Raw genomic sequence first — 72,089 nt, forward strand, 5'->3', positions numbered from 1 at the left:
GGTATTTGATGAAAATTTCATGTTGAAGAGTACTCAGGGTAAAGAGAAGTAGGTGTCAAAAAGCAGTAGCAGTGATAAGTAGGTGGTGTAGGTGGAGTTAGAGACTCTTGTGCAGGAGAAAACTTCTTAGGGTGTAGAGACCTCTACTTCAAGAGTTAAGGAGCATCACACAATAGCCACAGACAGGCCTAAACGCACTATCAGGCCACCAACCAGGTATGGTTTTAAAGACATGGTTTCTTATACTCTTGTCATCAGCAGCGGAGAGCCTACTACTTTTCAAGAGACTGTCAATAGCTAAGAAAAGAGCAGATAGGTGGGGCTATAGCGGAAGAGATGGAGTCTCTGCATAAAAACCAGACGTGGGATTTGGTGAAGCTTCCAGAGAGGAAGAGGGCGATAGGGTGGAAATAGGAGTTCAAGAAAAAGGAAGCAATATTACAAAAAGGGGGAGAAAAGTTCAAGGCTTGCCTAGTAGCAAAGGGTTATTCACAGCAAAAAAAGGTTGATTATGAGGAAATATTTTTCCCAGTGGTTAGACATACTTCCATTAGAGTGGTATTGGCGTTGGTAGCTCATTATGACATGGCATTGGAGCAAATGGATGTGAAGACAGCTTTTCTTCATGGTGATTTGGAGAAGTAGATTTACATGGAGTAACCAGAAGAGTTCAGTCAACCTGGACATGAGCACTTGGTCTATAAATTGAAGAAGTCACTTTATGGGCTGAAACAGTCTCCAAGGTAGTGGTATAAGCGGTTTGACTCCTATATGATCAAAATTGGCTACATGAGATATAAGTTTGATTGTTGTGTGTATGTGAGGAGTCTTGATGATAACTCATTTATTTTTCTGTTACTGTACGTGGATGATATGCTTATTGCAACTAAGAGTATAGTGGAGGTTAACAAACCGAAAGTTTTGTTGAGTAGAGAATTTGACATGAAAGATTTGGGCGCAGCCAAGAAGATTCTTGGATTAGCAGAGACAGGGATGCCAAGAGATTGTGGCTATCTCAAGCCGGCTGTGTGAAGAAGGTGATGGAGAGGTTTAGCATGGAGAATGCGAAACCGGTAAGCACAGCTTTGGCGAATCATTTCCGTTTGTCTACCTCACAGTGTCCAAAGACAGTTGAAGAAACTGAAGACATGTCTAAGGTCCCATATGCCAGTGCAGTGGGGTGTCTAATGTATGCTATGGTATGTACCAAGCCAGATTTGGCTCATGCAGTCAGTATGGTGAGCAAGTACATGGCGAATCCAGGGAGACAGCACTAGGATGCAATCAAATGAATTTTCAGATACTTGAAAGGTACGACAGAGTATGGCATCACTTTTGTCAGATGGAAAAGTGATTTGTGAGTTGTCGAATATGTGGATGCAAATTATGCAAGGGATTTAGATGACAGGAGGTCGACCACGGGTTATATGTTCACTCTTGCAGGAGGACCCATATGTTGGAGGTCTATGATCCAATCTACAGTTGCGATGTCCACGACTAAGGCGGAATACATGGCGGTGGCTGAGGCTGCAAAGGAAGCTTTGTGGCTTACAGGGTTAGTCAGGGAGCTGGGTATTCAGCAAGGCGGAGTTCTGTTGTATTGTGACAGTCAGAGTGCCATTTACTTGGTAAAGAACCAGGTGTATCATGCGAGAACCAAACACATTGATGTGAGGTTTCACAAGATCAGGGAATTGGTTGCTACAGGTGAATTGTTACTTGAGAAGATTTACACTTATAAGAATGCAGCGGATATGTTGACGAAGCATGTTACCGCAGACAAGTTCAAGCATTGCTCAGACTTGACAAATGTCTTCAGGTGCTAGAAAGGAGATGAAAGAAGGCGGCATCCCCAAACCTATTAGTTCCAGGTGTAGGCCCAATACTTGATTATCTTCAAAGAGGTGAATACTCGCCAAGGTGGAGATTGTTGGAACAAGTGGCTCATATTCTACTACTGGCTCATTGGGTGTAATTAGTTTATGTGGACATGGGGACAAATAAGTTGTGGGGGGGTATTTTAGGGTATTCCAAAGTACTTATAATTAGGGTTTTCTTATAAATATGTTATGTTGTAACCCTAAATTATTGAATATAAAAATATAACTGTACTCTCTCTTATGGACGTAGGCACATTGCCGAACCACGTAAATATGTGTCTTAACTCTCTATTGATCTATCTTTTTTCGATTCTATATTATTCATCATTGTTGTGCACGATAACAACACTTACAAATTAAATTGCCGAAGATCGATGTTCTAAAAAAGTGACGTGGTAATAACATATCATTCTCACATATTTTTTTAATAGTACTAATAAAATAAAATAAAAGTGATTCTCATGAACATAAATCAGTTTGTATAAGTGAAATGTATCATTTGCATGTAAGATGTACTTTTCACATATTTTTTAATAGCTTAAAAAAAATATAACATATCTTGTTTAGAAATTGGTTTATATGAATTTCTCACAAATTAATTTGTAAGAAATTTGTGGAATTGTAGGAACTCCGACAAGAGAAGAAGACGTATGTTGATGATGATAATGGTAATATTAGTAGCATAGAGTTATCTTTTTCATTACTGGTTGTTAGAATTTAATGTTAATGTATCTATAACGGCATAAATAATTTTATTTTATCAAAAATATTTAAATAGTGTGTCAACATATTTATAAGGGAAAAATATAAAAAAGCCCCCCAAACTACCAGCCGTTTTCGATTTAGCCTCTGATGTTCCGAAAGTCATAAAGTAGCCCCCCAAACTACCAAGCTGTCCCATTTTGGCCATTCCGTTAGGCAAAACCGTCAGTCTGGACGAAAACTACAAAACGACGTCGTTTGGTTACGGGTAAGTTACTATAATACCCTTGTATGATTTTTTTTTTTTTTTTTTTTTTAAACAAGAAGGAAAACAGCGCCGTTTTGCTTCTTGTTTAAAAAAACAAAAAAAAAAAAGAGATAATGAGAGTTTTCCCGAACAACACAGCTCTGCTCTCTCTCCCTCACCCCCACGCATTTGGCTTCCGGCGAGGCCCATGCCCACGCCGACCCACTGCACCATGTCGGAGCCGACGTCCACCATCCGGTGCTTCTCTCCCCACGCTCCTGTCTCTCTCGACGACACCTGCTAAACGACACGGTTCGCATTTCCCCTCTCTTCCGATCTTTGATTTTTTTTTTCCCATGGCTTGCTCAAATTTCTTAGATGATGGGTTCTATTTAATCTGTGTATTTTTAAGATATAGTGGTGGCTGTTATGTTTGATTTCGAAAATGGGTCAAATTTTAGGGCTTTGAAGTTATGAGTTTGAAACGAAATTTGGTCTTGTTTTGTTTGTTGACAAGAGTTTTTTTTTTTTTTTTTTCATCTGGTATTTCTCACAGATCTGCAGTATTCTTTATTTCCTGTGGAGCCAATGAATTCCTTTTAGAGATTATTGTGCACCAACAAGTTTCTTGTCTCTGTTATGAGCAGCGTGTATTGTTATGAGCTTTATGTTGCCAGATCTGTTTCATTTGCTGGTGTTTAAGGAAGATGTAGGTTGGATTTGGATGGTTTTGGATGTCACTATTGTGGGTTTGGGGATGGTGATTGTGTATAAACATTCATCGAAATTGTTTTGTTTTTTCGTGTCTACTTAATCTGACTCTAGCTTATTGTATCCGTCATGCATAATGTAATTTCAATAATTTGGTCAAATTGGCTATCCACTTTGGTCTTATGTAATTTCATAATGTATCCGTCATGACCTGTACTGTGAATCTATGTTTCAAGCGGTACACTTTTTTTTAGTAACATCTCCACCTTTCCCAATTGTGTTCTTATTGAATAAATGGTTTGTGCAGACATACTATGAAATGGAGCATGCCCAAAGACCTTGATGCAGCTGCATGGAGAGATCATATATGTGGATGAAGTCATGATAAAGATAAAAGGCAATTTTGGGTTGTGTAGAAGATGTTATTTAATGACTTTTGTTGGTGTTCTTCAAAAGTATAGTTTTAGATTGGAGTACTTGTGATCCAGTTTTTACTGGAGTATTTATTGTAATTGTTTTGTTTGGTTATAAAAGATAGAATTGACAAAATAGATTGCACATTCTCCTTAATAATAATGCCATCCTTTTAAGAGGACGAGAAAAAGCTCAATCCTTATGTCTGTCAAGTTGTAATGAAGTAAAAGATTGGTTTGTCAAGCTCACTAAATCATTGGACTTAATGCCTCAGGCGTTCATGCAAGCCATCAAAAATCCCATCACATAAAAGCAATATGCAACAAATCGATTAGAAGTGAGGAAAGGTTCAAATGTATACACTACACAAATTTATGAAATGGTTCAATTCCTAAATTGTTTGCTCCGAAGGCTACATGAAAAGGCTCAATTCTTAACATCATTTTATTAACACTAGTATTGTTGTACCCAGCTTCACCCCATACTTCATACTAAAGAAGTGGTAATTCCATGGATAAGGGTAGTTCCATGGATCATTATCCGGAATCTACAAAGGAAAACCCATTCTACAAATATCTTCGATTCCTAAAACTGCATTGGCATTTACTTGAGCACCCTTTATAGCATCCAACATCTTCTCTTCTTTATTCTCCATGCTCTTTTTGTGCTTTCCCCATAGCATTGAGTAAAGCCCCCACAACAATCAACACATAAGCACATGCTGCACATCAACCTGAATAGGACAAGAAAAAAAAAAACATCAGACTCAGCAGCAGTACTCAATCTGAATCCAATCACGCATACCCAATATCAAATAGCACAAAAACTAACATACAGTTCCTCATTTTAGCTCACACCCATTTGGAAAACTCACAAGAAACCACGATTCCTTGCATGCTTGACTTTCACAAATAAAAATTTCACATAACCCTCATTCATAATTCCTCACTCTAGCTCATACCCAGAAACAAGCTCTCACTTTAGACCTCAATTTCAAAGAAGCATGGAAAAAACTCAGGGACATAAAAAGAGTGGGCAACCAACCTTGGTCCCAAGCTCAGAATTAAAGTCGTACTTCTCAAGAGCAGTATGGAAGGTCTCGAGAGTGAAGGTGACACCATCTGTAGGGCCAGAAAATAAATAAATAATGCAGATCTGTGAGAAATACCATATGAAAAAAAAAAAAAAAAAAAAAAAAAACCTCTTTTCTTGGATGGTGGGTCATCGGTGAGGGTGGTGCTTGGTGGTGGCATTGGATGCTGCTGGGCGTTCGTCGGGTTTGGGCCCATCTTAAAAATACACAGATTAATTAGATCCCATCATCAAAGAAATTTGAGCAAGGAACGGGAAAAAAAAAATCAAAGAGGAGCAGCACAGTCAACTTGGACAAGCAAGCAAAGCTTTGCCACAGCCCCAACCCTCAACATCTCCTGAAGCACCGAATATGTCCCTGCAGAGAACTTACAAATCATTGAAAGGATTAGAACCGCCCAATCGTCGGCCGCCGTTGAAACCGTCAAGATCCTCTTCACACCACTGCAATGCTTCCACTGTGGCTCAAAAACTAAGGTCTCCCATCGACGCAACAACATAGATGAAATAGTATTCCTAAAATGAGCTCGATGGTTTTCCTCTCCGGCAACCCCATTCAAGCTCAATGAGCTCATAGCAAAACGATGCTGTTTTGCTTCTTGTTTGAAAACCAAAAAAAAAAATCATACAAGGGCATTGTAGTAACTTACTCGTAATAAAACGACGTCGTTTTACAGTTTCCATCCAAACTAACGGTTTTGACTAACGAAGTGGCCAAAATGCAAAAGTTTGGTAGTTTGGGGGGCTACTTTATGACTTTTGGAACATCAGGGGGCTAAATCGAAAACGGCTGGTAGTTTGGGGAGCTTTTTTATATTTTTTCCTATTTATAATGTAGCATTATTTATACCATTAAATTGTAACCATGAATTGAAATGATTGCTCTCCAATCCACTTAATAGGGAGAATGCTATTCCCATTTGAGTGAGAGGAAATTTATCCTACTGATTTTCACCAGAACATATATGAAAAATTATATGATTGGTTGATAATGAATGTGAGAACATTTTCTAATGTTAAATGTTAGTTTCCTAGATTGAATTGATTTTTTTAAAAAAAAAAAAAAAAAAATCTCCATTTTAATATATTATAGACATATTGGAAGAATTTAATGTCCTACATGACATGGCACATATGAGTATTTATTAGACTCCTTAAGTTATGAGATTATTTAATTCTAATCCTTAATAAACTGTTGGTTAATTAATTAAGAGAAGTGGTTTCCTATTAAATTAACTCTTACTTTGATGGGAAGTTGAGTTATAAAGGAATAAAGGAAACCAGTCCTCTCTCTACCCTATAAATGTACGCAATTTTAATCATCTTCGTGTAACTTAAGTATGTCAAATGAGAGAAACCAATTTCTGGTGTTTATGCTTTCAAAAGAAGAATTAAAGAAGTAATGGATTCTGGTATGTTTTCTTTTTATCAATTTATTGTGAAATTGATAATAGTTAAGATCTTGAAAGTTATAGTATGTTATGTCAATTTCATGTTTTACATGTGGTATCAGAGCTTGAGTTGTAACTTTCATGATTTCCATTAAGAAATATGTTAAATATATACAGTTAACCTCTTAATTAAATCCGTATCTATCGTAATTTATTTTTGCCTATGCCAATGTAATGTTTTTGTATTTGTCACTTGTGTATGCAAAACTAAAACGACTAGATGCTAAATTGAGGTTTCTATAATTATAGTACATTGAATTTGAAATCTGTCTTTATTTATGCATGTCATGTACACCCGTTTCGTAATTATGATTTATGATATGTGACTGATTAATGATATTGTTCTTGTGAAGTCCCAACATAGAGGTATATTGGTGATCTCTTTTAGGTTATAATTTCTTAAGAGTTATTGTATGGACAATACAGAATGGGAACCTTACTACACGAATCGCACTTGCTATTAATTGTTTGCTATCATTATGGTATAAAATAAATATTTTGCTGTTACGGTTTTTGCCAGTTTGCTAATATATTCATAAGCCATTTTGGTACATGTTTGGTATATAAGATTCTGAATTCTTGTATGAATATTTAATATATGACAATGGCTTGCATAAAGTGCATAATTACAGAACATATGCATCATTAAAAGCATGAACTCGTGGTTGTTATGTGCAATAAAGGTTGGTTCAGTATTTATTGTGTATGTATGAACGATAAACCTTATCAATGTTTATTGTGTATACATGTATGTCTTTATTTTTATATGATTAATCAAGTTCTTTCTTTATTGTGCAAAACTCTTAGTGCACAGTTTAGAAATATCATTTAGTGCAAATTATAAATATTGACAGATGTAAAAGTTTTATGTAAATATATTTGCTATTCGCAAAATTCACTGCTCCAAATTTATTGCTACTTTAAAGAATTGAATTAATGTTATGGCAGTAATGTTGTCTTTAAGACATTGATTATTATTTTATTTCACATATTACTTTTGTTATCTATAAACATGAATATTTATGTCAATCAATGTTAAGAAAGCATATTATGACTATTCGGTTTGCATTGTCATTATTTCGAATTGAGATCTATACTATGAAATAGTTTGATGATTGTAACGACCTAGATTTTAAAACTCTTATTTAAATAATATTAAATAGATTAAAAATATAATCGATAAATTAGAACAATGATATGTGGATTAATGATATTAAATAACTATTTAGTGTTAAAGGTATATTACATTGATTTTTGACCTCTTATGTATATTACTTCAATTCTAAGAATTTAGCTTCACTAATATGTTTATGGGCATAATCAAACCCAATCTAGTGAATAAATTATTTATATTGGTGTTTAGCGAAGTCATAAATTAATTTGAAGCTTTTCAGTTTTTTAGCCTAAAAAGCAGTGTCTTAATTTTCATACTGTCTAAATGAGATTAAAACTGCTAAAGAAAGATACCAAGGCTAGCCACCTTTGTTGAAAGCTTAAAGTCTTCTAGTAATGATGATTATAGTAAATATCATGATTATAATGATTTAATAAGGCAAGTGGGCAAGTGGGAATGCAAATAGTTAAAGCCTAAGTTGAATTGGAAGCTTTGTATAGGCCAAAAATAGACTCAAACGGACTCAGATGAAGTCGAACCAAAAATATAAAATGTTTGTCTCGGAGTCCTCTATCTACTCTCAAAATTTCATGTCAATCGGAGTACGTTTGGACATTGAAAAATGGATCGGAATACACTGCCCTCATTTTGGACGAAAATACTATTTGGTATAGAGTATGAAATATGGACTAGGTTCATTCTTTTGGTTAAATACATCTCAACCCTTAGATCAAATGTGTAAAAATAAATCCTAACCATTCATTCTCTTATAAATAGAGCCTTAGCTAAATTCACTTTCACTTAAGTTTTTACAATCTTAGAACAAGTAAAATTGTTTGCTCCTCCTTTCATTTTTACTTCTAGTCAAAATACCATATAGCCTAAGATCTTTCTTGTAGTGTTCAAGCGTTTTTCTAAAACTAGCTACCTAGAGAAGATTTGGTAGAGTTTTACTTCTAAAGGATTATTGGGTAAGTGTTTCTTGTATAAATTTCATGATTTATTGCTTTTATTACTTGTCCTCATTTAATTGTTTAAAGACCCAATAAGCGTATAATGTAAAATAAAGTAATGGAACAAGTGAATTAATAATAAAGAGTTAGTGGACAAAATCAATTAAGGACTTATAATATTATCTATATATTATTTACTTTACAGTATTTACATTCAGTCATTTCTTTTATGTCATTTAAATTTCTATTCATATTTCTGGCGGTAAGGACCATTTGATCTCATCCCCGAAATATGCATTATTTACATTCAGTTATTTCTTTTATGTCATTTAAATTTCTGTTCATATTTCTGGCGGTAAGGACCATTTGATCTCATCCCTGAAATATGCATTATTTACATTCAGTTATTTCTTTTATGTCATTTAAATTTTAATTCATATTTTTGGCGGTCATCCCCAGAATATGAATTCAGTATTTACATTCAGTCATTTCTTTTATTGTCATTTAAATTTTGATTCATACTTTGGTAGGTACGGACCATTGGTCTCATCTCCAAAATATGAGTCATGTTTTATATATATTATTTATAATACTTGTTTGTATTTAGTGATACTGGCCATTAGCCTCGTCACCAAAAATGAATTCAGGCATAAAGCTTGTTATAAGTAATTATCTTAGATTAATATAATAAAATGAGTAAGTAAAGATGAAGTGACGGATAATAAATAAATATAAAAAGATGAGGGTCTTTAAACAATGATATTATTGGAGAATGAACTAAGTATTGTTTGTATGTATGTATTATATGCAGAATACTACACTAAGGAGAGTAAGTATGGATATACTTACTGAGTAATAGCTTTGTTTTATTGTTATTGGTATTCTTATTTTGTCTTATTGATATAATTTTGCAATACAACTGCTGCATAATGTGTAATAAAATGGGCTGATAAGATAGCCACCTTAAGAACAAGCTGGGTGGATTGCCGCGAGGAACTGTCGGTATCTCAGTGGATGGGGGTATATAACCGTCCAACAGACCTAATATATAACTAAGCTGGGGCGGTGTAGTTGCCAGCACCAAACAGGTAAACCTCTAAAGTGTGAGGGACATAACGGACGTAAGCGGGCTGAGAGCTCATGAGAAGAGGTCTGAAGAAAGATTATCATAAAACACAAACTAATCTGTCATTACTCATTCATTATTATATATTTTAGTCTTTAATCTTATTTGTTCAAACTAGTCTTTTTAGTCTTTATATCTAGGAAAATAATTACTCACTTGTTTGCCTATCTAAATATGATAACGTCATCTTTACATAGATCTTGATGCAGGGATAGAAAGTGAGGACGACGGTCCTTTTACTGGTTGATAGACCATCTGCTGCAAGATTTATGCTTACTCTATGGAGCAAGTCTCATTTATGTTAATCGCTTTTATTATGTATGGTGATGTGTGTAAACTTAATAGATATTACTATGTTAATTTAGGTGCCGTCTGTGGCATATATTTGGTACACCTAGTGTATACATATGTTGTAATGAAAACCATGTTTCTATTTTATTTAATAATATATCACCTCGAGGTATTTCAGTCAGCTCAACTGTGTTATGTAAGTTATTCCTAGGTCATAGAAAAAGAAAAAAATATACATACTCCGCTGTAAGCTTGTATTTTCTAAAGTTGCAGCGTCACGACTTCGATATTTGCTAGTTCAAATATCGGGGCGTTATAATGATCACCAAAGTGACCCAGCTAAAAAGATACATAGATTTCAATCGTATGTTTGAAACTTAATACCCATATCACAGGTATTAAGATAATGACATTGCAAATTTTTAACGGTTTTTCTAATCACATGAATATTTTGGATAGTCCCAAAGGTGCACCACCTTTCAAGTAATTGATAAACTAAGATAGGATAATTAATGTGTAGCCTTAATTGAGAGTTGGAACCGGATACCCAAAGGTAACGAACCTATCGAATTATGGATGCATTATTAATTATTCCTATAGGTGAAAGGGAAACACCATAATGATTAAATTTTTAGTATATCGTAATTTTCGCCCAAAGGTGAATTGAGGTAGTACTACTTATTGTTTGTTGAAATATTATTTTATTTTTGATAACTCAAAGCATTAATGTAGTGAGCATTTATTTAATTGAAGAGTTAGTCCTATTTCGCTACATTTGCATACTTCATCTGTTGTGATTCTTAATGGAACGAATTTCTTAGACTAGTTTGAACAAGTTCAGATTCACCTTGGTGTTCTGAATCTTGATTTGGTACTCCAGACTGAGAAACCACATGCTATTACTGATTCAAGTAGTGTGGAAGAAAAGACTATATACAAGTCCTGACAAATTGAGCATTATGTTTATGTGAATGAGCATAGCGAATAATATTAAGTAAATGTTTCCTAACTGGGGAAGAACGTTTTCGTTCAGCTAACATGACTCTTGTTGTGACATTGATGGTTGAACTTACTACCATGAAATTTAATGGTAGACATGGGGTTGTATGAGCATATCCTTGAAATGAAAAAATCTATCTTCTAAATTGAAGGCTCTTGGGATGAATGTTGATGAGTTCTTTCTCGTGTAAATTATCCTAAATTCCTTACCTCCTTAGTATGGGCTATTTTAATTCATTACAACAGTATTACGGATAAATGAAATGTAAATGAATTGGCCAATATGCTTGTTAAAGATGAGGCAAGGCTTAAGGAACAAGAATATCGTCTAGTTCACCTTGTAAGTCAAGGAGCCAGAAAAAAGCTTAAAAGGGGCAAAACGATCGAGTCAACTATAGTTTGTGGACATTCTTAAGCAATTGAGGTTCACGAGAAGAGATAAAATAATGTCAATTGCCATTTTTTGCAAAAAGTTTTGGCATGTTAAGAAAGATTGACACAAACTTATGGCATGGTTCGAAAAGAAAGGTAAGCATTTAGCTTATGTATGTTTCGAATAAAATCTCACTAAAGTTCCTTCCTATACTTTGTGGATTGACTCAATTATACTGTTTATGTTTTTAATTCGATCCATGGCTTTCCCTTTCGTTTGTTTCTAGATATTGGTTATTGGCTATATTTGTTTTCAGACACTTTATGTTCCTTCTATTTCTCGAATTTGGTTTCTTTGTGCAAACTTTATCTTGATGGCTATTACTTTAAATTCCGCAATAAAAGATTCAGTCTATTTTATTTTATTTTTATTAAAAAAATAAACTATTTTTGTTGGTTTTAGGATTCTTTGTGATGATTTGTATAAATTGAATCTTAATAACTATTTTGCAGAAAGCCTTTTAACCTTGCATCATAATGTTGGAAATAAACATAACCTGATTAATGAAAAGTCATTTTGACTCACCATTTTTGGGTAGAGGCAAGTATTTTGTTACTTTTATTAATGACATTTTTGCATTACAATTATATCTATGTGTTGCATAAAAGACTCTTAGGCAGTGGATGACTTGAAGGTATACATTACTGAGGTTGAAAGGCAATTAGATAGAAGAGTAAAGGTTGTTAAATCAGAGAGCAATGATGAGCATTATGGAAGCTATGATGGATCAAGTCATTGCCTACCCCATTTGCTAAACTCTTTGAAAAGTATGGCATTTGTACACAATACACTATGCCAAGTACGTCTTAGTATAATAAAGTAGCTAAATAGTGTAATCGTACTCTAAAGGATATAGTTATGAGTATGTTAAGTAATTCCTTTTTACCCATTTCATTGTGGTTGAAAGCCCTTAAGACCGCTATATATTTATTAAATAGAAGTACTACTAAAGTAGTTTTATAGACTCCTTTTGAAACACCTACATGGTTGGGGCTGTCCAGCGGATGCTAGAATTTACAATCCATATGAAAAGAAATTAGATTTACTGTCCTATATATATTGGTTATCCAGAAAAATCCAAAGGGTATAGATTTTACTGTCCTACATATAGTAAAAAAATTGTTGAAATCGGTAATGCCAGATTCTTTGAGAATGGTGAAATCAGTGGAAGTGATAAACCACAAAATGTGGTTATTCAAGAAGTTAGGGTACAAGTCCAACTACCCATAATTTCTAAAAAAGGTTGTTTCTAGAGTTGTACAATCATTTGACAACGTTGAACAATAAGTTAATGATCGATCACTCTATGATGAGATTATCACCAATTATAGAAAAATCACAAGAAATAGCGTTAAGGAGGTCTGAAAGAAAACAAAGATCCGCTATTTCAGTTGATTATATGGTTTATTTATAGGAATCTAATTTTGATATAGAGACGAGTAAGGCCCTGGTTTCATTTTCTTAAGCCATTGAAAGTAATGATTATGTTAAATGCATTGATGCCATGAATGATGAGTTGAAACCAATGGATCAAAGTAAAGTCTAGGAAATTGTTGAATTGCTTGAATGACATAAGATAGTCAGTGTAAATGGGTCTTCAAGACCAAGCACGACTCTCATGGCAATATCAAACGATATAAAGCCAAACTTATGGCCAAAAGGTTTTAACTCAGAAATTAGGCATTAATGATAAGGTGTCTTTCTTTCCCATATCCAATGGCTCACTTAGAATCATTATAGATTTGCTAGCTCGTTATGATTTAGAGTTGTACCAAATGAATAGAAGTTTAGAAGAGGAAGTCTACATGCATCACCCTAAAGGCTTCTCAATAAGGGAAAATAGCACATGGTTTGCAAATGAAATAAGTCAATATATGGACTTAAACAAACTTCCATGGTATCTTAAGTTTAATGATACCCTTACTTCCTTTGGTTTTAAGGAAAACACTGTTGATCGGTGTATATACTTGAAGGTTAGTGGGAGCAAGTTTTTGTTTCTAATTGATGACGTATTACTTGCCAGTAGTGATCTTGGTTCCAATGAATTTCTCTCTAAGAACTTTGAAATGAAAGATATGTGTGAGGCAACCTATGTGATAGGAATGTAAATATTTTAAGATTGATCACGTAGTTTGTTAGGGTTGTCTCAATAACAATATATTAAAAGAGTTTTAGAGAGAATTGGCATGGAGAAATATTCAGCTAGTGTTGCTCAAATTCATTAAAAAAAATAAAAATAAAAATAAAAAAGAATAAGTTTAGACTTATGCAATGTTGAAAAAATGATGGAAGCCTTACGCTTCTATTGTAAGAAACTTGATGTATGGACAGACTTGCACTATACCAGACATCAATGTTGCAATTGGTATGTTGGGCATATACCAAAATGATCATAAAATGAATCATTAGAAGGTTGCAAAGAATTGATAAGGTACTTATGAGGAATAAAAGATTTTATGCTCATTTTTAAGAGGTGTGATCATTTAGAGATGATTGATTAGTCTAAATCAGACTACTGAATTTGCGGCATGCTTTGAGGCCACATTTCATTTATTATGGTTGCGGAACTTTATCTTAGGACTTGGAATTGTTGATACTAATGCCAAGTCGCTGAGAATTTATAGTGATAATTCTGCATTTATATTTTTCTTGAAGATCGACAAATATTCTAAAGATACTATAAGCATATGAAGCTTAAATATTTTGTCATTGAGGAGAAAATTCAGAAACAATGAGTGTTTATAGAATATATTAATAAAGAGCTCATAACTGCAGATCCATTAATGGGTTAGCAACAAAGACATTTAAGGAACATGTTAACGTAATGAGTCTTGATTGTAACACATAATGCCCATAATGTTTATGGATTGCATAATGCTTATTTATGTTATTAGACACTTTTGAGATCTCATTAAATATGTTTCTGATTTTCCTGTTTTCCATTTTGTATGTACATATAAGATTGGATGAATGACAACATGAATAGTCTTTGAAAAAAGACATTTTTGTGGACTATTTTTAGACACTTCTCATTTATGAACCATGATTGAACAGGTTGCTTGTGTTGTGGTGCATGGAAGGGACTATGTCGCCTTTTGATGTACAACCGACATGACTCACACTAGTAGGTTGTTTAATTATGGTATTTAGGATTACCAAATTAAAGTAAGGATGGATTAAATTTTTGTGCACCTAATATTAACCTCATTGAGTCTAAAACAATATTAGTCATATGGGCCAAGTGGGAGAATGTAAGAATTTAATGTCCCACATGACATGGCACATATGAGTATTTATTAGACTCCTTAAGTTATGAGATTATTTAATCATAATTCTTAATAAACTGTTGGTTAATTAATTAAGAGAAGTGGTTTCTTATTGAATTAACTCTTACTTTGATGGGAAGTTGAGTTATAAATGAATAAAGGAAACCGGTCCTCTTTCTACCCTATAAATGTACGCAATTTTCATCATCTTCATGTACCTTTAGTAGGTCAAGCAAGAGAAACCGATTTCTGGTATTTATGCTTTCAAAAGAAAAATTAAAGAACTAATGGATTCTGGTATGTTTTCTTTTTATCAATTTAATGTGAAATTCATGATAGTTAAGATCTTGGAAGTTATAGTATGTTATATCAATTTCATGTTTTACACATATACCCTTTGTTTTTTAGCATATACTCCATTCTCCATATTGTGATGCCTAGCCTTGATCATTAACATTTTAAATTTTATTGACGATTAATTAATTCAAATTGCGAAATGGCCTAGGTTGGGAATCAATTTGAGTTACATCATCATAAACGAGTTAAAATTTAAGAACAACTCCACCCAAAAACAACAAACCAAATGACTAAATAAATTAAAACTAAATTGTAACAATTGAGTTACTTTGAGAAGAATTAGAAGATGAATAACCTAGATACATTGAATTGATTATAAGTATTTACATTGCAAACAAATTGTGAGGTAAATTGTGAGGTAAATTGAGAGGGTAAATGTAGTTTTCCTAACAAAAAAGTTTTAAATATTTTATAATCACAATCAATATGGATAAATAAATATCATTAATTAAAGTAAGTTGATTAAATTCATTTAAAAAATTAATTAACATGTTTCAAACAAAACAAATATAGGCTATAGCACTTGTAATAATGAAAAATATTTGAGCATTCCATTCATACGGGGCTTTAAACGCATGTTGAACTAAGCAATCTGACTAATAATTCTTGTTTTCACAAACAACAACCCTCCATTGACTTTACTTGGACTATTATTTTGTGAATTGTATTTTTTTAAGTCATGTAATTGAGGGTAGAGATTATTTATTTTTTGCTTGTGGTTATAGTTACAAAATTTGGCAGCAGGTTACGAGTCTTTGTAGCGTGCTTAACCCGCTTACTTGCTAGGAAGATGTTGATTCTTTTGGGTTGGAGGAGTGGAGGGGCAAAACTATGAAGGCTTATTAGTGTCGGCTAGTTTTTGCTTCTACAATATATAATATTTGGAGGAATCGTAATGCTTGAGACATAACAATAATCCGTGCACTGAAAAGAAGCTTATTCAACATATTAGATGGGAGGCGAGGATCCGATTTACTACAAAAGGTAGATTTAAAAAGACTAGAGTAAATGCTATTCTTTGTAGTGCTTGAGCTATAGATGGGATATTGGTTAAAATTTGTGGTTTCAACTTTAGCTTTTCTTCGTAAAGTGTTTAGTTGTTGGTTAATGAAAGTTACTCATTTAAAAATAAATAAATAGAGAGAGACCAAAACAACCTTGATTTTAAGAATTACACTATTAGGGAAAGAAAGCCCATAGGCCATAAGGCTTCAGCGTTGGGTTTACGGTTTGCTTGCTTTTCAAAAAGTTATATATAGACACATTAACCAATTGGTGATAAAGATAAAACCATTATTGTTTTGTGTCGACTACTTTTGAAAATTATAGTACTTAGACTTCGTTTGTTTCGGCGTAAAATATTTTCAGGAAAGTCATTTTACAGAAAAATATTTTACGATGAAAACATTTTTCGGTGTTTGGCATGCGCAAGGAAAATCACAAATATTTTTTATATTCACACCAAAAATACTAATATACAATAATTTAAAAAATAAAATATTAAAATACGTGCCTGGGACTTGACCAGGACCCACCCAGGACTTGACCGGGAGCTGCCCGGGACTCGCCCGGGACCCCGCCAGGACCTACCAGGACCCAACCGGACTTGCTCAAGACCCACCCTGGACATGACCGGGACTTGCCCGGGACTTGACTAGGACCCGCCTTGGACTTGCTCGAGACCCACCCAGACCAAGTCCCATGCAGGTCCCAGGCAAGTCTTGGGCAAGTCCCGAGGGGTCCTGGGCAGGTCCCATGTAGGTTCGATAGGGTCCGGGTCAAGTCCTGGGCAGGTCTCAGGCGAGTCCCTGGCAGGTTCCGGTTAGGTCCCTGCCGGGTCACGGGTAGGTCCCGGGCGGGTCCTAGTGAAGTCCCGCGAAGGTTCCGGTCAAGTCCCGGGTGGGTCCCGGTCAGGTCTCGGTCAAGTTCCGGGCGAGTTTCGAGGGGGTCTTGGCATGGTTCGTCGATTCTAGAGCGCAATGCTCAAAGTCAGAAAATGGTTTACGGTTTTGAAAACCATAAACGATTTTCCTAAAATTAAAGAAGAATTTTCGATCAAAGGGAAAATATTTTCCATTGACTATTATTTTACGTCGCGCCAAACACCAAAAATACATAAAACATTTTACGGAAAAACAAGCGGAGCCTTAGTTTTTTTTTTAAAAAAAAAAAAAAAAAAAAAAAACAATCCTAATCATCAGTTACCTAATTGCCAATCCTAACAAAGTTGCTTGTTTGCCATAAAATGGTAGTTTGATGTATCAAAGTATTATGCATGTCACTTTGTGAGATGTTTTTGAAAATAGCTAATAGTTGAGGAGGCTTTTATATATTTTTTTCCTAAAAATTATATAGATATTAAAACTGTCTTAAGAGAGTAGAAAACAAGTTTACGGAATATTTCAAATATTTTATTTATTACATTAAAAAAAAAAAAAAATTCAAGAATTCACTATCTTGAGAGCAACTAGTCCACGCTGGATAAATTTTTTTTATAAATTGGTTTGTAGAAAATTAAAAAAAAAAAAAAAAAATTACAGATTAACTTCTAAAAGCTTTTTAATAGTTTAAAGGTCACGTATAGGAACAAAAAAATGCTACAAATTGGTTTGTAGTTAATTCATACAAACTCATCTAATAAAGTGACATATATTTTTTAACTAAATAATTTTACTTTTAATATATTTTTTAATAGTTATAAAACACATGTCGCTTTGTTAAATAAATTTATATAAATTATTAAATTAACTACAAACCAATTTATAACAAATCTAATGTCAGGGTAGTTGAAAATTTGTGTCCGTCTAAGTTAAAATATGGTCTGCAAGAAATTAATAAGCTGTAGGCATACCAAATTGACGAATAATTGTTTCACTTTATCTTTTCATAAATTAATTAAATTTTTAGGTCCCATGGCATTTACTCATCATGTTGACACCAAGTCAATGGTGATCCAAGAACAGCGTAATGATGGAAAGGTATCTAACCATTTTTTCAATCATCTACCAAAATAAAAAATCAAAAAATCAAAACAAAATAAAACAAATTTTCCAACCTCTGTTTTTCCTTAAACAGATTTTCCTTAAACCATTTTTCCTTAAACAAATTTTCCAACCTCTGCTTTTCCTTAAACAGATTTTCCTTAAACCATTTTTCCTTAAACAAATTTTCCAACCTCTGCTTTTGCCGAAATGCGTTTTTTAACTTAAAAACTCTATTTTTTAAACATAATCCCCAACGATAGCTAAGAAAACAAAACAAAAAACCATCTCCAGGGGTTTTTTAACCCGTAAGAATTAAATGCGAAAGAAACTTTCTTGACCTTTAATTCATAGTGTCTCGTTTGGGTCAGGATACCAGATGTCAAAGAGAAGGAAAAAAAAAACACGTTTATGGAGTTTTTTAAACGGCAAGAAGCACGAATTAAATGCGAAAAATTTTTTCTTGACCTTTAATTCCAAGAGTCTCGTTTGGCTTGGGATAACCAATGTCAGTAAAAAAAAAAAACTTCCAAGCTTTTTTTTAATGGCAGAAAGTACAATTTAAATGCCAATAAAACTTTCTAGACCGTTTCATTCCTGGCGTCTTGTTTGGGTCGCGGGATACCCCGTGTCGGAAAGATGACTTTTCTTGAGCATAATTTATACACCAAGAAAACTTCCTGGCGTTGAAATTTAAAGCTATGAAAGAACTTTCCTGGCATGTCAATTAATTTGAGAAGTACAAGTCAATTTCGTTCTTCATTCCTTTTTTTTTTTTACTCACATTATCTACTCTGAAATCTCAAGGTAGACCCAATGAAGTTTCTGAATTGTGTGCAAGAAAATGAGTCCACACAACACAGCCTCAACCAGTCAAATCCCCATATTGAAGAATGATAAATTTCAAAACAAATGTCTAATCAAAGTTAGCTTGTGTTTGGAAGCATTTTCAATTTCTCTTCCATCCTATTTTTCATTAGAATTAATAGTGGGAAGGATCCCCTATATAAACCTTTTTTTTTGTTTGTATTTGCTTGAAAAAAATAATAATAATAATAATAATAATAATAATAGTAAGTTGTAGGCCTACCAAATTGCCGATAATTGTGAGCTTTATCTTTTCATAATTTGTTTAGGTACCGTGGCATTTACTCATATTGACACCAAGTCAATGATGAATGAACGGTGGAAAGGGATACTTGTTGTCATTTGTCAATATCCAACAAATTTTCCAACCTCTCCTTTTAGTGGAACTACCACTTTCCCGGTGACGAGTCAGATACGGCTATGTTCGGCAACAATCTCTTCTTTTTTATTTTATATGTTAACTTTTTAAAAAAATAAAAAGTAAATCTTTTTTTTTTTTTCTTATTACTAAAAAAAGTTAATTTTTTAAAAAAAAAAAATTCATTTTTTACTTGTATATCACATTAATTATTATTCAAATAAAAATTTCACAACAAAACTCTTTACCAAACAGCCTTTTAATTTCTGTTTGAGATTTATTTCGAATCAATTATGCTTATGAATTGATTAACATATTGAAAAGCCATACACAATTATAATTTTCAAAGAAAATTCTTGTTGAATGGTTCATTTATTAAACATCACTTCAAAGGAAGGAGGAGGTGCTCCTTCGGTGCCTGATTTTTCTGGTCAATAGACCACGACCATGGAAAGATCGATGCTTTTAGTTAATAGGTGTGAATATCCTGATAATTGATTACTTGACCATCAATTACGTTCTACATTATCTCAACCTCCAGGACCTTTTTTCTTCAACGAAATAGCAGGTGAAACTTCTCACGCCATTTATTTTGCAAAACGTAGGACTAGGGCCACACTAAAAAACAAAACTAAAAACCATTTTCCATAAGTTTTTTTAACCGCAAGAACTACAAATTAAATGCAAAACAAAAAAAAAAAAAAAAATTCTTAACCTTTAATTCATCCGCCTTGTTTGGGTCGGGATCTTCTCTATTTTAAAATCTCTCTATTTCTTTCATTTAGTACATTTTGATGGGTATTGCATTTAATGCACTACCATTATTAAAACTTTTGGACAACACTACCCTTTAAAATGCACTAAATAGAAGAAATTGAAAAATTTTGAAATGGAGAGGATCCTTTTCCGTTTTACTTCCGAAAGAGGACTTTTTTTTTTAGCATAATTTATACGGACACAAATTTCCTTCAACTCACTCCAATAAGTGATAAGTGTCATTCAACATTATTAGATTTTTAAAAAATTAATGTTTGAGTTTCTAGATTAATGGAATGACAATAAATGATGCTTAAAATATTAAAACAAAATATGTGAGATACGGCACTTGTCACTTATTGAAATGGGTTGAAGGAAACTTTCCTGAAGTTAGAATTTAAAGCTAGGAAAGAACTTTCCTGGCATGTCTTCATCCCTCCTATTTTTTTTTTTTTTTTTTTTTACTCTCATTATCTACTCTGAAATCTCAATGTAGACCCAACGAAGTTTCTGAATTGTGTACAAGAAAATGAGTCCACGCATCCTCAACCAATCAAATCCCCATATTGAAGAATGATACATTTCAAAACAAATGTCTAATCAAACTTAGCTTATTAAAGATGTTCAACACTCTTAAAAACACTGAATATAGTTTCATTTATTTATATATGGGTTAACATGCTCAAAAATATTTCTTAATTGGTTTTATTTTCTATGTAACCTGTATAACCTACTCTCAAATAATTAATTATATTTAGTCTTATACTTTTTGAGTTGGTCCGACCTTTTAAGTTCTTATTATGTACATACAACTATATAATATTATCTCAAAAAGTAATAATAGACTTTACCCTTGTGTTTTCTGTGTCCACCCAAAATTGATGTTAATTTTAAAATTATTATTAAATTTGTGATAAATTATTATTGAATTTTGATTTAATGATAATTTTAAAAACTATATCAATTTTAAGTGAACACAAAAAATAACATTTATCATTACTCGAAAATAAAAAATAAAAAAAACCTCAATGTTCACACCACACTTGAAAGTGCTCAAAAAGCAATCACCCAAATGAAAAACTATAAAAGATTTTTAAGTTTTGAGGGGACCTAGACCTTATATTTGTAGGGAACCTAAATTTTTTAGATTTTAAGGAAACCTAAAACCTTTTTTCAAACACAAGGTTTAGGATTAATTCTGCTTACTCTTTATTAATTGATCACCCTTTAAATAGGGGACTACCGACTACATTGAATCAAAGTAAAAGAGTACTTGGAGAATAAACTCCGACTCTAACTTGAAGATAAGCTCCTAACCCTATTATGAGATAAACTATAAACTCATACTTCTAATAAACTAAGGCAATAGAGGCATATTGCCATAAAAACACTGTAACGTAGTAAACTCATAAATAAAATAGATAATTGTCAACATGACGTATCCCACATACATAATGTATTATCATAACAGTGATCAAAATCAATCCACCAAGAGAGACAAAGAGTCTCTGGAAAACTCTGGAAGAAAGAAGAGGTTTTCTTTCTCGAGAGGGATATTGAAATAAATGTCTGTTGGTCACTTGAATATCCATTATTGGGAAAGGGAAGTTCTTAACTCTTGAACGTTTAACATGCAAGTATAATCTTAAGTTCATTTCTGTTAGTACTAGCAGACTTTGTCTTTATTGTATCTATAGCTATTTTAAAATAGAAAACCATGAAAAGATTGAAAAGTTTTTAGAGTATCACAAAAATTTTTAAGTCCACAAGATATTTGTGTATGTCAATATTAAAAAGGATTATAAATTAATTTATTGAGGACTTAGGCCAAGGAGTTTATGGAACACTATTTAAAAGAAAATCATTTCAATAAAATTCATGTTACAATCAATATCCTAAACTGTACAAGGGAAGCTACAAGGGAAAAAGTAAGAATTCATATATGAAGTGGAAACAATGGATAGGATCCACCATGTTAATGTGTGTTATGTTTTAGATATTGGCTCATTTTGGTAATCAAAATATGGATTGTAAACTTTTTATCACCCAAGTATTTTGATGTAAAAAGTTAGGCTTAAATTTGAACTACCGTAAAGACAATCGTCAGATATATATCATCGTGACATGGTGTGTGATAATAGAACTTCTAGAGCCTACCCAAGATGACCTTCATAAAACATCCTAACGCTGGTTGTAAAGAGAAACTTTGTTGTGTGCCAAGAGAGCTTTCGTTGCTTTATCTCTCTTGGAGTTTTGTTTCAAACCACAAACCTTCATTATATCTTTCAACTGTTTAAGTGTACTGGGGGGTCGATAAGGAAGTCATGTATAGAAGATTGGCCAATGAAGAGCTAGAGCTGCTGAGGGGGCAAGGAGGTAAGCGAGGAGTTTGTCTACATACAGAAGTCTTAATAGATTCCAAGGGTTTGTAAATTTTACATGCATGCATTTTGAATTTCCTATAGTGACTAATTTTTTAGGTTTGATTGCTTTTGAGAGGGTTTTCATTTCGTCGTCAAAAATTTGGTGTTGATTGTTTGGGTCATTATCCTTGTACTATGCCTTTGTTTAATTTACTGCAGCAATGTATTTGATCTTATTCTTGCATTATTGCTTGTGTGGTGCATTGGGGTTGGAATCTAATCCTTTCAACTATTATCAGAGCGAGGTTCACTCCTTTTGGAGTAACCTTTCAAGTGTGTTTTGACCCATGTTGTTATGACACAATCTCAGTCTTCCCTATTTTGATGGAAATAGTTATGCATATGTTATGACACAATCTCAATCTTCCCTATTTTGATGGGAATAGTTATGCATATTGGAAGATGCGTATGAGGGCTTCTGTCCTTGGATGAGAATGTGTGGGCTGTTGTTATGATGGGATGAAAATGTCCCGAAAGGCCTTGGCTGAAGGGTCCAACCAATTTTTTTTAATATTTTTTTATAAAATATTAAAAGTGTCATCTTCTGATTAAATATGACGTTGCAGCAGAGTTAAAAATTAACAGAAGGTGGATTGAAGTATCAATTTGATATCAATTCTAACATGAAGAAATCAATTGATGACTTTTTAACCTTATGGAGTGATTTGATCAAAGTTCATACCTCTAGAGCATTTTTCCCTTAAATTATAAAATAAATAATTCATGCTAGCAAGTAAAATTAAAATGATCTGTTATGAAAAATTTAATCTACATCCTGAGGAGTAATAGCAGGGTTGTACATTCGGACTGCACTACAACTGGTTCTGGTTGTTCCACGGTCGGGCTGTTTTAGTGCAGCTAGCTGCCAACAATGATAACAATCCTTCTCTTATTATGAATAACAACTCATCTTTAATCACGAGCAACTGCAAGTTCTTAGATAAAAAGGCTCAAAAGAATATACAAAATCCAGGAAAATTAAAAGGAAAGAAGAAAATCAAAATATTCATGAGGCAATTTACCATAAAAATGTTGTTGCCGTCCGTTTCTCATTACATTGTGTCCTTTCAATCACCAACTCAGAACCATCTCTTCCATTGTTGAATTTCAAAAGTCTTCCTTCTTTCTACTGAGAAACACCAAAAGGGCTTTCACTGTTAGTTTTGTAGCATCCTCTGCATTATGTGCTTCCGGAGACCTCCCTCCAACCAACCTCTTTTAGAATTTGATTTCAACATTTCAGGGCCAGAGAAGTGCCTGTACTGGGTCATAGTCCCAGCAGGCTTTGGTGGCTGCATCATCATCGAAATGGTTGGAAAAGGCTTAGGCCAAATATTTCTGGACGAGGTAAACATATGCCTAGCAGAATCCTCATTTCTGGATATTTGGATTTCCCAAGGAGGTTTCAGATCGGAGGAGTTGCTTATCTGCTTTGTCATGCTCAACCCTGAGCTAGTACTATTGGGGGATTTTCCAGTAGAGGAACCAGCAATCTGAGCTAATGGTTTCATTCGGTCAAGCCACCGCAAAATCCAGTTACCAAGATTCCGACCAACTTCTATATCCCTCTCTTGAATGTTCCGGTGAACCTTAAGTGCTACATCAAATACAGCATGTGTTCGTCTGCAAGAGGATGGAGTGCAAAACAAATTTAGAAGTCCTGCTTCTTTTTTTGGTAAGTATAAAACAAAAGGTCCTGATTGTCATTACAAGTGAAATAAATACTTACTTTTCAAAAATAAAATAATACCAATAGCCGTAGTTCAAAACTAGTAATAAATGCATCTATAGGAGGATACATTTTTTTGATAGGTATCTATAGGAGGATACATAAACACTTATGCCAGTATGAATTGGTCAATGGACATCATCATTTAAGGTTTTCGAAGAGAGTTTCAGTTTAGTGACTCCCTGGATATCCAAAAAATGATCACCTTGACAATTTTTTTTGTGCAGTGGAATTAATATAGATGGTATCATAATTTTATCAGCATACCACAATCATGCTCGTGATTCAAAAAAAAAAGTACTTGAATACTTTTCCAGAAGACAATGAAAAAATAAATCTCCCAAATCAAGGCAATAATAATGGATATAGCTTTCTAATATAACTCATAGCATGAAAGTAAGGTACATTTAAATTCAAGGACTTGTCTTCTAAGCAACCCCAGAAAGTAAATTCTTTACTTACTACCAAGATTTTTTTTATAAATAATTCAATATCATTAAAAAGTGTAGAAGGGTGCAACACTGGTACACAGAAGGTCGAGTTTCAGGCTGCTACTCCGGAGCTGTGACAATAACTCGAGGATAGTAATTTGGACTTTTAAGGAAAATTGGGAGTTTATCGATGGGTAGGTGATTTAGGGTTTCTATTTTAAGGATTTTAGGCTTTGAAAGGGGATAAGAAGAAGATGATAACCTAGTCATTGCACTTAGGCTCTCTTTGTTTCGACATAAAATATATTTTGGAAAAAAGGTTTTCCCTATTTTGAAGTGTTTGGTGCAACGTAAAATATTGGTTAACTTGAAAATGTTTTAAGTTGGTCAAGGAAAATAACATTCACAAGGCGTAAAATGGTTTGTGCTTTTAACCTGCGTAAACCATTTTCCACCGCTTTCCCACACCCTTGTACAGGCAATTGTGAGATGACCCCTTATGGAGGCCTACCTGCGCAAGTAGGTGCCCCCCCTCCCCCACAAGGGCCCTTACAGAATTGCATGTTCAAATTGCAAGCAATATGGGCAAGCAATTGTATTAGATCTCAATCACACCCCCAAAGACCTTTTATTCTATACACTCTTTCTTCCGTAGCTCCTCTTCATTGGCTCTCTCTTCCTCGCATCTCTTCAGATTATATGAAAATATAAGAAATATTGGTGATTTTCCATACGAGCCAAATTCAAAATGTTTTTCAAACCATTTTCAAGGTTGCAAACAAACAATAGAAAATAACAACTTTTTCCAAAAAATTATTTTCAGTTGAAAATATTTTATGCCGAAACAAACAGGAATTTAGTTTTCATAAGCATCATCCCTAAGGTTTCCTCAACATCACACGTTAAAAAAGGATCAATTCACAAACCTCAAGAGCCTAATTGCTGCAAAATTCTCGTCAATTTGTTCTCCTTTGAATTGAAAGCATTATGTTATATATCTAAGGAAAACTAAACCAAACCCTATAAGGACTTGGGCTCTATGGGCTTTGACTAATAAGCCCGAGCTAACTAACAATTATAAACTAAAATAAAAAAATAAAATAAAAAATAAAAAATAAAAAAACTCAACAAGATAAGAAACCCATAATATAACCCAATGTACAAAAACTACAGCCCATTTTAGAAAGAGAAATGCTAGATACTATAATTCTATCCAACATTCATCCAACAAGGCTGATGCAGCACTTCCAACTTACCCTTGAATTAATCATTATTAAATTAAAAATAAAATAAAAAATCCAATGATTGATTTGGAGTGCCACGTCAACATTGTTGGACAATTGTAGGATAAAATATAGTATTTAGCATTACTCTTTCAAAAATATAAAAATCACAAAAATATCCTTGACTCCTAAAATCAAATAAAACCATATCCTTGCTGCCTTCATTTCCAACGAGCAACAGAATTGGTAAGTCAAGTCACTAATGCAAAGACAGAGCTTTTTACAAGGATGAGTGATTGTGATTTTCCAAAATTTGTAGCTCCAGAAGAGAACACTTGAGGTAATTTGCATTGAATAGGAATTAAAAAGATGGAATTTTATTATAAGTGTCCTATACCTTGACATCTTGCAGTAGTGGTTGGTGTAAAATGGTTTTCCCAAAATAGATTCCCAAATTTGAGCCTGACCTCATGTTAAAAAGTGTATGAGTGGCTGGCATACTGATTGGATTCATTAAACACAGACTTTGTATGAGACCAATAAAAATGCCATTAATCCTCCATCGAATGATTTGACATCAGCAAATTACAGACATAACTTAAGATCACAGCCCGTCTTGGGGCATAGATAAACCTAACTGCAATTCTCTATAAGCAATCATATGCTATCTGTTCTGGCTCTAGATCGAGGATTTCTAATTCTCAATTTTGGATGTGCAAGTGGATCAACCAGTCTAACATTGATCCTTCATTGGGTGACACTTCTGTGAAATAAGTTGTCATTGTTGAATGGGAGATTTATTCACAATTCTGAGCAACTAACTTCACTGCATATGTTTTTCCAGTCTTAAAGGGTGGAATTATTGTGATAGGTGTAGTTGTACTAAGTCAGGTATGGAGACCTGGGGATTTCTACAGATAGAAACATGTGGCCTTTATCACTAATTATCCAAATGACATTAGAGCAAAGGTCATGAGTTGAGTTCAAACCCGAACTCTACAATTTCCCCTCTATTTTTCAGTTAAATATTTAATGTGTTAGAGCTCACTCGTTGATGAGTGGGAGTTAGAGCGGAAAGTGTTAAAGTATTAATTAAATAATTAAGTTTATCATTTCCTATTAACTAATTAAGTCAAGTTTAAGCTTATGGAATAAGCAGAGATTTAACATTTACTTCTTGCCACAACCACAAAACCTAACACAGGGAGCGAGGAAACTACTCGCAAACGTTCACTTCCACACAAGATTATGCTGGATACATGACAAATTTGATGATACCTACGATCCCAAACACAAAATTTTATTCACCATTACATGTTTTAACAACCCAAGTACAAATTCTTACAAAGCAAACCAGAAACTTCGATAGCAACAGACACAGACATAGTATCAAACACCCAACTCCCCAAACAAGGATCAAAACCCACCCATTGCACCCAACAGGAACACACAAAATAAAATATTACCTGTGAAGAAACTGGCGGATCTTGGGGTGCTTGGGGCTAACGACCTTGCGCTGAATCCTCAAAGCGAGCCTGTACGTGCGCTTCAGCCCCAAGAAATACGCAGTCCCCAACGTGATCTCCCACAGCACCATTCTCTCTCCTTCTAGAGCTCTCTCTCACTCGCTGTGATTCTTTGTTTGTGTTTCGTGTAAAGTCTCTCTTTTCAATGTGTTCATTAGTTTTCTCACTCTTTTCGTTTCGCGCAAGTTATATCCCATTTGGATTCGGGTGGGCCCGTAAGAGCAGCCAGAAATTACGATCTCGCTGACGTTTATTTTTTTGGTCGTTTGTACCTGATCTGAACCGTTGGTGTTTTTGACGGGCTAGTTGGGCCAGGCTTCTGGGGTCCAATTTTTTTTTGTTTTTTTTCCCTTGTTCTTCAGGTATGCGTCGTTGAGTTTTGGGTTATGACAGGCCCAAAAGTTGTATCATTTTATTTGAAATTGGAGAATATGCTTAGGCAAATTTAGATAGGGAATTTTATTGCAGAAGATCTTGAAGATACTTTGTGCTAATGTTTGTTTAGTGGGATAAATGGTGTCTAAATGGTGCGAACTATAGGTGCTCTCTCAAGTCCGACTGAACCATAGCTTGACCCAGTCCTACAGGAGCATCAATGAAAATCCAAACTGTCTAATACTAATTAGGCATATGTGGAGATTCTCTATTGCGAAGGTTCGAACCTACGCCCTAGTACATGCCCCGACCACTTAAAAATTTTCTTGTGCCATTAAACCACTACCCTTAATGGTTAAATACTGATTATTACTCCTTATGGTAATGAAAAAAAAAAAAAAAAAAAAAATTCCACTGTTGACATATGTCACATACAATAAAATATTAAAAATTCAACTATAAAATATATATTAAAAAAAAAACAATTAATAATAAGATGTCAAGTGTTTTTAAAAGTGGTACTTTAAAATAGAAAAAGGAGATTATTCTTCAAAATTAAAAAAGATACAAGGTGAACGCTCTTACCACTATACTAACAGCATTCACGTTTGATTCTTCAAACACCATTTTTTTTTTTCTTCAAATTTTGAAGAACCGCCTTAAAATTATCCTATATCCTATTATGTCTCGTCTTTCTTCTCATAAAAAATTCTCATTCTCCTCTTCCAATAAAAAAATAATAATTTTTCTTAAAAAAAAAATGAATGAAAATGACTATTTTCATGGAGTAGAGAAAATTTTTTTGAATGGAATGTAAAATGATTTTTAAAAGTGATTCTTCGTAATTTCTTTTCTTTTCTTTTCCTTTTAAAAAAAAAAAAAAAAAAAAGAATCGGACGTGAATGCTCTAGCCGATTTGAAATCCAGCAATTCCTTTGGAAGCATGACCCTATAAACTCAATCATTTGAGGAAACCTGTCGCAACAATTGGACTTCATATTTTGGTGGATTTTTATCTTATAAGTATGAAATTAGCTAAAAAGGAACTCATTATGGCAATTAAAATACAAGGGCAAAAAACATATAGGCTAGCGATCGATTCCACAATTCTTGATTGAGTAATGCTGCATAATATAGGGATGAAAAGGGGGACGGTTATTTTGCTAATTGCTAACCACTTTTGAAGGCAGTTAGGAAAAATCCCTAACTGCCTAAGCAGTTACGGTTAGTGGTTTTGAATTTTGAAAAAATGGTTAACCACCTTTGTGTATATTATATAATATATATTATATTTATATGGGATAAATGTAAAGTTGGTCCTTGTAGTTGGCCTACATTACAAATCACTCAATGTGATATAAAAAATGACCTACATTACAAATCACTCAATGTGATATAAAAAATAATTTATAAGTTCATGTAGTTGGCCTAAATTACAAATCACTCCATATGGTATAAAAAAAATTTTATAAGTTCTCAAGATATGCCAAAATAATAGTTTATTTCATAAAATCAATTTCGATTAAGTAATTAACAAAGTCTGTCACTTTGCCATGTCATACCTAATAAAAATGCGACACGTGTTATTATTAATTTCTGACTTTCAAAAATAACAATTAGGATTTTTCACATCATTTTAGGACGCTAGATAAGATTACACATTAGCCATCACTCCACGTCATACTATTACAGTAAATTAACATAATCTCTTATATCCCTAAAATTTTACCCCATGCGTAACCCTCTCTCATCTTCATTTTTCTCGGTTACTTCACAAAATGCGACTGTCAAATTCTCGCAAAATGGTCACAAATCATGGCGAGGAAGATGAAAGTGAGTGAGGGTTATACACAGAGCAAAATTTCAGGGATTAAAGAGATTAGGTTAATTTACTGTAATAGTATAACGTCACAAAGTAACGGATTTTGTTAAGTTACTTAACGGAAATTGATTTTATGGAGTAAATTATTATTTTAGCCTACCCTGAGGACTTATAAATTATTTTTTTATACCACATGGAGTGATTTATAATCTAGGCCAACTATAGGGACCTATAAATTATTTTTTATACCACATGAAGTGATTTGTAATTTAGGCTAACTACAATGACCAATTTTGCATTTATATATGTATATATATATATATGAAATAACGTCGTTTTTGTATTTAAATATATATAAAAATTTAGAAATGATGTCGTATGTAGTAGGATATTATCATATTACCATATAAACGAAGTCGTTTTGGTTTTTTTTTTTTTTTTTTTTGAAAAGAAAAATTGAATTTCTTAATTTCTTTTTTTTAAAAAAAAAAATTCTTTAAAAAGCAGTTAGAATCACTATTGAATTTTGATCCAATTGTAATTTTAAATGCCACATTAAATTTGAAAAAAAAAATAAAAATAAAAAATAATATGTAACATTACCCGAGGAGATACACTATAAAAGGCACAACATCTTTCATTCGTCCTCGGTGAATTTGGTGTTCGTCCTCTGTGAATTTGGTGTTTTTTGAAACTTGAAATAGTTGAAATAGTTGTAACAGAGCATAATGAATTGACATATTCAGTTCATGAAGAAAACTGAAAAACACTATTAATATCAGAACTATTTAGAGAAGAAGCAGTACAGGTTTCCTTGATTAAAGGGAGTTGAAATATCATCTTCACTGGTTGTGTTTTTTTTTTTTTTTTTAATTTCTGTTGTATTTTGTTTTGGGTTTATGGTGCCATGTATTTACATGGTCATATCCAGTGTTGAGACTTCTAATCCGATCTTTGTGTCGGTCCCTTTCTCTTATTCAGTCCCTGATTAGGATTCAAACAATACATTTACCACTTCAGCCTTCTTTCGGTAGTTATTGTTATTTCTAAGTGAAAGTTCAGATAGATTCACCTTAATTTATACATTTTTTACTTCTGTTACCGTTTTGTGCAGCCCTTTAAAATGAGCATGTCACTTGTTTGACCCATTTCTTAACCTTTGTATATATTTTTGCACTATTTTATTTCATTTTGGGTTTGTAGTTGAGAAACCCAACCCACTTTCGGTTTTTTGTTCTCCCGCTCTCTCTTCCTATCGGTTTTTGGTTTGTAGTAAGGATTTTCCTTCGTAACATTTTTTTTTCTATTAAAAAAAAGAAATGATGAAGAAGAAGAAGAAAAAGAAAGATCATCGGTCACATATGGTCCGTACAGGTCGGTTGACGATGACACTCTAATCAACATATAAAAACATGTGCGAATGGGCAAAAGTGGATTCAATTGGAACATATAAGTAGCGAAGTGATCTTTAGTGTATGTAAAGGAAAAACAATCGAAAAAAAAAAAAAAAAAAAAAAAAGCAATTGACAATTTTATTTTATAAAAGACTATGAATTCTCTAGTGTGATAATTGGGAATTTAAATGAATAGAGGTTAATAAGGTAATTTAAAAATGATCAATTTTATTAAGATTAAATAACTTTCTGATTACTACTAACTTTTATCTTTACATATTTTCTTTTTTCTATTTTATTTATTTTCTATCTGTCACACATGTAGATTCCTTTTTCTAAGTGTCTCTTCATAATTGTAATGATTCATTAGTTTGTTCTTTTATTAGTTCTATTTTATTATAGATGCGGCATTTTGACAAGTCACTTCAATTTATAACATTCATAATTTATGATCCCTTTGTATAAATCAATAGTATGATGATAATATGCACTCTAATATTGCATACATTACCACTTCATTTAAACTAATAATCTCTTTTAAAATACTATTTTAACTGGAGTATTTGATTTAATATTTGTTTAATTTCTCTGAACTTGGATGATATCTTTTCACATGTTCTTTTACATAAAGTTTTTCTAATATAGCTAACTCTTACTAAGAGCCACATACTAATTGTGTAAAAAAAAAAATTATGCTTATAGCTAAAGACATTACTTGACCCAAGAATTATTTTACTATAATATTTCATTTTTCCAAAAGCTACATCTCTTTAAAAATATATATTAAAAAAATGAATAAAAAGTTTGTTTTCTAAGGGTCTCAATCGATTTAATATTTATAACAGTTCAAGGATTTAATCTCAATAAATAGGTTATGTATTAACATCGAATTGAGAGGACTTTTGAAGTAAGAGAAATATGATGTCAAGGAAAAGTATAATAACATTTATGTTGGTGACGATGGAGTTGATTGTCCTCATGATACTTGAAGTGCATGCTAATGACAATACCCCTGTCTCTCCCACTCCTACTAAACTACGAAACAGGCTTCATCCTTTCGAACTTGATGCTAAGGATTTGAGTTATATCGATCGTTGCATTGAAAGCACGGTTACTAAGGATATACACTCATTTTATATTGCTAAACATATTCTTCAATGCCTTTTTAGTGACCCAATGCATCCTGAAGATTATCCCATACAATTTGGGGAGGCTTGGATGAGGTGCTATCGCCAATGTTATGTTATGGAGAAACGTTTTGGTGCCGATCATGCAATTTGTGTAGCAGAGTGCTACAAAGGGAAAATGAAAAACTTTTAAATATCTATATCTATAATCAATGAGCATCGAGTTTGGTAAGAGGTTCTCAACTACTTTTCTAGCTCTTTCTTCAAGAATATGAATACACATGCATATGAAGAAGATGTTTCATAATATATACGAAATGTTTTTTTTCAAACATGGTAAATGAATACTTAACATTTTTATACATTTCTAAGATAGCAATAGATGATTCTTTATCAGTTTTTTTTTTTTTAGAAAATTATATTTAATCTCTTTAAATTGAAAACTCTTTAAAAAAAAAAAAAAAAAAAAAAAAAAAAACCACTGTATCATTTATGCTACTTAGCTCATTCAAACTACATTTCATTGAAATTTACATAGTCCGTTAGAATTTCGTATTAAAGTGTATGAAAAGTTGCGCTTGTGATTCGCACGAGAAATTTTTTTTACATAAAAAAAATACCAAAATTACTCTTCCACCACCTTTACCTTCTTTTTTTTTTTTTTTTTTTTTGACAGGCAAATTTTGAGCATTTCAACTTGAAATTTTGCACATGCCCCCCATCTTCTGTTGAACTTTCTACACCATCAAACAATTGTAGTTTTGAATGTGCCAAATGGCAAAAATTGACGTTTGAAGGTGTCTTTGTAAAATCGATGTCAGTTTAAGGTGTCAAGTGTAATTTTTCCTTTTAATTTTTAGTCTCCACCTTGTTATGAGTTTTTGCCCACTCTCCTTGTTATCTAATATATACCCAAAACTTGTCTCACTTCTTGAATTTGTATTGGTGGTTTCAGGTGTCTAAGATGGTATTGTGGGTTGGTGAATTGGGTTGTATGGATAACAACTCCTACTTGTTTTGCTCTTTTTATTTACGTCTCTCTTCAACTATAAAAATAAACATGTAGATTTTGTGTTTTCCTTATGGTTGTGAGAAATGAGAATAAACGACCCAAAGAATGTATTATTTCTAAGTTGGTTATGTTATTAATCTATATGTTAGTTGATTGAGACTATTTTAAATTTTTAGTTATGCGTGTTTAGATTGTGGAGATTTAGTAATTTGGATATTGAGACCCATGTTTATCTTTCTATAATATACATATATATGAGAAGTGTCTTTAAGAAGTGTTTTTTGGTTTTGGATTTTGCAAAATGAGTTTTTAGAAAAGTGAAAATTGAGAAGTGCTTTTAGCGTCGGTCACAAAAGTATTTTTCTTTGAGGTTCATAAAGGAAATTTTTTTTGATAGATTGAAAAGTTTCTGTGAAAAGCAATTTAAAGTATTCTCAAAACGTTAAAAAATAAAAAGCCTAAGCATTTGTTGGAGGGCGAAGCTAAAAAAGTGTTTTGTAAACCAAACAAAACAAAAAAATCACAATGAAGAACAAATACAAGAAATTGCAACCCCATCTGTTGTACAATTGACAATATTTTTAACACCACTCGGCCTTTGCTAGAAGTTGCTGGAGAAAGCTCTAGCTATGCCGGTTCTTTGCAATAGATTGCTCGGTAAGATACCTGTAACAATGCCAGCATTTGAAATAGTTGTACCAGAACATAATGAGTTGACATATTCAATTCATGAAGAGTACTGAAAAACATTATTAATATCAGATCCATTTAGAGAAGAAGGGCATTGCAGGTTTCCATGATTAAAAGGAGTTGAAAGATCATCAGTCACAAATGGTCCGCATAGGTCAGTCGGTCGACATATAAAAACAGGAGCTCATAGCCAAAGTGGATTCAATTGGAACACATCATGGCATCGAAGTCATAAACTATAATATATTAGGGTTTAAGAGTCAATTATGACTCCTTTACAAAACCGTAAGAGGTGAGGTACATCAAGGGTAAGGTGAAGAACTAATTAGGCCAGGTAAGATATTAGTCAGCATTGCTATCAATCATCCACAAGAAGTGGAAAATGAAAGACAAGAGCAGCACATACTGGAACATGAAGTAATCACATCAAAGAAAACAATAAATTTGAGTTTTATTGTTATAAAGAAGAGGAACTTGATAAGTACTTACTTGCCAGTGTAGAAGCCTGCTGAATACCAAGCGTTTAAAACAACAGTTAGATCTGTTTCGGAGCCAGTACTTGGGGCTGTTTCCCCTTCAGTTTTCTCTTTCTCTGTATTCCATGAAAAATGCATAAAATATGATAAGCCCAAAACATCAGCGTCCTATTTATAGTCAAATCACTAGAGATAGCTAAACCATTAAAACAAGTTGGTGCAAGCATTGTATATGGAAGGACAAGTGGAGTCAAGGATCCACTTCTTATCTGGAACAAAAAGTGAAAGAGGGAAACAATAACACAAAATAATGAGATGTTGAGAACATCCGGACAATATGCTATATAATTAAAAGTAAACTCATGCCAAGTCAATCAAACTAAACTACTCATTTTGAGTCCCATCAGTGTTCATCTGTTTTAAGCAAAGGATAACAGCAGAAAAGCAATATTATGTCAAGAACCTTTCAATTGCACAGATGAACAAATAGAAAAAAACAAGGGCAAAGTAAATTTGGGTCCAACGATTGATACAATTAGTTTTAAGCAAATCAACCAAAAAGACATCGGATAAAAAGGAAAATCAATCATGTTACCCCAAAGAAACAAGAAATAGAAACTAATAAATATCCAAATATATCCCGAGTTAAAATGAGCTGACAGGGGTCATCTAACTCTTCAATGAAAAAAAGAGGTCATCTCAACGGGTCAAATTTGCCAGGCAAAAGAAACTAGTAGTCACATTTCCAAATAGGAGCTTTTAACCCTGGCATTCTGGCTCTTTTCATAGTAGCACCATTGACAAACCATTTTATTATCAACTAAGAGCAACTACGATTTTCATGCAAATCGTTAACTATAGGAAAACCAGGTATACCTTCAATTATATTAGGATCACTGGAAATTTTTGTCCTCATGGAAGATATTGCCTTTTCTGCAGCTCCCATCGCTGTTTTGACAATGTCACCATCTTCAAGAGGGTAAGACTTTCCAGGAACCATTGCCACAGAATCATCAGTACAAGTCTTGCAAACAGATGTCCCACCCAAAGAACAGCCAGGACATGAAGTGCATGGAGCCACCAAATACTGACATCCACAACATGAAGAGACAACATTTGGATGAAAAACTTGGCTAGCAGGAATAGCGCGTTCTTGGTAAGTAGAATAGGTACCCCACTGTACACCAGCACCAGAACCAGAACCTTCACCAGAATATTGGTAATTCCAACCACCAAATTGATGAAGCTGCTCCAAAATCTTTTGCCTCTTCTCCTCAAGCTCATTATATAGGTTGAGTAACTTGTTATAATCCTCTGCACCATGAGAATATGAATAGCCTTCACCAGCATCTTCCATATTTTGCTTGTGTAGATTATTTGATGAATCTATACAAGGCTCAGCTGCACGTGAATCTCCACAGTGATTTTCTTTAACATGTGAAATATTACTAGTCTCTCCCAAGTCTATTGCAGTACTTGATGAAACATTGCTCTTCTCTTCTGCATCCCTAATTATTACAAAACAAAAGAGATGGTAATAAACTTACATTAGAAAAAGAAAAAAAATAATAAGCCATAGAAAAACAACTCTTGTTAGCAATGCAGGAACTAAAAGATTGTAAGGATTTGGTTTTGAGCTTATGCATGCTCCCATGACCTGTTAGCAACTATTGTTGGTTAATTTTGAGTCTTCAATGGTTTCTTTTTTTAATAAGTAATTCAATCTTATTAGAAGGCACAAAGGGACGCAATTTAAGCACACAGTGACAAGGAGTATACAAGAGAGTCATCCAATGAGGGAGAAGAGGAAGAAAACAAATCTATAAATTTGTGAAAATTAGAAAAATGAGAAATGTTGAGAGAAAACATCCACCCGTAAAGTTTTTAAACACCAAACTTTTAGCTCCATCATGGTTCTCTCACAATCTACAAAATTCCTAGTATTGCGTTCTCTCCAAATGCACCACATCAAACAAAGAGGAATCATCTTCTATACATCAATACGATGGCTACCAAATTGGCCTCTCCAACTAACCACCAACTCCACCACATGTTGAGGCATGACCCACTCTATCCCAAAAAGACTGAAAACTGAATAAGCTAAATGACAAGGGTTTGTGAGTTTGTGTTGTGGCCATGGATGCCGTCGATGTTTTCGAGATTTTCAGTCGGCAGTAATAATTTTATTATTTTTCATTCTAAATATAAACGTTTCCAAAACTTCTATAGAAAAAAAAAAAAAGAAGAAGATAATATAGTAGATGAGGAATTAGATCTGGCACAGTTATATACTAACCTTCTAGCCTCATGACTTTCACTAACATTAGCAGATGCATCTTCCCCAGTGCCACCAACAGCTTTTCCTCCCTCAACCGAAGTATTGCAACTTTTTTTGCTGTGCATTATCTGGAAAAGGAAGTGATTGGAAAGATTATAATGTTATACAATCAAGTTGGAGGTGAAATTCAACAGCATGAGAATTTTTGAGAAGCATATGCATATGATCAAATATCTTCTTTTTTTTCCTTTTTTTTTTCTTTATAAGTAATTGGCCCAAGGGCAGGGAGAAGTATATGTGTATGATCAAATATCAGTTACCATTGTACATAAAAAGCCAAGAAAAGAGTAAGTTCTCCAATACAAAATATATTTCCACACTTCTTTGTTCTGAATATTTTTCAATGTCATCAATGAGTATCTACTTTTCATTTTTTCTTTTTGTTTTGACTTTGATCAATCATTCTTTTTCCTTCATTATAGTTACAGGGTGCGAGTGTGTGCGCGTTCGCGTGCGCTTGCTAAGTAGCCTTCAGCGTGTTATGTTCTCTGAAACACAAGAAAGATGGTAACCAATTAGAACTAAGTGTAATTTGCTCTGTCCAAAATGCACCAGAATACTTTCTGCATCATTGCCATCGTTTTGACACCCATAAATCCCAAGAAACCACAAGCACACCACCAGACTAACAAGTTATAAAATTAGTTCTTCATCTACTCATCCTTAACTTTATACTTCCTCATTGCAACTGCTTTTCTCCCCCTCGCACAAGTAGGACAAGAAGCCAATATATCATCAATGTCAAATTTTCCAATAAATTCTTCAATCATTTCCGTCTTCGCTACATCATTTGGCAACCAATTGCAGCCTACCATTTCAAGCTATCTAATTCGCTAACACAGACCGACCCATCAACATACGTAAATACATAAATCTTTCTAAGCAATTTTTTTTTTTTTTGCCAATACATGCTACTTCTGACTCTTCACTTGTCACTAAAACAGTTGCAATTCGTTAATTTTTATTTTCTTTTGGGGAAGCCAAGCTTAGCTTAATTATCTTATAACTGAAACAAGCACCCAGTTTGGAACAACCCAGATACAATACTGGCAAAATTCTTATCTTGAGCAACCAATTTCGCTATGAATTACGCAAAGGCTAATATGCTTGAGCAGCGTAACAAAAAAAGAAATACGAATATGAGAGAGAGAGAGAGAGAGAGATGGGACCTTGTACTTGGATATGGCGTCGTCGAAGGCGTTGAGGAGAGCGGAATCGTCCCACAAGTCGCCTTCCTTTCCCATTTCTCTTCTTCACAGTGTGTCCGTGTCAATTGCAAAACCCTTCCCTTTTTTTTTTTTCTCTCTACCGGACTAATAAACCCAAAGCAATAACTTTTTTTTTTTTTTTAAGCTTTTTACTTGGGGATGTAAATAAACAGGTATGTTTAACAACCCACTCATTTATCTCAACCCGAATTCGAGCTTCATATTGTAAGAGTCCGCTCGTTACTGTAGAAACCGACTTGATTAGTAAATAGTACATACCCGACTTGCTCGAGAAAACTCGATGGGGACTCGCGAGCTCAGCTCGTTTAAAGCTCGACCGACTTGCTTGTCAGACTCGTTAGCTTGTTAATATATATATATATATATATATATATATATATAAATTAGTTATATAAATTTTAAGTATGTATATTATTAATTAAGTAATATATGTTGTTTAAATTACTTAATATTTATGTGTGTAGTAGTTAACATACTAATTAGGTAGTACGTTAACTAATACCCCTTCTCTTTCTACTCACCGCTCTTATCCTCCCGGTCCCATCTGGGTTTTTTTTTTTATGGTTTGTAGGTGTTCTTCGATCATATCTGCAACTTCGGCCTCTCCACTATGTGTCCATCCACCTTCCACCGTGTTGTGCCGTTCAGGCTGCTACTGCTTGTTGGTTGTTTATTTGTTTTAAATAAGAAGTTTCTTCTCTCTAGATCTGCCATCATGAACGATGATGAATAATTAGGTGTGAGTGGTTATTTTTTATGGCCTGGATATTTCAGTGTGATGGGTTATCTTTCACGGCCAGTTTCAATAAATTTTGTTAGGAAATTTGGCTACCCATATCTTAGATTTAGTCTGCTCGGAGCAGATATGTTTTTTAACTTTGTACATGGGTTAGCAGAAGATTGAAGTCATAGATAACACTTGATTATAAGAATTTTTGTTTGTATCTATAACTTTGTAACCTCATAGCATGTGACTATGATTTTGCAGAGATTTATGCTTTGTGTTATAAGAGATTTTTGCTATGCTCTGTAAGAGCTTTATGCTCGTGATCGTTAATAAATGAGATCCTTAGATTTCCATTCAAAAAAAAAAAAAAAACTAGGTAGTTCATAAACTAACATATTATATGGTAAATTAATATATACTAAGTAGGGGTGTCAACCCGGTCCGGTTTTCGGTTTTTGGCCAAAACTAGGGACCGAAACTGGAGTACCCTGATTGTTGGTTTTGGGAAACCGAAACCGAGAATCGAGAACCGAGTCCTGGTTATCAGCCGGTTCCGGTTTGTACCCAGTTACCGGACCAGGTAACCAGTTTTTTAAGAAAATTATTTTTTTCCTACACTTTCTCGTCAACCAAACAAATATAAACACCAAAAAGATCTGCTTCATATTATAAGTTGGGTTGATTTTGCAGTTGCTGACATACTTCTTTGGAAGAACACGAAATTATGATATGCAATACTTTTCTGCCTGTGATTTCTTCCTTTCAATCAACCGCTTCTTCCTCAGAAAATGTGAAAATACCACTTCTTCCTTAGAAAATGTGAAAATACTCAAATAGAACGAGAGATGTGGAAGTGAGAGAGCCAACGAAGTAGAAGAAGAGGCTAGAAGAAGAAGAGAGATTTGTGTTTGTGGAAGAAGAGAGAGAGCGGCGACTATGGAAGAAGGAGAGAGATTTGCGTTTTTTTACTTGTGTGAACCCTAGACCTAGACTTATGTGTGGTGTGGATGATTGTGAACAATGTGAAGTGTGCAGCAGTTGGAACGCATAGGAAAGAGTGAGAATATGTAGAAAAAAAGACAGGAGAGAATCGAGAGAATATGTTATTAAAATATTAAAATATATATTATTTTTTATATATATATCACCCGGTTCCGGTTTCCCGGTTTATACAGGGTGCCAAAAACCGGGACCGGAACCGGGGTCCTCGGATTTTTTTTTTTTTGCAACCGAAACCGGAACCGGCTCCCCGGTTTCCCGGTTTTCCGGTTCTCCAGTATTTTTTAACACCCCTAATACTAAGACCATGTTTGGCTCTGCGGTTGCAGAGCCAAAACGAGCGTTGAGGCTTAAGAAGCCCGTTTCAGGAAAATTTGAGACTGTTTGGTAAAATATTGCCCCAGCGCTTTTGAGAATGGAAACGCTCAAAATCACGTTTTGGCCGAAGCTCGAAAATGAGGCTTCGGTGAAACGGACTTCTGGAACGAAAGGCGCGCCGCACTTTGCACTCAATAAAATTTATGAACCGACAAAAATACCCATACCAATTTTAACAATTGACAACCATACCCATATATAAGCATCACGTTGAACCAAAGGTATTATTATGCTGCAGTTGAGAGCCGCTACAGGGAGAGAGGATCAAGCAGAGGTTCATCTCGTTCCGGTGAGTGCATTTGATTTTTGATTATTTTCATCTCTTTTGTTCCAATCTTGATATATATAAAAGAAATTTGCAAGATGTAAATTGAAAGAGCTAAACATAATAGAGAGACTTGCAGAGAAATATATTAGAACAAATAAAGCAGAGAAGAAAAAATAAAAAAGATAAAAAAGATGGCTTTGGAGTCGCAAGATGCAAGATGAAAGAACTAAGACCATAGAAGAGCATTAGAAAAGATAAAGAGAAAAAAAAAAAAAAAAAAAAAAAAAGAGAGACCTGCAGAGAAGAAAAAAAACAGAGGATAAATGGAGAAGAAGATAAAGAAGGTGGCTTTTAAGTGTTAAAGGTTGCTGGGACGAAAGCACTAGAAGAGTGCTAGATTGTTCTAGTGGAATTCTTGCCTAGGAACTAGTGCCGAATTTGTCATTTTTTTCATTCAACTTTTTTTTTTTGTTTAATTGTTTCTAGAATATACTTGTTTTTCTTTCTTATTTTACATTATTTTTTTATTTTTTTTTTAACTGTAAATTTTTATACTATTGTTGACTCTTTTGATTTATACTTTTTTAATTGAGTTCTCCAAAAAATAATAATAATAGTTACTTGTTTTGAGATAATATTGCTTATTGGTACCCTTTTGTTTGTGGACATGCATGTTTTTCATGTCAATATGTTAATTTTTTTATTTTTTATTTTATTTTTTTGGCATTTTATCAAAGCCAGCACTTTAAACATATTATTAATTTTTAATAATGTTTAACATACTTCTTCATTTATAATTTTATCAGCTTATTTATTGTGTGACAAACATGAGTAAAAAAGGTCAAAGCAACGTTGCTGCTGCTACTGCAGATACTCAAATAAAGAAAGTAGTTTGGACTGAAAAAATGTTAGAAGATTATCTTGACATATGTATTACTGAGATTCATGCTGGTAACCGCCCAGGGACACATTTCAATAAGATAGGATGGAAAAATGTGATAGATAAATTTAATGAAAAAACTGGAAAACAATATTGTTATAAACAACTAAAGAACAAGTGGGATAGTTTGAAAAAAGAGTGGAACATTTGGAAGAGATTGATAGGCAAGGAAACTGGCCTTGGATGGGATCCGGTGAAAAAGACAATTGATGCACCCGATGATTGGTGGGAAAAAAAATTGCAAGTATTATATTTATACTTGTTTGTTTTTTGTTTAAATGATTTGCACAAATGTTTATTATTGATTTTTACATAAACCTAAATACAGGAAGTTCCAGAAGCAACCAAGTTTCGCACGACAGGTTTGGCTTATGCTACGAAGGTGGAGATATTGTTTAGAGATATAACTGCCACTGGGGAGGGATCTTGGGCACCATCCATAGGGTTGGTTCCTAATGATATTGGTTTCATAGATAGTGCAGAAGTAATGCTTAATGAAGATGACAATGTTGTAGAAGGTTTAGATGTTTTGGATGATGAACCAAATCTCAATACACATGGCATTGATGATATTCCTGCTGATTTAGATACGCGGGATAAAGGAAATAAGAAGTTTGGTCTTGCGGTTCAATGTAAGAAAAGAAAGAAAGGAGTTGAAATTGTTAGTCAACATTTGAGTCGTATTTGTGATGTAATAGAAAGTAAAAATACAATGACATCTAAGAGCTACGATAAGCCTGGATGTAATATTGAAGAGGTCATGGATGTTGTTCGGGGGATTGCTGAAAGAGAAAATGACATTGATATCCTTAAGTTTGCAACAGAGGTATTTCTTAAGAGATCACATAGAGAGATGTTTGTGACTATTAAAGAGCCATGGTTGCAGATTGACTTTATCAAGCGAATGGGAAATAGAGAAATTAACCGTCGTAGCATGGATTAATGTTGTTATTTTTTAATGTTGTTTTGTTATGAACTATTTGAGAAGCTGTAAGGATTTATTTGAGTGTTATTTTTTATTTTTTTATGTGTTGATTTGTGTACTAAGGTGAGTATATTATAATATTTCATAACTATGTTTGGATGATGTTTTTCTTATTTTTATGGGTGCTTATATATTTATTTTGTGTTTATTTCTTTATTTGTTTTCCTCACAGACATGGACAATAGTGATTATAGCACTCAAGATGATAGAAGTGATAGTGATTATGGTGAAGAGGAAAATGAAAATGAAAATGACGTTTTTATTCTAGCAGCTGCAGCAGTAGAATTGGTTGAGAACTATTATATACCATATATTGCAAAGGAACCTTGTAGGACCTCTTCTCAAACAGGTTATAAGTGGGTTATGGAGATTGTACAAGGTAATCCTGATAGGTGCAAACAAAATTTCAGAATGGAAATACACGTATTCCTTTACTTGTGTAAAGAGTTGAAGGAAAAATATCATTTAAGAGGTACTAGGAAATTAACTGTTGAAGAGTTGGTAGCTATGTTTTTGATTACTTTAGGTCATGGGTTTGGGAATAGGATAGTGCAAGAAAGGTTTCAACATTCAGGAGAAACAGTTAGTAGACATTTTTCTCATGTTTTAATGGCTGTTTCAAGAATGGCGGTTGACATTATTAATCCTATTGATAGGGAGTTTAAGGATGTTCCAAGAAAAATTCGTGATGATGAAAGGTATTGGCCATACTTCAAAGATTGTATTGGAGCCATTGATGGAACCCATGTGCCAGTTAAAATTTCTCCATCAAACCAAATACCATATATTGGTCGAAAAGGGACTCCTACTCAGAATGTTATGGCTGTTTGTGATTTTCGTATGTGTTTCACCTTTGTTTGGGCTGGATGGGAAGGTACTGCACATGATACACGCATTTTTTTGGAAGCTATTCGAAAGGAAGAATTGCGATTTCCACACCCACCTAGAGGTTTGTATTTAATAAAAATAACAATTATGAATTATACATGAAAAAAAAAAATTATGACTGTTATTCGTATATTTTTTATAGGAAAATATTACTTGGTAGACGCAGGATATCCTCATATGAAGGGATACATGGGGCCATACAAAGGAGAACGGTATCATTTACCAGACTTTCGTCGCGGAAGCCAACCGAGGGGTATGCATGAAATTTTTAATCATGCACATTCATCACTTAGATGCACTATTGAAAGAACATTTGGAGTTTGGAAAAATAAGTGGAAGTTATTGCATTGCATGCCGAGTTTTCCTTATGATAAACAAGTGAAAATCGTTGTGGCGTCTATGGCTCTTCATAACTTCATTAGGAAGCATGCAATAAAGGATAATGAGTTCCAACCATATGATGATGATGAGAATTTACTACCTACTGACAGTATAGGCGATGGCGAAGCACAAGATGAGTCAAGCATACAACAATCAGAGACATCATATGAAAATTCTATGAACATTGAGCGTGATCATATTGCTAATCTACTTATGACCCGTTAATGTTTTATTTTTATTTTTATAAACTACTTAAAATGTTGTATGAATTTCCTTGAATGTTGTTCTTTTTTATATGTTAAATACTTTTAAGTGTTGTGGTGTTAAAAAGTGTGTTAAATAATTTAAATAATTTTTTTTTTTTTTTAAAAAAGAATATGTTGACGTTTGTCACGTTTTATTACATAAACCATTACAAAAATAATTTTTACTTGTGAAAGCTAACATTAACCATTTTTATATAAAAATGTTGGTATAAAATGGCAAAAAAATAAAATAAAATAATAATCATTACCAACCTTAGGCCTTTATTGAAAAACATGTAATGATTTTATGTAAAATGACATATATTTGGTGTCACATAATGATTTTTTTTTTCGGCCTATATTAAAAGAAAAAAAAAATCATTACATGTCCTTTAGTGTCATTTTTTCAACTAAAAGCACTTTTTTTGTTTTGTTACCAAACATCAGTAACATAAAAAAGCACTTAAGACATACGGTTACCAAACATGTAAACAACTTTTCAGTAATAGCACTTCTGACAAAAGCTCACAGGCAAAAGCTCTATATTCAAAAGCTCTATTTTTCACCGCAATCCCAAACAGACTCTAAGAGCATGTTTGGAATTGCGTTTGAGGGGCTTAAAAGTGTTTTTAATATTCAAAAAGTTTGTTTGAAGAAAAAAGTACTGGTTTGGTAAAAAAAATTAAAAGTGCTTTTAAGAGTCCAAAAAGCTTAAAAATGGTTAAAACGTACTTTTGGCAAAAGTTTTTGCCTAAAAGCTCTTTTTGACTTAAAAGCTCTATTTCTCCAATGCAATCCCAAATAGACTCTAAGTAAATAAGCAACTTAGTAAATATAATTAATTATAGGTTACTCAATATTTTTATAAATGTTATTTATATTATTATATATGCGTGTGTGTTATATATTAATATTAACATACCAACTAGTAGAGGATTCAAATAGAATAGCCAAACTAGTATAACTATATACTATACTTATACTATAGTTAATTAGTTATATGGTATATTATATTTATAACTTGCTCACATTATACATATACTATAGTTTCTATTATCTAATTATATATAATAATATATTGTTAATTTGCTACCTATATAGACTATAGTTATATGGTATCAATCTGCAACAAGTTTTCCTACCAAACACAATTTCCCTACTATTTCTGCCACCTGTTCCTCTTGAACTTCAACTTCTAGACTCTCTTCCTCCGAAAGAGAAAATTTTCCCCACAGATTGGTGAGATCTTCCGCCATCATGCCGTAAAGACACTAAAGAGCACCTAAACACACTAGTCCTCCCAAAAAGAATTAACCTTCACAACCCAGGATGGATCTGAAGCACCGAATCCTCCTCCTCTTATTTTTCTCAGGAAACCCACGAAACCCTAGAGAGAATATAATCTAAAAAAATGCATAGGGGTTAATAAGGTACTTTGATAATTTATTTAAAAATGATCAATTTTATTAAGCATAACTAAATTTTTGATTACTACTAACTTTTGTCTTCTACAATTTTTTATTTTTTTTTTATTTTCTTGTTTGTTCTTTTATTAGTTCTATTTTATTATAGATGCGGCACTTTGACAAGTAACTTCAATTTATAACATTCACAATTTATGATCCCTTTGCATAAATCAATAGTAATTAATATGATGACAATATGCACTCCAATATTGCATACTTACCACTTCCAATTAAACCAATAATTTCTTTTAAAATACTATATTAACTGGAGGCTTTGATTTAATATGTTGTGAATATTAGAAGATTGCTCTTCATTTATTTTTTATTTTTTAATTTCTCTAAGTTTGAACGATACCTTTTCACATGTTCTTTTACGTAAGTTTTTTTTTAATATAGTCGACTTTTACTAAGAGCTACATACTAATTGTGTTAAAAATTAAAAAAAAAAAAAATTAAATTAAAATTAAAATTTTAAAAAAAAAACTCTTGTAAAATTTTATGCTAGTAGCCAAAGACATTACTTGACGCAAGAATTATTTTACTATAATAATTTCATTTTTACGAAAGCTACATTTATTTTTTAAAAAAATATTTATAAAAAAAGATCTCAATATATTTAATATTTATAGCAGTCCAAGGATTTAATCTCAATAAATAGCTTATGTATTAACATCGTATTAAGAGAACTTTTAAAGTGAAAGAAATATGATGTCAAGGAAAAGTAGAATAAAATTTATGTTGGTGATGATGGAGTTGATTGTCCTCATGATACTCGAAGTGAATGCTAATGATAATACCCCTCTCTCTTCCGCTCCGTCTACACTACCAACTAGGCTTCATCTTTTCGAACTTGGTAATGAGGATATGAGTTATATCGATCGTTGCATTGAAAGCACATTTACTAGGGTTTAAGGATCATTTGATATTGCTAAACATATTCTTGAATGCCTTTTTAAGGACCCAATGCATCCTAAAGATTATCCCATCAATTTTGAGAAGGTTTTGATGAAGTGCTATGGCCATTGTCATTTTAAAAGGAAACTTAATGGCATCGATCATGCATATCGTATCGCAGAGTGCTATAAAGAGAAAATGAAGAAGCTTTAAATATCTACGTCAAGTTTGGTAAGAGGTTCTTAACTACTTTTTTAGCTCTCTTTTTACAAATATGAATACACATGTATGCCTAGGAAGATCTTTCGTAATATATGCAAAAAAAATTTCCTCATATATTTTTTATACATTTCTAAGATAGCAATAGATGATTCATTATCAGTTTTTTTTATTCAGAAAATTATATTTAATCTCTTTAAACTGAAACCTTTTTTAAAAATTAAAAAATAAAAAATAAATAAATAAATAAAAGAACAAGAAAAAGAAAGACCAATGTATCATTTATACTTCTTAGCTCATTCAAACTACATTTCGTTGAAATTTAAATACCCCGATAGAATTTCATATTAAAGTGTATGAAAGGCTGCACCTGTGATTGGCAATGGCAAGAGAAATTTTTTTACATAAAAATACCAAAATTACTCTTCCATCACTCTTACCTTCATTTTTTGGGGAAATTACAGATTACCCCTCTTCTCCCGCGAAGTTGTACATATTTTTTGATTCTACCTCCAAAGTTTTTTTTTTTTTTTTTTTTTTTTTGGCAATGTGGCAATTCCCTTTATAGATTCCGTCTTTTTTGACGATTTGGATTACACGTGCATTCACGTGATTTTTTAGAGTGTGAAAAGTCTAAAATGCCCCCTGTTTTTTTTTTCTTAAATATATATTAAATAAAAAATAAAAAAGGTTGGCCATGTGGAGGTGGCTCGCCTAATGGGGGTGCCGGCCACCACCAAATGCCCATGGGGTGGCTGCCGGACACCCCTAATTTTATTATTATTTTTTTAAAAAAAAAAATTGAAAAAAAAAAGCATGGGGACATTTGGGTAATTTTGAAGTATCATAGGGGTAATTTTGACATATTTGGTGCTTAAAGGCCACATGTGTCGTACGTGACCTGACTATCGTCCAAAAAGACGAAATTTGTAAGCGGAATAACCACATTGTAAAAAAATAAAATTAAAATAAAAAAAAATAAAAAAAACCATAGGGGTACATTGTCAAATTTTAAACATTGAAAGTATAATAATAAAAAAAAATGTGCACAACTTCCGGTGGGGGAGGGTAAATTGTAATTTCTCCTTTTATTTTTTGTTGCCAAAAGCAAAATTTGAGCATTTCAACTTGAAATCTTGTACATGCTCATTTTGTGTTGAACTTCCTATCCATTTCAAATCTCTCTTATGTCACTTTTGTGTCTCTCCAAAAATGATGTGGCCTTTAAAATCATCATTGAGCTTGTGATTAATCATTATTGGATTTTGATCAAATGGTAATTTTAAGAGTCACATCATTTTTGGAGGGACATACTACAAAAAAAAAAAAATGGTCATTAGCGGCGACCCAAAGCAATAAAACTACCTACCATCAACTTGCAACATTTTAGTACCATCTTTCATGTTTTCAAGAGGTCGGCCAGCCACCCTTCATGTTTCGGATCCGAATCCCCTCATATTAGAGGGAGAATATGAGACTTTCATATTGTTCATTTTGACCGTCCATTTCATCTAATAGCCCACACCATGCCACGTGTCTCACTCAAACTTATATAATAAAATATTAATTAACTTTTAAAAAGAAAATAAAAATAGAAATAATAAAATATTAGAATCAAATAATAAAAAAGTAAAATCAAATAAAATAAAAAAGCTAGGGTGGCCGGCCACCCGCCAAAAATTTTCAAATTTTTTTGATTTGGGCCTTGGGGGTGGCCGAACCACCCCCAAGGGGCCCTTGGGGTGGCCGAGTCACCCCCAAGGGCTGATTGGGGGTCGCTTGGGAGTGGTTCGACCACCTCCAAGGGCCAAATCCTAAAAAAATTTTGGCCGTTGAGTGTGGCTAAAATAATAAAAAAGTAAAATCAAATAAAATAAAAAAGCTAGGGTGGCCGGCCACCCGCCAAAAATTTTCAAATTTTTTTGATTTGGGCCTTGGGGGTGGCCGAACCACCCCCAAGGGGCCCTTGGGGTGGCCGAGTCACCCCCAAGGGCTGATTGGGGGTCGCTTGGGAGTGGTTCGACCACCTCCAATAGCCAAATCCTAAAAAAATTTTGGCCGTTGAGTGTGGCTAAAGGCCTTGGGGGTGGTTCGAAAAAAAAAATGCTCTTCAACAAACAAAAGGGTAGTAAGGTATTCTTAATTTAAAGGCCTAAAAGACAAAATAACCCCAAACAAAATCTTTAACTCTTTTACAACAGGAAGGGTGCCACAGTAATTAAAACAATTAAAAGACGAAAAAGCCCACCTAAAGTTTTTAAGTCTTCAGATTAAAAAGGACCAAAATGTCTTTTCATCATCAAACAAAATTGGCACTATTCCTGTGGAATCGGGTGCTTGTTTAGAGCATTCATAGCAACCTCACCAAATTTTACTCACCAAAATAATTAAAAGTATACTTTTAGTTATTTTGATAACTCACATTTTTAGAGCATCTACAATCTCACTACTTGAACAATCAACTTTCACTATTTCATTTAAATATTATTTTTCAAAGATTTATTTATTCTTTTTCTAACTTTTATATTTTTGAATGTTTGTTGATGGTCTATTTTAAGAATATTTGTCTTATTCTAAGGTAATATTTTTAAAAATTTGTAATATTTCCATTTTCTTAGTTTTAATTTCTATTGGAAGAAAATAATGTTTTTCATGATTGATTTTTTTTTTTACATGTTCGCACAAGAGGGGGAGGAAAATTTTAACTAGTGACCTCCACTTCATTAAGTGTAGTCCCAACCAATTAAGCTACCTCTAATAACGTCGGCTTATTTCTACTCCCATATCAATTCTGGAAAGTTTTTTTTTAAAAAAAAAAAAAAAACAAAAGGATTTTTCCGTCAGTACTATCATTTAGCAGTAGTAATATTTAATGAAATTATATGGCATAATATATACTTTGATTTCGTTAGAGAGGAAGAGAGAAGAAAAGAGAAGGGCTCGCTCTATAGAAAAGAGAAAGAGAAAGAAAAAAAAGGAGAGAAATGAAAAGCAAAATGGAAGAGAGAGAAAATATATTTGTTTATTAAATAGGTGAGTAAATGATAAATTTTAAGTTTGGTGAGTATTGTTCACTTTACTATTTTTTTTTCTTAAAGTGGTGAGACTGAAAAGTGTACATTTAAGTCATTTTAATTAAATTGTCTCAGTCTCACCCAAAATAAATAAAAAAATTAAAAAAAAAACTTGGTGAGGCTGAAGTGCTCTTATAGCTTTTAGGTAAACGATATATATATATTCTTGCTGAAAACCCCTTGGATTCGCTTCTGTCTCTCATTCTCTCAGAGTAGCCGCAATGAGACCTCCTCGAGGTAACTAACATCAGCGCCAAAATATGTGTTCTTCGTGTTTGTTTCTCATTTCTCCGCTACCATACTCGGTATTATAGGTTTTGTTTTGTATCTATGAATCAATGTAGTTGAATTTGAGGGCTTTGCTTTTTTTTATGTTCCGAATAATAAACCATTAATTGGGTGAGATTTTGAGTCAGTTCACTTGCTCAACTTCTCTCATCTAACGAACAGAGTTCTTGGGTATTATTGACTTTCTGTTTTTGAATCATCAGTGTTTCGTTGTAGAAAATCAAAGTATGTAAGCTTTATATGGTTTTGTATATTTGCTCTACGACCCAACAGAGTTTTTATGGTTAGATCTTTGTTTGGTCTTTCTGATTGGTTGATCTTGGGCAGGGCGTGGCGGTGCCGGTGGTGGCAGGGGTTTTGGAGGCGGAAGAGGCGGCGACAGAGGTAGAGGTAGAGGTTTCGGTGGTGGAAGAGGCGGGGACAGAGGTGGTAGCGCCATGAGAGGCCGTGGTGGAGGACGAGGTGGTGGAAGAGGTAGGGGTGGAGGTAGAGGTGGTATGAGAGGTGGAAGCAAGGTCGTTGTTGAGCCTCATAGGCACGGTGGAGTGTTCATCGCTAAGGGTAAAGAAGATGCTATTGTTACCAAGAATTTGGTCCCCGGTGAAGCTGTCTACAATGAGAAGAGGGTCTCCGTGCAGGTTATTTACTGCCACCAGTTATCTTTATTTTTGAATGCGTGTTCGATTAAGTAATCTCTCAAGTTTACTCTGTTAAAATTGTGCCCAAGGATGAAGAGTAGGTAATGGCTTTAGGGTTCAGGGAAAACTATCCCAATGCATCTCTAGACTATCGTGATTGTGCTGAACTTTAGACTTTTTGTTCTTGCTTGGTAAATATTATCATTTAGTTATACACAAAATTGACTTTGAAAGTCGGTCTTTCCTCCAGAATGAGGATGGAACAAAAGTTGAATACAGAGTCTGGAACCCGTTTCGATCAAAGTTGGCTGCTGCAATTATTGGTGGTGTTGATGAGATATGGATTGTGAGTATCTACTTCATGTTTTAATGCACTTCCAATTCTGTTCTTCATGTTTTTGATACGTTATGGTTTTTTAGTTATATGCATAATCAAAATATTTTTATATTCATGTTTTAATACGTTTATTGAAGAAACCTGGTGCTCGGGTTCTCTACCTTGGGGCTGCTTCTGGAACCACCGTCTCTCACGTGTCTGACATTGTTGGTCCTGTAAGTCTCTATATGATATTGTAGTATTTAATATATATGCTTTTTTATATTGGAAAGCGTTGCTGAAAAATAAGCAATTTTTCTTCTAGAATGGAGTAGTTTATGCAGTGGAGTTTTCTCATAGAAGTGGCAGAGACTTGGTTAATATGGCAAAGAAGCGCACCAATGTTATTCCAATCATTGAAGATGCTAGACATCCTTCCAAGTACCGTATGCTTGTTGGGATGGTTGATGTGATATTCTCTGATGTTGCCCAACCGGATCAGGTGTGCTCCTTGTGTGTTTTTGGTTCAATTCATTCTCAAAAATTTAAAAAGATAGTAGGGGGTGGTACTATTTCCTGTTGAAGTGGTGGCGAGGTCTTTTTTTTTTTAATGCATGTGAAATGTCCCAGGTCTCTTTGCTGTGTTCCTTGCTGCTACAATATGCTAGTTCCTAGTTCCTTGACAAACTATATTTTTTGAATATATGTTCAGAAGAGTTTTCATATTTCCAAATGAATGTTGTTTTGCAATTCTATAAGGGATGCTTCCTGTGTACTCAAAGTTTCTTCTCTGTTTCTCAATTTTGTTACTTGTATAAAATTAGATAATTAGATTTTTTTGGGTGGTGTTTTCTGTCTTTTGGTTTTTTGCGGGTGTTTTTCTTGGTTTTTTGTTTTTCCTGTTTTGTTGTCCTTTGTATACTCCCTGTATGCTTAAGGTCACCTTATGCTTTCTTTGATGATATTTCTTTGCTTAGCTACAAAAAAAATTTCTTTGAATATTTTGTGTTTGTTTACACTTGGTATTTGTAAGCTTTATATATATATAATTTTAATTTTTTTACATTTTTATCTTGTACTGTATCGTGATGCATATGATGAGTTAACTCGGATTCCCCTTCAAGACGAAATGGGTGATGAAAGGTCGAGTTTTCTGATGCGTTCTCATGAAGTCACGTTATTCTTTATTGTTATTGTGTGTATGCGTTTTTTATTTTTATTTTTATTTTTTATATCAAGAGTATATGCTCTAACATAGTCTTTTATTTCTCCCTTCCCCATTGTCTGAAATTTTGAATCCGTTTATAGTTCCTCTCTTACTGGATAGTTCTTAAATGTTTATATGATGTCCACAGCAGTTGGAGCCATGTTTTGTGTACTCTTATATTTAGCAAGTTAAATGCTGAAAATGAAACTCGAAATTTATTTCTGGATCACCATTCAAGTTGATCATGTATGTACATGAATCGGAGCTTTGGCTCCTCGACTTTTTGGACGATGAATAGCTAGCTATAAAGTGTTATTCAAATTGATCGTGTATGTACATGAATCGTATCTTTGGCTTCTCGACTTTTTGGACGATGAATAGCTAGCTGTCAAGTGTTATTCTTTTATTGGGGGATTCAGTAGTTGGGTTCCATCTTCCTGTACGCACTTTTACAGTTGGAAACCAATATATTTTGGTCATGTTTCCTTTCCTGGTTCTCTGATGGGATCTGTTGCTTCTCGGAAATGGTTGTCCCCAACTAACTCTGCCCGGGCTGGTATCTCCCGCATCTTGCCTCTAGTCTGCTTTATGTGGATTTTCTTAAATCTTTACAGGCAAGGATTCTAGCACTGAATGCATCATATTTTCTGAAAGCTGGCGGCCATTTTGTAATTTCCATAAAGGTGCGTAGATATGTTTTTTCTCCCCTATATGCCACTGATTGTATAGAATCGTCAAGTGATATACTTGAGCAATGACTTGAAATTTGATGCTGATTATTTGGTTGTATATTTCAGGCCAACTGTATCGACTCAACACAGCCTGCTGAGGCCGTATTTCAGAGTGAGGTGAACAAGCTAAAGCAGGATCAGTTCAAGCCGTTCGAACAAGTTACTCTTGAACCCTATGAGCGTGACCATGCATGTGTGGTTGGTGGCTACCGTGTCCCTAAAAAATCCAAAGCTGCTGCCTAGAGGGTAGAAATGTGGGCACATTTTTGTTTCTCTTGTTTTTTCCGATTGAAGTGGGGGCATGTCTCAAGATATATGGTTATAGTTGGTATTGAAACGTCATTGTTCCTCTCAATCTCTTCTAATTATTCTGGTTTAATCAATTCGATACTTTTTAATTAATATCGATCGTCCTAAGCATTGTCTGGTGTTGCTTATCTTTTTGCCACTCAAATAAATGTTTTGCATTACTGCAAAGAGAACGGTCTGGCAAAGATGCCAAAGAATATCGAGAGAAGCAAAAATGTACTGTCAACTGTGGACTTTGGATATATATAGTCAATAATAAGATCATTCTATCATATGATATAATTATAGGGTGTAAGTTATTATGATACTTGATCAAAGTATTCTATACTTTATACTTAGGGATTGTATATCACATATCACATGAGGTTATAGTATACTTCTTATTGTTGACTATATATAATTTGTACATTTGTTATATGTGTTTATATATCATGAGTAGTGTTAGGGATTATCTTTTTATTCTCTTTTATCCTTCTAAAGTTGATGTAACTTTTAAAATCACCATTAGATCAAAATTTAAGTATGATTCATCTAAAATTTAATGGTGATTTTAAAAGCCACATCAAGTCACATCAGGAAATGCCCTATATGCCATTCCTTCCCTATGTTTAGGAAAAATTTCAAAAAAATACAAAAACTTATTCACATTAGATTTCTTACATTTAACCAATCTTTAAGGGTTGCTATATTTTCTAATGTGTAGGGAACCAAAAGTGGTTCCCTATACATTATTTTAATATAAATATTTCTCTTTCCTTTATCCTCTTTCATTTTTTTTTGTCTTTAATTGGAGATTGTGTTGGGATTTTGTGAAAAAAATAAGGGTAAGTTGGAAACTTGTATTTTGTAAAGAAATAATATTTTAATAGTATAGGGAAAGACAATAAAAACTATTGTGAAATATATTTTTATAAGAAAATAAAAAGTAGTTTTGTGCCACAAACTATTATTCATCGACAAGTGATTAGATAATTCTTCATCACAGAAAACTTTTGATTGTGTGTGTGTGGAGAGAAAGAAGAGTTGTTTATGAGACCAATGAGTACTTCTGCGGATATTTTTAAAAGATGAAACTACAGTTCTTTATCGTGTTCTCCTCATCTTAAGTGAATATTGCAAAAATTTACCATATTAGTCCCTCATTTTAGGATGAGGAGAACACAAGAAGAACAATATCATTTTCTCTTTTTAAGTTCTACAAGTTATTGAATACTTATACTTGTGCAATACCAAAATAAAATAAAATAAAAAACCAAAAAACTCCACCTCAGAAATAAAAATCAGGAGCCACACATTGATCATCAGCCCTATTAATTATTATTATTATTATTATTTTTTTTTTTTCCTAAGCCAACTAAAGAGAGGTTTACAAAAGGAGTATTTTCCATTCTTGTTTTTTTTTCCTAAGCCAACTAAAGAGAGGTTTACAAAAGGGGTATTTTCCATTCTTGGTCAATGCTTCCAAACACAGTTAAAAACTGCTTATCATTTAGCTAAAAAAAAGAAAGACAGGACTAGTAACTTGAACTAGAAGAATCTATATATCACAAATATATCATCAAGATTCAAAATAGAAGCTGTTCACAAAGCTTTTCAACCTTTTTTTTTTTTTTAGGAGCCACAAAGCTTTACAACTTTGAGAACCAGAATTTACATATAGCTCCACAGCCTCGACCCTTCGTTCCAGTAGTCCCATGGCCAAACCAGGAATATTCTTCCATGCAAAACGCTCTTCTCCTCTGCCGGAATATCTGTCAAACCTCTTTCTTCTCCGACCATTCTTTTGTATCTTCCTCTGTGCCTTTATTGACGTGTTCATCAGTTTTTCTCCCTTAAAGCCTTTCTGATCAACTTCATGATCAACCGACTCAAATATCATAGGCTTCTTGAGTGCCTTTTCTCTCAGTAGCCGTTCTTGCAGCCTTGCTTAGACATTAATGGACCATCTGGGTTTCTCTCACCAAACTTCCTACTTTCTCGCATTCCATGATCAAATTGTTTTTCTTTGATTTTTCTTGATCGTACTTGTTGACATGATCAACTCGTGGAGCTTCTTCCAGAACATCGTGAGAAGGTTCCATCTTGTTTTCTTCTTCTCCTTCTTTTTCGAGTACAACTTTTGCGGAAAAGTGATCATCCATGAGACAGAGAGTCGTAAAAGGATACCGTTTTTTATTAAGGATTTTCAACGTTGGATTCCCGACTAGCGAGGGATGGAAAAACTTTAGGACAAAGTCTAAATTCATTCCTTAAATTACTACTCAATAGATAAAGTTTCTTCTAACTTTTCCATTGGGACACTATTGACCCTTAAACTATTAAAAAATTGTCAATGTCTTCTAAGGCTAGTGAAAAGATAAAAATGTTCCTATATATTTTCAACAAGATAAAATTACTCTCATAAATTCAAAAAACAAGTAAAAAAAAAAAAAAAAATTTTAATTTTTTTTAAAACGAAAAATTTTAATTTTGTTTAAAGACGATTTTATTTTTTAAAAGATGAACATTTTTAATTTTTTATTATAAAAAGGATTTTTTTTTTTTTCCTATAATTTTTTAGTATTTTTAATTTTATTTTATTAAGGGTAATTTTGATTTCAATGAGTAAATTATTATTTTGGCCTATTAATAGACCCATACATGTAACACCCCCAAAATTAAATCGATTAATTCAACCTATCATAATATGGTTACCGACAATTCCTCTAAGGCAATTAACTTGTAATTGACTAAGGGAAATCACACATTAACAATTCAGAGTAAATATAAGCGGAAAGTGAAAATATAAGATATGAGATTTCTATAACTATAAAGCATACAAGTATTATCATTTATCATTAATCATTTACTCGAAGTTCCCAACCCTAATTAAAATTACCATTCAAACCTGGTACCGTGAAATATTCGCCTGGCATCTTTTTTTTTTTTTTTGATAAATAATGTTGTATATGTCAAAAGCGTAGAGGGGCGCAACCCTTTTACACATGGAGTATAAAAATAGAGCTCCTAGTTAGAAGGAGAGAAAATAATAAGAAACTGAGAAATACTAGTCACTAACGAAGCTAGCCAAGCAGCTGTACTAGTGAATAGTGTAAAAAAAAAAGAAAAAAAAGTGTGTAAGCTCCTTTAAAGTCCTTGTGGAATCCTCAAAGCATCTAGCATTTCTTTCGCTTCATAGGCACCACATAAGACATAAAGGAATCATCTTCCACACAACCGCACTCCGAGAGCGTCCTCCTGTCCACCAACAAGCATACAAATCCTCCACTCTGCATGGCATAACCCAATGCAACCTGAACCGGCTGAATATAGCATGCCAAAGTTCATAACTGAGTCGGATGTTGCCTCTATCTAATTACTATATAAATGTAGTTTTGGTTTTCAAGCGGTATGGACATAATCCCAGCGACAATCCTTGGTATTTTTAATGCATGGAAATAATGTAATATATAAGTAATAACTATCTTGTATGGTTTACCCAAGATATTACCAATTCCCAGCAGGGTTAACATTGTCCCGATGAACCTGTAACACAATATTGGTGCCCTGAATATTGCACGCTACCGTCCATAATACTAGCAGTTCGACTAAGTCTTACATTGGGTGGCTCACGCTATTAATAATGTACATCCTGTAGTGACCCACCAATCAAACATGACTCTGCCAATTAACCACTAACAAATATTAGATCCAAGACCCATAAGCAAATCATCACCTTTTTTTACTATAGAATCAAGCCCATATAATAAGCACATGACCATTATGCCACACGTATTGGTGTACTATGTCATACGATACAATCGTTATTCATTTACTTAAACATTTACCAATTTTCATTAGAAGTAATAGGTTTATAATATACGCGTGCTTAGTAAACTGTCATATCGCATGTTTTTTTTTTTTTTAAAGTAGTTGTAAGTATCTACTTACGTCGTCCTCTCACTCAAATCCTCGAACATCTCGAACTCTTGTTGCTGCGAAAGATATTCTAGTGTAATTCACAAAACTTAGAAAACACATAAAATAATAGTTAGGAGTTAAACTTGCTAAAACATCATAAAAGCCTAATTATGCATTCTGGACACTGCCCAAATGTTTGGGCTCAAGGTCGTACGTTCGGTCAGAGTGCCAAAATGCATATAAGGTTTTTATTTCTAAAGCAACACAGAGCAAATCTCATACTAAGCTCCTAATAGGTTAATAAAAATATAATAAATCATAACAACATAATAATCTCAGAAAATAAGAATTGGTTTAAGATATTTGAAAATCATTTTGCTTTCTACAGAAAATAATCGTACAAACTCATCATGGCACATGGAGAACTTGTAAAAACATGAAAGCCATATAAACATCATGAAAACAAGCTTAGTGCAAGATGAAAAGACAACCTCAAAATCTCTTCTCTCTCTCTAGAATCTCTCTCTTTCACTCTAGAGTTAGGGTTGCTGGGGTGTTGGGATGGAGGATGGAGTTTGAGAGTCAATAAAGAGGGTGGGTGTGGATAAGGCTGAGAGGGTGGATAATAGGTAAAAATTGCTTTTCTGATGAGCTCGAATGTTCGTGTAAAATGCTTTAAACATTCAGTGTACTATTACCCAATGGTTCTAGGGTTACAGGCCTAACGTTCGTGTGGTCTATGGTCAAAACGTTCGGTGCTAGGGTTTTGATCAAACATTCGGTGGTCCAAGGTCGAACATTCCGAATTGAAATTTTGGATTTTTTTTTTTTTTTTTTTTGTGGGTTTTCAATAAAAAGGTTTTAAACAATTTTAATTTATAAAAGTGAGTGTATAATGAAAGGAATTAACACCATATAAAAATACTTTTTTTCTTTTTCGCTTTTAAATATTCAAGACATCACACTATGCCCCTTGAGCCCTATTTCTACCATCCTTGGTTTGAGAGAGAGACAGAGAGAGGAAAAGCTTGTGGATAACTTTTAAGAGGTAATCTCTTACCTTAACCTCATCCTTATTTACTATTGCCCGGTCGTTTTCCTTGTAGTTATCTTTGTCATTTTTTTTTTTTTTTTTTTATAAGAATTGTCAATTTCTCATTAAAAAGATCAAATAGCTGGAGCAATCTGCTCCAACAATATACAATCTTGAATACAATCAGGTGGCTCCACCCATAAATTATCTATGACATATGTCTTTGCATGAGTAGCTAAAAGATGTGCCACTTTATTCCCATCACGCTTCACGTAAGAAATCTTCCAGTTGTACATGGACTGAGCCTCCAATTTAAAATCCTCCACCACATGGCCCACTCCACCCCAATCACTCTCACCACAAGTCACTGCATCCACAAAGGCTTTCGCATCCCCTTCAAAATGAGCTTGATAAAATCCCATGCCTTTACACAATTGGACTGCCATCACTGCTGTTGTAGCTTCCGCCGCCGCCGGAGAAAGGCAACCCATCCTCGTCAGACCTCGTGCCGCCAACATAGTCCCCTGGTGATCTCAAATTACCGCCGCCAACCCCGTTCTTCCCTTCTTTTGATCTAACGACGCGTCCCAGTTGACCTTTACCCAGCCCGGTGATGGAGCTGTCCAAAGACTCAGGTTCTGCATCACAATTGGGACCTCTGACATCTCCCTCCTGCCTTGGGCAAATTGGAAATCAGCAATGGCTCTTTGGGTCGCCTGAACTAATTCTTGCGGAGAAGACATGCGTCCCCCAAAAACCACTTCATTCCTTCTCAACCAGATACGACGTGCCAGACCCGCCACCTGCACCAACTCATCTGTTGAACATTTCTTAATAAGCCCCTCAATCACTTGTTTGAAGTCTGGCCCTGGAAAGTAGCACTTCTGAATGGCTGCACTTCCCATACACCACACATCCATTGCAGCCGGGCATTGCCAAAGAGTGTGGAAGCAAGACTCTATTTCCAAACCGCACAGAGGACATAACGGATCATCAAGAATTTTTTTCTTACATAAATTCTCCTTTGTAGGGAGAATGTCATGACATGCTCGCCAAAGGAAATTTTTCTCCACACTCGGGATTGGTAAATCCCAAATCGTTTTCCAAGCCTTACCCGAATCCTCCCTGGAAGAACTTTCTGCCATATCTCGTCTAATTTTTTCTTTCTCCATAAAATAAGCACTTCTCACCGAAAAAATACCATTAGTTGTGCCCCTCCAAACGAGTAAATCCATCTGATTCGTGCAGCTTGGTGGAATTGTTTGTATCAATTTTGCTTCCTCCGGTGAAAAAATTGCCTCCAACCTTTGGATGTTCCACCATTTCGTATCCCCGTCTAGTAGCTCACTGACCGTAGCATTCGGATCCAATAACACCGGCGCTGAACTGACCCGGTATGTAGTTGGTTTAGGCAGCCACTTATCTTTCCATATCCATATTGTCGACCCATTTCCAACCCTCCACACCAATCCCTCAAGAAGAAGATCACAGGAGCTATGGATACTTCTCCAAGCGAAAGAAGGGCGTCTTCCAACATTCGCCTCCAAAATGGAGCATTCCGGGTAGTACTTGGCCTTCATTATCTGTGCTACTAAGCTATCCGATTGATTCCACAATCTCCATCCTTGCTTTGCCAACATAGCTTTATTAAAGCAAGTGAAGTCACGAAAGCCCATTCCACCCGACCCTTTCGGAACCCCCAACCGATCCCAACCCATCCAATTTATCTTTGAATCCTTCTCTTGATGCCCCCACCAAAATTTCCTCATATGTGAATTAATTTCCGCACATAATGATTTCGGGAATAGAAAAAGACTCATGCAATAAGTAGGGATGGCCTGGATTACCGCTTTGAAAAGTACCTCCTTCCCGGCTTGCGAAAGGAACTTTAATTTCCAATCTTTTAAGCGCTTCTGAATTTTATCAACAATACCCTTGAACGCCGCAGTCCGTGACTTCCCCACCATCGCCGGAAGGCCCAAGTATTTATCAAAATGGTTAGTGGCTGGAATCCCAGCTACTTCCAAAATAGCATCCTTATCCACCAACGAAGTATTTTTACTGAAAAAAATTGAGGTCTTGTCATTGTTAAGACGTTGTCCTGAAGCCTCTTCATAACACCTCAACACGGACGTCAAAGAGTTCCATTGGGCTAGACTGGATCTGCAAAATAACAAACTGTCATCCGCGAAAAAAAGGTGACTTATACGAGGACCACCTGAGGAAGTAGGGACCCCCGTTAAGAGACCTTCAACATTCGCTTTTGTTAACAATGAACTAAGAGCCTCCGCACATAATATGAACAAGTAAGGGGAAATAGGATCTCCTTGTCGAAGGCCCCTTTCCGGTTTGATACTCCCACACGGATGACCATTCACCAAAACTGCATATTGAACCGTCTTGACACACATCATTATCAGTTCTATCCATCTCTGTGCAAAACCCAACTTCCGCATAATTGCCTCCAAAAACTCCCATTCCACCCGGTCGTAAGCCTTACTCATGTCCAATTTTACCGCCATAAATCCCTTTTTACCCCGCATCCGGGTGTGCATTGTATGAAGGGTCTCGTATGCCACTAGTACATTATCTGTGATAAGACGGCCCGGTATAAATGCACTTTGCACCGGAGAGATTATTGATCCCAATAATTTCTTCAGTCTATTAGCAAGAACCTTGGAAATCAACTTGTACATTACGTTGCATAGACTTATAGGCCGAAAATCGGTAACACAAGAAGGATTTTTCACCTTTGGAATTAGAACAATATTGGTTGAATTTAGAGAGGGAGGCATATTATCGGAGTTGAGTATACCAATTATGGCTTGACAAATGTCCGTACCCATAATATCCCAGTGTTTTTGGAAAAATCCAGCCGAAAAACCATCAGGGCCCGGAGCTTTTAAAGGAGCCATTTGGAATAGAGCATGATGGACCTCCTCTGCTGTAAACGGCTTTAATAGAGTTGAGTTCATCTCATCCGTAACTCTTCTCTCCACCGGTTGCAAACACTGAGTCATATCTCCCACCTGTCCTGCAGTAAAGAGGCCAATAAAATAATTCACAAAAGCCAATTTTACCTCATCCTCAACTGTGCAATGTTTCCCTTCTACATCCATAATACTATGGATTTTATTCGATTTTTTCCGAGAGGTGGCACAAGCATGATAAAATCTTGTATTACGGTCCCCACATTTTAACCATTCAGCTTTTGCTCTTTGTCTCCATTGGAGGTCAGCCATCTCCATTAATCCCTGCAGGTCCCGCTTGATGGAGACTGTTTTATCACCACACCCCTCCTCTGCACGGTCTTGTATATCAAGGAGTTGTCCCTGAAGCTTTGCAATCTTTGACATGAGGGACCCATTTTGTCTCTTCCTCCATTGTAATAAATCATGTCTACAACAAAAAAGCTTTTTGTCCACTAGTGCCCACCCATCCCTTTCTCCCTCCAAATGAGACCATGCTCCCTGTACCACCTCAGAGTACCCTTCTTCCATAGACCATTGAGCCTCATAGCGAAAACCATTTTTCCTTCCACCTCGTACACCCCCTGCCTTCAAGCATAAAATTAAAGGCGAATGGTCAGAACAGGTCGTGGCCTCAATAGACACCTCAGCTTCCGGAAACAAGTCCCTCCACCCTAAGTTAGCCGTGCCTCTATCCAACCTTTCTTTGACAAAATCCGGACCCTCCCTAAAATTACTCCACGTAAACTTTGGTCCTCTATAAGCCAAATCAGTTAGATCACAGAAATCCAAAGCTGATTGGAACTCAGCAATTTGTCTAGAGGACCGTCCATTACCACCCCATTTTTCAGATAAAGAGGCTATCTCATTGAAATCCCCCATACAAACCCATGGGTCCGGGCTAAATTGTCGTAGATATTTCAAAAGGTTCCAAGCTTCATACCTTTTGGTCGGGTCTGGGTGGCCATAAAAGCCCGTAAACTTCCAAGGGGAATCAACTCCCTGCATTTTGATAATCCCATTTATATGGCGTTGGCTGAAATTTTGTATATCAACATCAATCTCATCACCCCAAAGAAGAGCCAAACCCCCACTCCGCCCCACACAATCCACTGCAAGCATACTGGAAAATCCCAACCTTGCACGAATTTTCTCCATATTACAACTCCGTAGCTTGGTCTCCATTAAAAAGACCATTCCGGGACACTTTTGCTTCACCAATCGGCAAAGCTCCCGAACTGTCTGAGGGTTCCCAAGCCCTCGACAGTTCCAACTAAGAATACTCATTGCGGTCGGCGGGGCTGTTCCACAGCCACAGCCACCGCCATCCCCGAACCGTTACAGTTTCCGTTCTCTTTACTTAGCTTTCGGCCCTTTAGAGCTGGACCTCCAATTTTGACCTCCACACAACAATCCCGATTTTTTCTTTTGCCTTGTGCTATTACAGATAATTTTTCGGGATCCCCAAGGCCATTCTTCTTCCATGTCGCTCCCTGTTTTTCCGCACCTTCCCCCTCTAGACACACAGTATCATGGCTTCCCAATTTATTTTCATGCAGCGATTGCTCCACATCAGAAAATAATGGGCCAGAATAGACATTCAATGTCCTTGGGTTTTTTGGCAGACATCCTGGGCCCAACTCCTCCACTTTTTTCCATCTCTTTCCAGAAGCAGGCCCACTACCTGGGGACCCACCTATTTCACCAGCACTATGCGAATCTGCCAGCTTCTCCTTCCCCATTTCATCTGAAATAATTTCCTTATAAGCCACCCTTGATTTGCTTCTCTTCAAAGAGCCATGAGCTGGAGCTTCCCCCCTTCCGTTTTTATTTTCTTCTTTTTCTAACGGATTCTTCCCAAAAACAAAACCGCTCCATTCTCCATGATTTACTCCTTCATTCCTGCATTTTCCATATTGGTAATTAGGGTTTGTAGCTTCCGTTTCAACTTCAGCCGCCCCCCTCACCGTTTCTGACCCACCGCCGCCTTGCGTCTGTTCCTCCGCCGATTGGCGGCCCTTCTCCCAGCGTGAGTCCGAAGCCCGTCCTCTCCTCAAAGGAAATCTGGTTTGGGTATTCTCAGTTTTCCTTGTAGGTGAAGCAGCCCGAAGCCACGGACCATACTCCGTTAGCTCCTTATGTCGAAGTGAGCTTTTACGAGTACACCCCATCTTTCCATGGTTGATAATCCCACAGGAGAAGCAGAACTTTGGTAGGCGTTCATATTGGAACGCAATCCATTCCGGTTTCCCTTGGATGTTTATTTTGCGACCTCTTGGAATAGGCTTGGTAAGATCCAACCGAATTTTCACACGTAAAAACTCACCCCAACCTATCCCTTTTGCATCCGTATCCACCAATTCCACTTCTCCAACCGTTTCCCCTATCTTTTGGCCAATTGTTCTCCCTATACATCCTAGCGGTAGATCCATCATTCTTACCCAAAAAGCCGCCTTGTCGAACGTATATTTTGATGGTGGTGTCGTACCATCAAAGTCTTCAACAGCAAATAGATTGCCTTCAAAAACCCACGGCCTCCCTTCCATCACCCGCTGTTTGTCCCTCCCATTGGTAAATTCAATCAAGAAAAAATTCTCACCAAGAACCTTGAATGACAAATGATCATAAGGTTTCCACCACTTCAGTAAATCTTTCTTGATTGTCTCTTTGCTCACCAGCCGGTCTGCAAAGAGTTTCCCCACCATACAATTTTTGCCATGAGACACCACCTCCTGCATCTCCTCATTTTGGATCGAAATCTCCAGATCTTCTCCCTCCGTAAGAGAAAAATTCTCCATCTGATTGGCTAGATCGTCAGCCATACCGCAACACCAACTTGACAAAATACTTTCACAGCCACAATGGTTGGAAAAACTGTTCCTTCTCCTCTATGCTTAAGCTAGAGAGAAAACTCCAGATTCAACCCATTAAGCTAACAGTTATCTTTGTCATTAGCACTATAGTAATAGTTTACGTTCGTGTTGACTTTTATGTTGGTTTTAAGCGACATTAACGATGGGTTAGCAATTTAATGATGCTTAATGTATTTTGTTATGCATGGAAGTGTTGTAACGAATGAGAGCAGTGTTAAGCCCCATATAAAAACCTTAGGTCCAGCTCAAAAAAAAAAAAAAAACTTAGGTCATATTAGATTAGTTAAAGTTGGGATTTCTGTGTAAGTTGGACTTTCTGCTTGTCCAACGAACATTCAACACAATAAACAAACATTCGATGAATAGACAAAATGACCATTTTACCATAGTTTAGACATTAGTGCGTTTTCATTTAGATTTAAGACTAACGCTAAATCTTTTCACATACTTAAAGGTTGTGGAACCTTATGAGGACTTTGTGGAGGAACCCTATGCCCAAAGTAAAACTCACACATATACTTATTATTACTTTTATGCATAACATGATTATTTTAAGTATCAAACCTGCGTGTTTACAACTCATATGATATAAATTTAAATTAAGGTGAACTCTATTATGTAAAAATGATTGATGAATAATAAGATAATGAAAATGATGAGTTTGTAAATGCATGTAAAAGACGGTGAATGATAAATTGCATCGTATGACATGGTACACCAGTATGTGCAGGATAATAGCCATGACTTACTATTATAAGGGTTAGTCATTTGGTCCAAGATATTTACTTTTAATGTTTGGCCTTGGCGGATTTAATGGTTTTTTGTGACATGTGCACTATGTATGTATGGGTCACAAGTATGCATTTGCTAGTAGCAATGTAGCATAGGCCACCTGAGGTCATACTCAGTCAGGCTACTAGTATATGACGATATGCGGCAATATCAAGGGCACCAGTACTATTGTGTCCCTTGGGACATTACTAACCTTATCAAAAAGTGGTTAAGGACTTACATAGACAATATGAAATTAAACTATGACATCTTATTATAACATGTATTATATTTATATTGCAAATCATGAACTATAACTTACGCCATGTGTATTAATACTTACTAAATTATAGACATGCACTTTTATCTTTTTCACTATAAAACACGTGTTGTTTTATAGATAGTTTAGTAGATGACGAATCCGTGCCAGTTTCTGAGCGGCAGTCATGTGGGGGTGTCATAGTAAAGCACTCGAGACCACCCACCATACATACTCCCAAAGGCCAATGGATCTTGCAAAAGAGTGATTTTTGTCGTTTGTGGATCACTCAAATGAATACGGTAATTCGTTGCAATAGCGTATACTATAGTCACAATAGATTAATGTTTTTGTCGGATGGCATTGAGGAAGAACATGATCTCGTTTTTTGATCTACTTGTGATTTGACATACGGGTGATTTAAGGATATATCAAAGACAATTACTTTCACTAGTGAAGACCATAATCAAACCTATGGAATACCAATTTAAGTCCCTTAATACCTGCTTGATTTACTGAAGAGGTACTTTTACAAGTTTCCATCTAATGGGTTTTGCTGAACAAATTTATGGAGATTCTCCATCCAATAAAAATAAAAAATAAATAAATAAGGGAAAAGTACGTTTTAGGCTTTTAGTCCCAAGAACTTTTACTCATTTTGCATTTTACCATTTTTTTAACTTTAGAAAGTGATATTATGGCCACTCATACTGCTACCGCAAGTCAAATTAGACAATTTTACATTTTTCTTTCGAAAATATCCTTAAATTAATTAAAAATGGTTAATTTGAAGAAAAAAAATCAAATTATTTAAAAAAAAACTAAAAACTAAAAACACCAAAAATAGTAGGGGTGAAATTTAAAACTGCCTAACCGCAACCGCTAACCGCTATAACCGTTAACCGCTAACCGTCTAACCGCCTAACCGCTTTCAAAACGGTTAGTAAAAACCGCTAACCGCCTAAGCGGTTGCGGTTAGCGGTTAGTGGGTTTTGGAAATCGTTAGCTTTTTTTAAATATAATATATATTTATATTATATATATATATAATAACAATAAGTTGTAAGTTTATGAACTTTTTTTGGTTGATTGAAATGGGCCTCAAGCTTCAAGTTTAACCATATATGTTGGTTTTTTTGTTGCTTGTGAGTTTATGAATTTGTTTGTGTTTTATTTTATTTCTATGTGTGAGTTTATGAACTTGCTTTTGAGTTTATGAACTTGCTTGTGAGTTTATGTATAAGACTACAAGTGAAGTGATGATTTTGTTGTAATTTTATTTGTATATTATATGATGTGTAGATTTGTAGAAGGTGGCTAACAAGATTTTGGTATATAGCAATTTTTAATGCTAAAATGGCCATGAAAAGGGGAAAAAAAAATGTTTAAAATGAGAAAAAAAAATGTTTAAAGTGAGCCCAAAACCGGCCCAAAATAGGTCCAAAGAAAAAAGCCCCAAAATAGCCCAAAAAAGCGGTTAGAAAAAAAGCGGTTATTCCAAAGCGGTTAACTGCTAACCGGGCGGTTAACCGCTACCCGGTTAGCGGAGGCGGTTAGTAAAATTTACTAACCGCCTAGGCGGTTGCGGTTTTAGCCACTAACCGCTAACCGCAACCGCTATTTTACCCCTAAAAAATAGTTGACCCTTTTCACATTAGCCCACAAGGGGTTATTTTTATATATTTTTTTAATTTTATTTATTAATAAATTTAAGGGTACTTTGGAAGTATAATTGCAAAATGGGTGATATATAGCTCTTGGAGCTAAATTATATTTGTCTTCAATAAAAAAAAACAACCCCACCTCAAAAATAAAAAACTTGATATATATATAATCATCAATAACAAATTTATGATCATCAAAAGGAGATTTTCATGCAATTAATTAAACTTGTTTTTTCACGAAATAGAGTCCAATCAAACGGGCACCAAAGAAAGAAAGAAAGAAACTTATTTGTAATCTTCATGCGAATGGGGGAGCCTGACTAGAATTTATACATCTCCTGCACTCTTCGTTCCACTAGACCCAGCCCCCTCATCCAGAGGATATCGGCTTGGACAGGCCGGTGTGAGGGATTTCAATCCGAGACGCTCTTCTCCTCCGCCGAAATATCTTCCAAGCCTACTTCTCCACCACCAACCATTCTTTGGTCTCTTCCTCTGTGCCTGTGGCTTGGTTGAGGAGCTCATCCGTTGATCAACCGACTCAAACATCATAGGCTTTTTGAGTGCCTTTTCTCTTAATAGCCGCTCTTGCTTAGACAATAATGCATTATCTCTATCTGGGTTTCTCTCAGTCCTCTCTCTCTCCAACCTTTCTCTCTTGTATTCCACGCCCTCTGTCTCCATCAAATTGTTTTCTGTTTGGAAATTGGTAATGGAGAAATTTTGGGTTAATGATATATATATATATATATATATATATATATATATATAGAAAACTGCTAGATATATATAGCATGAACTAGTTCTAAACTTTTAGTGTAACACTCTTGCTCTAAGTGGTATAATATTGTCCGCTTTGAGTTAAGCCCGCACGGTTTTATTATTGAGTTTACCTCCAAAGGGTCTCATACCATTTAGAGAGAGAATATTCCATATAAACACATCATTTTTTCCATGCCCAAGTAATGTGGGATGTCGCATCTAGTCCTAAAAGGATACCGACTTTTATTATATTAACTTTGTTTTTTTTTTTTTTTTTTTTTGGTATTAGGGTTTGTTTTAATGTTGGATGAAATTCTTTGTTATTAGGGCCCAAATTTCATAAAAAGTCTGCCGCCCCTAAGCCTTTTTTTTGTGTCCTTTTTCTAGGCAATAACTAAGGGAATGGGTTATTTTCTCATTTTTTATGTTATTTCCACTCATTCACTTTCCACTTTAATGCAATACACTACTTTCTTCCAACTCTAGATCTTGGGAATGACTTTGCTTTAACCTTTAGATTCAGGATATGAACGGTCTCTTGACTTTTGGGTCGAGGAGGAGTAGATCGGTGTGGGAGTTTATCTCTCACGATTTGACTTTTTAGTTTTTTGTTGTTTAGATTTTGTTTTGTATTTAGGCTACCCATGTCCTAAATCTAGTTTGTTGTGAGCAGATCTGTTTCATAATTATAATTGTACATGGGGTAGCACTAGCGGAAGTTTGAAGTCATAGATATGCACTTCATTGTAAGAATTTTTTTATTGTATATATGACTTTGTACCCTCATAGCATTTGGCTATGATTTTTCAGAGTTTTATGATCTTAATCTTTTATTAATGAAATTTACAGATTTCCATTCAAAAAAGAAAAAAAAAAAAAAGATCGTGCGAATGACTATTTGAATTTCATTAAGAAATAAAGAATTATTATCAGGAATGAGAGAAGGTGAAATGAAATAGCGAATTCTATCCATTAGTTTGGTCACTTGGTGACAATAGATTTGCTTTCATTGGAATTGTACCAATATTACTAAAATACCCAAATATATATATATATATATATATATATATATATATATATATATATATATATAAAATGAAGTTATAATTATATTTATTAAAAAAAATTAGAAAAATTGCTTTGAACATAGTTTTATATCTTTATTTTTGGTGTTCTTTCTTTGGGTTAATTAGGGGAGCCTTTGCAAATGGACGTGAGCAAAGATGTTTGTCTTCGTTAAAAAGCAATATTTTTTAATGTAGATTTGAGTTCTTATAGTTTCAGTTTTAGATTATAAACTAAAATGGTTCTTGTTTGATGTTCTATATGTGATTGGGCTAATTAGCAAAGCCTTTGTGAATAGACATAACCGACAGTGTTTTTCTACGTTAAAAAGCTAGCAATACGTTTTAGTGTAGATTTGGGTTCTTATATTTCTAGTTTTAACATAGAAATTAAAATGGTTATTGGTTGATGAATGTATAGTTCAACTAGTATTTATTTTGTTTATTATGTATTAGAAATTAAAAATAATTTATTTTCCAGGTTTTTTGCTTTTAGGTTTGCAGAAAATAATAATAATAATAATGAGTTTTTTGGAAACTCATTCAATTCATTAATGAATAGTTATTCCTCTCTTTTTTCTTTTTTCTTTTTTATAGGAATAGGTATTCATCTTTGTAGGGGAATATCTATTCCCATGTGAAATACTTATTCTAAGGAATAATGAGCAACCAAACAAAAAAATAGCTAATCCACGAGAATAACTATTCAATTTCGGGGGCTATTATATATACCAAACGGGGCCTAAAACTAATAAAAAATAATATTTAACTATAGTATAGAAAAATGTAAAAAGTTTGCTATTTGATTCTTTTAAAAATAGCTCTTCAATTTTTTTTTTTAAAAAAGTAAACTTTTTTACTCAAATTTAACTTTTGTTTGAAGAGCTCACTACAAATGCTATTAGTCTATACAATACTTAAAGGGTATTGTTTAGAAAAAGGTTATAACCTTTTTTGAGACCTTGTGTTTATGGACACCAACGTATGACCTTAATTATATCAACTTCTTACACCTAAACAAGTAATTAAGGAAACTAAAGATTGACTTGAATCGGTTTGTTTTGCTCCCTCTCTCTCTAAAACCAAATGTTTCTTTAAAGTTAACAAACAAATTTAAAGAAAAATGCTAAGCTTACAAACAAATTTTACAAAAAAACTTTTATAACATGATGTGACACAGTATGATTGGATTTCTGAAAAGTTTAATTTATATAATTTTCAATCACGTTGTAAAAGTTTTTTTTTTTTTTATAAAATTTATTTGTAAACCTAGCATTCCTCATTATATAAAACTTGCATATAAACAATAGTGTTGGGACAAAAATTTCCTCTAAATTGAAAGAAATTTTTTTCAATCTACTCTAATAAGTCCCCTTTGTTCCATGTTATAAGTGATTCAATATACAATCCAATTATATTTATATATAGAGAGAGTTTTGATATTATTGAACTCTACTAGATTTTGGTTTTATTTAGTCCCAAAGGTTAAATAGGGAGAGAAAAACTAGCAAGGATAAAAACAAGCGCAAGCAGCCCCACTGCACAATCCATGTGCGATTCCATTAATAGGCGCATATTTTTTTACACACAACTCATTGCATGTCGGGTCGGTGCAGTGAGGAATCTGCTCTACGCGGCCACACACACGGCCTGTATACTTCGCCATCACCTCACTACCTGCGTAAACAAAACAATCTTATATGGTTAGGTAGGGGGGCAAACTTGTTTGAAGATAGGTTAGTTTAATTATTTAATTAATATTTTAATACTTTCATTCACATATATAAATTTTTTTTTAATAGTTGAGACTCAACACTTGAAATATTTAATTTAAATTGATTGAATTCAAGGACGGAGCCAGCTTTAAGTTTAGGAGGGACCAGGGCTAAAAAAATTTTGGGGAAGGACTAATCAACAAAAAAATACCTTTATTTTTTATTTTTTTTACCTTAAATTTTTTTTTTCTTGTAATTTGGGGGGTGGACTAGGGCCACCGCAGTCCCCCTCCCCCTAAATCTGTCTCTGATTGAATTGACGGAGTCAGTGTTTAAATTCATGACCTCTACTATGATATACCATATAAATCATTACTTGTTTCATAAATTTAAGCTTATGGGAAGATGAAAATTTAATCATTTAATTAATATTTTAACATAATGTACGTACACCGTTAAATGCAACAAAATAACTCTTAACCATGAAATAATTTCTCTTTATTTCACTTGAAATTAAGAGGATCATTGTCCCACGGGAAGGGGCATGTGAGGCCCATCTGTACTCCTGGATAGTCCAAGACATAGGACTCACCTATTCTGAATAGCTCAGAGCACAAGAAATTTATTTTTTAAAAAATTGTGATTTAAAAACGTAAAAAAAATGCAATAAGCTGCATTTTTAGGAACACAATTTTAGAGAGTATTGGTAAGATGTACGGAGTTTTTAAGGCTCAACATTGTTTCTTTGGAATAAAATTCAACAAGATAGAAGGCTGGAAAAACATATGAACAGTGAAGTAATTACCAGTAGTGAGGCAGAGAACAATCATTAGGATTGTAGAAATATAGACAGCCTTCATGGTTTTCTTTCTCTCAAAGAGCCAAAGTCGTACTTGTCAGTATAGTTTGTTATTAATGAGCTAGAGTGGGAGGAGCATTTATATATAGATTAGAGTAGGTAATATTCATTTATTAAACCCTAATAGCTGATGTGATTATATATGGAAGATCTTTTAAGGAAAATCTGAAAATATGGAACCAAATCTTTAATTATTTATTACATTATGTTGCAAATTTATATTTGGAAAGAAGTGATGCAAGAGATATTACAAATTGAGAATATTTTCAATGTGGACGATGCACAAAAGTCAACCCACTCAGTAAATGACAAATCAACATGTTGCAAATTAGAAGATAGGTTTTGGTACACTGGATTATAATCTCTTCATAAATCAAAACAAACAAAACCAAACCTTCACCAAACTAAACTCGACGATTTTTTTAAATTGAAGAAGAGAGATATTAAAGGGGAATTCAAATTTGAGATATTAGTACCAGATTTGAGGTATTAGCACTAAATTTAGGATGATCGAATCTCTTTTGAGTGATATCATCCCTAAAGGGTTCACCTTCTACTCCTAGATTATAGTTTTGAATCAAAAAATAAGTTTTGAGGCATTATAAACTAAATATTAACTCATAAAAATTTAACAAATAAAAAAAGAAAAACAAAATTTTATTATTATTATTATTTTTTTAATATATGTCCTACGCTAGCAGGACTCAATGCCGGTAGATTGGGTGTGGTGCCGGTGGCTGGTTTCAGCACAATTTCAGACCAAAATTCCATCTAGTGTAATTTTAGACCAAACGAAAAACAATAAAACGCCTGTGGATTAGGCATGGTGCTGGTGGCTGGGCAGGCTATGCGTGGGCTGGGTGTTTGAAGTCGGCGTGGGATTTTTGAATCCGGTTGCGGCGTTCCGATGTGGGTTGCGGCGTGCAGGTGTGGTTTGGGCGTTAAATCAACTTATCGGCGGCGTTCCGGCATGGGTTGGAAGTTAAATCAACTTACCGGTGGATTGGGCGTGGTGCCGGTTGTTGGGCGAACTGGGTGGGCTGGGCGTGGGCTGGGAGAGGTGCCGGTGGGCTAGGCGTGGTGGCAGTTGGGCGTGAAGGACGGTGAATTGGGTTGGGCGTGAAGGATTGTTCTTTGTTTTTTTTTTACATGTCCGCACAAGAGGGGGGAGGAGGATTCGAACTAGTGACCTTCGTTTCATTAAGCGTAATCCTAGTCGATTGAGCTACCTCTTGAGGACTGTTCTTTGTTGGTTTTGATTTATGATGAATTGATGAGAGTATAATTAGATGTAAGCATACCTATTTTCTAATTTGCTACATGCTGAGTTGTCATTCATTGTGTGGGTTGCACAAAAGGTGACTTTTGTGCAACGTCCACAAAGAAGACGCACTCTTACAAATTACATTAAGTTATAGTTATGGCAACCATAAGTTATACTTTATGAACACTAAATTGATAGTTATGCTACACT

At 34.3% G+C, this 72,089-nt stretch overlaps 4 protein-coding genes and 1 non-coding gene across 8 annotated transcripts; 3 read left to right on the forward strand and 2 right to left on the reverse strand.

Moving 5' to 3' along the window:
• Window positions 1-23,080: 23,080 nt before the first annotated feature.
• Window positions 23,081-27,471, reverse strand: LOC132175909 (uncharacterized). Of its 4 annotated transcripts, none has more exons than XR_009439470.2 (3): window positions 27,271-27,471; window positions 23,444-24,044; window positions 23,081-23,283 (listed from the first exon to the last, which is right to left on the reverse strand). XR_009439470.2 is itself a non-coding variant. In XM_059587999.2 (2 exons), the coding sequence occupies exons 1-2, from the start codon at window positions 27,399-27,401 to the stop codon at window positions 23,579-23,581; spliced, it is 597 nt and encodes a 198-aa protein (XP_059443982.2). In that variant the 5' UTR covers window positions 27,402-27,471; the 3' UTR covers window positions 23,294-23,578. The 4 variants fall into 4 exon arrangements, 1 of the variants encoding a protein (XP_059443982.2); XR_009439469.2 differs by lacking the exon at window positions 23,081-23,283 and adding an exon at window positions 23,294-23,347; XR_009439468.2 differs by lacking the exon at window positions 23,081-23,283 and adding an exon at window positions 23,294-23,356.
• Window positions 27,472-33,525: 6,054 nt separating this feature from the next.
• On the reverse strand, window positions 33,526-37,846 carry LOC132175673 (uncharacterized). Its single transcript, XM_059587692.2, has 5 exons — window positions 37,734-37,846; window positions 36,523-36,632; window positions 35,103-35,734; window positions 34,240-34,342; window positions 33,526-33,726 (listed from the first exon to the last, which is right to left on the reverse strand). The coding sequence occupies exons 1-5, from the start codon at window positions 37,806-37,808 to the stop codon at window positions 33,684-33,686; spliced, it is 963 nt and encodes a 320-aa protein (XP_059443675.2). The 5' UTR covers window positions 37,809-37,846; the 3' UTR covers window positions 33,526-33,683.
• Window positions 37,847-40,909: 3,063 nt separating this feature from the next.
• Window positions 40,910-42,048, forward strand: LOC148587016 (L10-interacting MYB domain-containing protein-like). Its single transcript, XM_088514448.1, has 2 exons — window positions 40,910-41,349; window positions 41,434-42,048. Exons 1-2 carry the CDS (start codon window positions 40,993-40,995, stop codon window positions 42,046-42,048), a joined length of 972 nt encoding a protein of 323 aa, XP_088370574.1. The 5' UTR covers window positions 40,910-40,992.
• A 7,362-nt stretch (window positions 42,049-49,410) lies between these two features.
• Window positions 49,411-53,018, forward strand: LOC132176633 (rRNA 2'-O-methyltransferase fibrillarin 2). Its single transcript, XM_059588896.2, has 7 exons — window positions 49,411-49,494; window positions 49,873-50,183; window positions 50,434-50,529; window positions 50,658-50,735; window positions 50,825-51,001; window positions 52,321-52,389; window positions 52,504-53,018. Exons 1-7 carry the CDS (start codon window positions 49,479-49,481, stop codon window positions 52,678-52,680), a joined length of 924 nt encoding a protein of 307 aa, XP_059444879.1. The 5' UTR covers window positions 49,411-49,478; the 3' UTR covers window positions 52,681-53,018.
• On the forward strand, window positions 51,588-51,660 carry LOC132176787 (small nucleolar RNA snoR60). Its single transcript, XR_009439646.1, has one exon. It is a non-coding gene; the product is annotated as a small nucleolar RNA snoR60 (small nucleolar RNA).
• Window positions 53,019-72,089: the final 19,071 nt, after the last annotated feature.

Source organism: Corylus avellana, chromosome 3, assembly GCF_965113065.1.
Source record: "Corylus avellana chromosome 3, dhCorAvel1.hap1.2, whole genome shotgun sequence".
In the NCBI taxonomy this organism is placed as follows: domain Eukaryota; kingdom Viridiplantae; phylum Streptophyta; class Magnoliopsida; order Fagales; family Betulaceae; genus Corylus; species Corylus avellana.

Bases quoted from the DNA above. Each gene is read 5' to 3' on its own strand.
- LOC132176633 (XM_059588896.2), top strand. The intron at 50,530-50,657 runs GTGAGTATCTAC...CGTTTATTGAAG, and splicing joins GTGTTGATGAGATATGGATT to AAACCTGGTGCTCGGGTTCT. The intron at 50,736-50,824 runs GTAAGTCTCTAT...TTTTTCTTCTAG, and splicing joins TGTCTGACATTGTTGGTCCT to AATGGAGTAGTTTATGCAGT.
- LOC148587016 (XM_088514448.1), top strand. From the start codon at position 40,993: ATGAGTAAAAAAGGTCAAAGCAACGTTGCTGCTGCTACTGCAGATACT. The intron at 41,350-41,433 runs GTATTATATTTA...ACCTAAATACAG, and splicing joins GGTGGGAAAAAAAATTGCAA to GAAGTTCCAGAAGCAACCAA.
- LOC132175909 (XM_059587999.2), bottom strand. From the start codon at position 27,401: ATGGTGCTGTGGGAGATCACGTTGGGGACTGCGTATTTCTTGGGGCTG. The intron at 24,045-27,270 runs GTAATATTTTAT...ATCCTCTTGCAG, and splicing joins ATCCGCCAGTTTCTTCACAG to ACGAACACATGCTGTATTTG.
- LOC132175673 (XM_059587692.2), bottom strand. From the start codon at position 37,808: ATGGGAAAGGAAGGCGACTTGTGGGACGATTCCGCTCTCCTCAACGCC. The intron at 35,735-36,522 runs GTTAGTATATAA...TGTAATAATTAG, and splicing joins GAAAGTCATGAGGCTAGAAG to GGATGCAGAAGAGAAGAGCA. The intron at 33,727-34,239 runs GTAAGTACTTAT...GCATTGTTACAG, and splicing joins GCAGGCTTCTACACTGGCAA to GTATCTTACCGAGCAATCTA.